Below are 72,089 nucleotides of genomic sequence, written 5' to 3'. Positions count from 1 at the left end.
TGAGGGTTTCCTTCTAGGGAAAAAAAACCCTAAATTAACATAACTTCTACCGTCAGATCATTTTCCTAATGAATGGCCCAGATTGACTACGAAATTACAATATTTTACAAGGAAGTTTTTCATCTATTTTTCGCTTTAGGGGTGCTGCCCCTAAACCCCTGCCGCAGGAGGGGTGGGGGGGGGGTCTCATAAAATCGTCATTGCACCCCCCCCCGCCCGCTCCCCATTCCCCCGTGAGGAACTAGGGTCCAATGTGGTGATACCTATGAATAAAGAAGATAATTAGACTCCACACCCAACAACAAGTCAACGTAAATATAGAAATTTGTACCCCTCAAGAGACTATAAATAAGAAGGAACTCGACCTAATTTGGACACACTCTCAAGAAAGTTAGATATCCACAAGATAGAAGTTGGAAAATAATGAAAAAGGAGAAGAAGACCAAGTTTAGAGTTTTGGGCCTCTCTCTCTCTCTCTCTCTCTCTCTCTCTCTCGTGTTAGGATTTTACAGTTATAGGGCAAGCCGAAATTTCAAAGTTGCATCGAAGTTGTGAAGTTGCATCGAAGATGTGAAGCTGCACCAAAGCTGTGAAGTTGCATCGAAGCTATGAAGTTGAATCAAAGTTTTGAAGTTGCAGCTAGGTTGAAGCTGTAAAAGGTTGAAGTTATGAAAGTTCGAAGGATTGAAGTTGTAGAAGAATCTTCTGGTCGAAGTTGCAGAAGAATTTGTAGCGATTGAAATTGCAGAAGTTGTTGGAAATCAAGAAAGATTTGACTTGGTCTTGGAGGGTCTTGGTCAAGGGTCATAGGTCTTGTAATTCATCAATTGAAGATCTATAATAAGAGAAGAATTATTGCGGGTTTTCTCTCAGTTGGAGAGGTTTTGGCCTTGGTTTATCGCTTATATCTTGTGTCCTATTGTCTCATTGTTCTTCATTTTTTGGTAGCTGTTTGATGAAAAGAACACTAATTATAATCAAGTGAAATAAGAAGCTAATAAATTTAAGTGAAAATACATCACATGAAGTTACTAAAGTAAGATAAATCACCTATCTTGTTGCCCCTAGATTTCTCAACAAGGTATCAGAACTAAGGTGACTACAACATGGAAGGGCATCTTAAAGAAGGATACTCAAGGGTGTCAGAAATACGAGACCAACTGAAAGAGTTGGGGAAAATAATGTCAGATAGAGGAATGACCACCGTGGTACTCAATGCACTACCTGATGAATGGGTCAACTTAGTATCAAGAATTTTTGGAAAGAAGGAAGCCACTTCATTTAATAAACTCTAGCCATTGTGTAAAATTGAAGAAACCAGGTTAAAAGAAAAGAGTGATGTGGGACCAGGTGAACAAGCTCGAGAATTTGCTACCATGACTAAGAGAAAAGGAAGGTTTGGAAAATTTGGTCCTCAGAAAAAGAAGAAGAAGGATATGTTGAAGATCCAATGCTATGGTTTTCATGAATATGGGCATCACAAGAAATATTGTCTGAAATTAAAGAAGGACAACAAAAGGAAAGAAAGAAATGAGGTTCATATCACTGAAGAAGTAGAGGAACTTGATGAGAAGAAAGCCAAAGGGATAGATCTTCACTATTAGGGCTTCTCCAATTCATATCAAGGAGAAGTGGGAGGTGAAAAGACCTCCACCATGGTAGTCAAGATGAGAAGCATTATGATGAGATAGAAGATGACATCATGTTAGAAGAATATGATTAAAGAAAGAGCTCGAGACATCCTTATAAAAGCTTGAAAGATAGTTGAAGTAGAAGTCTACATGGTTGTAACAGTCATCATAGAAGGAAGTAGCTCTTGGTAACCTCATTGAAATCATAAGTAGTACTTATGGTTAGAAGAAATTCATCTAGTGTAAATCTCATCATACATCATTAGGAAGAAGCATTTGCAGGATGAGGATAATCAAGATCCTCCATTGGAATCTTCATTTGAAGGTTCACCTCTTGGAAGAAGCAAGTGCCTCACTGAGAATTCCACCTTGTATGGGATTCATTGTTTGGAAGAATAATGGTATGATGACAAAGGAATGCAACATGTCAAGATGGTTGAAGTACTCTCAATCAAGGAAAGGAAGTTGTTGAAGGAAGCCTAGGTGACCAAAAGAAGGAAAGAGGTATGTATGCATGTATTTAATTGATTCATGTTGTCATATGGTTGCATGGGTAAATGTTCTATCTCATGAGCATGATCAAAGAAAAGGGATCTCCTCCTTTGGAAAGATGCATGAGGGCATGGTTCGCATATTGACTAGATGAAATGAACATAATATGTCCTGATATGGAATATGAGGTGGTTGACAAAGATGAAGGAACTATGAATGAAAGTTCATGGGGATAAGTATGTGAAGAAATAAAGAATATATCGTGAAAGATGCAACTATGAGAACATAGAAAAGGAAATCAACATCCGATGACTACGAGAATTGACCATGACATCTCCATTGAAAAGGTATAAAGACTCTGATGAAGTCTGGAAAGAAAGGAGACCCTTGACATTGAATATCTTGGAGACGTGTCAATTTGTATACAATATGCTGACGTTGCTACAAGCAAATGTCATGTTGAAGGGTCATTGCAAAAGATAAATTTGATTTGATGTTCATTTTTATATTTATTTTTGAACAACATCTGGATGGGTTAATGCAGGGCTACCGGAAAAAGAGTTGTAGATTTCACCTACAACTAGCACTCGTTGGGATAAAAGATCCTAAAAGAAACATGATGTGGAAAAGGTAGTTATATGAAGGAAAGCCAAATGTGGACTAGAAGATCACTTTCCGATGAAGAAAAATATGACATGACTGACATTGTTTGTGAACGAAAGTGATGGATGGTCAGTGCCTTGCAAAGAAAAAATGAATGCTCCATAATAATGAAGAATAAATTCATGACATCGAAAGGAGGAGGCCTACAAGCAGCTATAGGTCCCATGATCTCCACCAAAGAAGTGACAACTACTGTTGGAAACAAGTCCCCGGTTAAGAGGAAGCTTAGAAGCAAGTCCTTGGTTAAGAGGGAGCTTGGACAAGTCTCGGGATGAGAGGGAACTTAGGCAAGTGGTTCATCAATTGTATTGGTAACCAAGAAAGATGCAACTTGGCGCATGTGTGTATATTATCAAACATTGAATAAGATTACAATAAAGAATCGATACCCACTACCCAAAATAGATGATTTTCTAGATCAGTTGAAAAATGCAAAATATTTCACTAAATTAGACTTGAGAATTGGATATCATCAAGTAAGAATAGCTGAGGAAAATATTTGGAAGACTGCTTTTAAAACCAAACAAGGATTGTTTGAGTGGTTAGTTACATCTTTTGGTCTTTGCAATGCTCCAGCTACATTCATGAGAGTTATGAATGATGTTTTAAGATCATTTCTTGATGAGTTTGTAATTGTCTATTTAGATGATATTTTGATATTCAACAAATCATGAGAAGAGCATGTCAAGTATGTGAGGAAAGTTTCGGATATCATAAGAAAATAACAGTTATTTATGAAGATGTCTAAATGTGAATTTGGAAAAAATTCCACAGTGTATTTGGGCCACATAGTTGGAGGAGGTGAGCTGAAGATTGACCCCTCTAAAGTTTCGATCATTGTGAATTGGCCAATACCCAAATCAGTCACAGAAGTAAGGAGTTTTCTAGGAGCAGCGCAGTATTGGAGGAAGTTCATTGCCAATTTCTCTTTCATGGAATCTCCACTACATGCTTTGACCATCATGAAGGTTGTCTTCCAATGGGGAGGCAAACAACAAAAATCGTTTGATGCTTTAAGGCAAAAGATCATTTCATCCCCAGTTTTAGTATTGTCGGAATTGAAACAACTCTTTGAAATACAAATAAATGCAAGTGACTATGCCATGGGTGCAATTCTTTTACAGCATGGTAAGCCCATTTCATTTCATTCTGAGAATTTTAATGGTGTCGTTATTAATTATCCTATGTATGATAAAGAGATTTATGCATTGGTGCAAATTGTGAAGAAATGGAAGCATTACTTGATGGGAAAAGAAACCATTATTCACACTGATCATCAACCTTTGCAATATCTACAATCTCAAACCAAATTGCAGTAGTCAAGGCACTTTTGTTGGATGGGATTTCTACAGCAATTCCACTTGGAAATCAGGTACAAGAAAGGTATTTATAACAGAGTTGATGGTATGCTTTCTAGACCAGCTATTAATGTAGTCATTTTACTCAAGAATCATTTTGTTATGCCTGAAAGTTATGTTGAACAATACACACAAGATGCTGACTTTCAAGAGGTACATTTAAAATTGAGTTAAGGCCACCAAGTTGAGGAATTAGACTACCATGTACATGATAATCTGTTGCATCATTTGGGAAAACTTTGTGTTCCACAGGGAGAGAGAGTAAATGTTACAAGGGAAACACACACTTCTCTTATTGCTGGACATTTTAGTGTAAGTAAAACAATGGCAAATCTTCAGAGGTATTTTTATTGGCCTCGTATGCTTGAAAGTGTGTCACGTTTTATCATAGGTTGTTCAATGTGTGTAGTCAATAAGCCTGGTAATAAGAAACTAGGATTGTACACGCCATTTCCATTGCCTTCATGACCATGGGAAAGTGTTTTTATGGATTTTGTAGGAGGTCTTCCTTTATCAAGGAAAGGTCAATATTATTTGTATGTAGTTGTGGATAGGTTCAACAATATGTGCATATTAATGACTTGTAAAAAACAAATTATAGCTGAACAAACAGCTCAAATTTTCTTTCAAAATGTATGGGTTCATTTTGGATTTCCTACTTCTATTGTAAGTGATTGTGATTCTCGATTTGTTGGGAATTTTTGGTTAAGTTTATGGAACTTGATGAACACCAAATTGAAGAAAAGTACAGTCTTCCATCTGCAAACAGATGGTCAAATTGAAGTGGTTAACAAGACAGTTATTCATTTGCTAAGATGATATTGCAACAAACATCCTAAGTTGTGGGATGAACAGTTGCATTATATTCAACATGCTTACAACCGAGCAAAACAATTTTCTACTCTAACTTCGCCTTTTGAAGCATGTCTTGGTTATTTGCCTACATCGCCTTTGGATTTCATCTTTGAGAAAGATGTAGTTGTAGATGGACATAGTGACATAGACAAAACAAAGAAATTCATTGAGCAAATTCAGCTGATTCACCAAACAGTTCAAGAACAACTAGAAAAGAGTCAAGGCAAGTATAAGGCAAGACATGATAAGCATCATGTGGATCATCAGTTTCAAGTAGGTCATGAAGTTTGGCTATACATTAGCAAGGAAAGGCTTCGAGGTGAAGGTAAACAGCTGAAACCAATTCGTTATGGTCCATTTAAAATTCTGGTAAAGATTGGTAATAATGCTTTCAAGTTTGATTTTCCCTCATATATGAAAATCTATTCCATTGTTAATGTTGAAAATTTGAGATTGTATGAACCTCCTTTGATTGAATATCAAGGAGAGAATGTTAAAATTCCATTTATTGAATACTTTTCTCCAGAATTCCTTGATATGCTTTAGCAAGACACTATACTTGACAGAAGGACAAGGACAACCAAAAGGGGAAATATTGATTATCTTTAGGTGGGTCTCAAAGGTACACATCCATCAAAGGCCAAGTGGATTGAAGTGGGGAAGGTGAGGGAACAACACACACATTTGTTCAATAATTGAATATACATATTTTGGGGTCCAAAAGGTTTCCAATGGGGAGGAGTGATCAGGTGCTCAAAATTATGCTCAAAAATCAAAATGTCAGAATCTTGTCAAACTCAAATTCAGATTGAAGAGCTCATCATTCTGAATCCAACGATGCGAACAACACCCAAATCCGAGTTCATATGCAGAAGTTAGAGCAAGTCAAAGTTCAAGGTTGACTTGTATGTGTGGTAGAATTGGATGACATGGTAAGGGTCCCATCGAATGGGGAAGCGCCAATTGGAAGGTTGCCACTGGGTCCCACATATTGCATATCAGGGAAAAACAAAGGATGCAGGACAAGAATCAGCCCTCAGCAAGTTGGGTTGCGATTTGCGATAATCACATATCGCACCCAAAACCCCGCTGTTATTTGTTACCACTGATAAAGTTACAATTGCAATGATTGCCCGGGCGCGATACTTTATTGTGTTATAGTTTAATGTCCCGGCGTGTCCGCGATATTGCATCGCAACATTTTGTTGTGTTAAGAGCCTGCAGCAAATCGCTGATTGCGATGAGTGATAAGACCCCAGAAGTGGGAATTTTATATGACACAGTTTAATACCCCGACGGGTCCACAATACTGCAATCATAGTGTTCCCATGTTAACAAAACCTTTGGCTGCTAAACTTCGCCAATTGCAATGAGCGATGGGTTCCAGATACGGGATTTTATATGTTGCAGTTAATTATCCCCAGCGGGTTTGCAATATCGCAATCGCAATGTTTTGTCGTTCCATAAGAGCCCACAACACTTGCCGATTGCGATTTACGATATGGCCGATAGGATATAGCCTGCCATGCGGTGAATTTCTCGCTTCGTTAGTAGATTTTGGAGCAAAAATGGGGTTTTTGGTCAGTTTTGGAGCAATTTGTGGAACAAATAGTGGAAGAACTGGGAGAAGTCATAACTTCTTCAGTTCTTATCCAAATTAGATGCAAAAATAGGTTGGATGGCCATTTTTGAGTATTCTAAACTCATTGAGACAGATTTCAAAGGCATCTGAGCATTGTAAACACACTTTTGTTGTAATTTGAGAATAATAGAGAGGCTCAAGCCATTGGAAGCTGGACCAAGGAGACATAGCCCAAGAGGGGTAAACTCCTTTATCATGTGCTTGTTGTGTGTTGTATTTTGATGTTTTTTGTTGTTGTTCAACATATGTTTTATGTTAAATTGTTTCTAATATTTACATAATAAATTGTCATGGGAATCAGTTAATTAAGCAAAAGCATTGAATTCTTAAGCATATGATAAGCATCTTGGGTTTTATTATGAATGGGGAATTAGCACAACATTACTAATCTGCTCCATTTCAGATCAAGTTGGTATCAGAGCACTGGTTTTTGCTTACTAGATTTTCTTTGTGAAAGAAGGATTTAATTGTTTGCAAGTTTATGTCATGCTTACAAGGTTAAAACTCAAAAGAGGTGAAGGAAAGCTGGTTGAAAGCCCTGAAATTGGGTCAAGTGGAAGAAGAGAAAGGTTGCCAAAGTCTTCTACACCAATACATCCTCAAGTTGCAGAAGTTGCAGTTGAGTCTTCAAAGACCATGTCTCATGAAGGAGAACCTATCATGACAGAAGATGAGAAGACCTTCAGAAAGGCTTTCTTTGATATGATAGAGATGGTGAAGGTCCTCTATGAAGAGAGGAACAACAGATTGCAAGGAGAAAGCTCCAAGCCTCCCAAAGGAGAAGGATCTTCAGGAGGAGGTAATGGGAATGGAGGCAAACCTCCACCATCTCCACCATATTCTTCATCTTCTTCTTCGAAAGCATCTTCACCCTCTTCCACTAATACCACCGCTACTCATACTCATCATCATTCTTCGAAAGGAACTGGTAAATCACCTTTTCTAAAGCTTGATGTTAAATTCGAGTTGCCTATGTACAATGGTGAAGTTAATGCAGAGAAGCTGGATAACTGGATTCGTCAGTTGGAGGTGTATTGTAGAATTTAGAACCTTCAAGAGGATGATATCAAAATTCAGTTGGCTTCATTGAGAATGGAGGGTGCAACACTTGTATGGTGGGAATCAAGGACTCAAGACGAGATCAAAAAACATGGTAAGATCTCTATTACTTGGTCTAATTTAATTGTTGTTATAAAAAAACAGTTCTACCCTTTAACTCATATGCAAAAAGCTATCATGAATTGGTAAAATTTCAGACAGCTAAAAGGTCAAAATGTGCAAGAGTATACTCAATAGTCAGGAAAAGAGCTCTTATGCTAGGAGTAGACTTATAGTCACAAGATACTTTGCTGAAATACATAGGAGGGTTACATAGTTATCTTCGACATACCATTCTTATGTTTAGTCCCACGAATCTTGATGAGGTTTATGTTCAAGCTACACACCTTGAAGCAAGAGGGGAAAATGTACAAGAAGAAGGTAAGAAGAAGTCATTTCAAAGTGGTGAAAAAGGGAAGAAATTTAAAGGAAAGCAGAAGAAAAATGCTTCTGTTAAGAAAGAAGGGGAGAAACTCGTGTGCAAGAATTGTTCCAAAGAGGGTCATGATGAAGCGCATTGCTGGAAGCTTCATCCAGAATTAAGACCGAAGAAATTTAACAATAAAGGGAAACAGAGGACAAACGTTGTTGCACAACAAGACTTGGGTTCCAACTCAGGTGATGAAGCAAAGATTGCAGCCACAGTCACTAAGGGAAAATTCGTTGCAAAAGAAAGCAAAGAGGAAGTCGTGGCAAGCACCAACGCAACCAATAACTCCAATAACACTTCAAATGAGGAAAACAGAATTGACCTCTTTGATATCAGAGTTATTTCCAAACACACCAAGATTGATATGTTGTTTGACAGTGGATCTCAGGAAAATTTAATTTCTACGGACTTGGTCAAGAAGTTGAATATGGAAACCGCGCCTCATCATAAAATGTATCTGTTGGGTTGGATAACCAAGGATGCCAATTTGCAGGTCACACAAAAATGTGTTTTCAGGTTTGCAATCACTACCAATTTCATTGATGAAGTCGAATTAGACGTTGTGCCATTTGATATTTCTGGGATTGTGTTGGGAAGACCGTATATGTATGACATGAAAGTCATTTTCCATCGATTTGAGAACAAATATCATTCGTTCAAAGACATAGTGGAGTATATTGTGAGAGCCCATCGCAGAAAGTTGAGTCTGTCTTTAGCAAGCGTAGGGGAAATGAAGCAACTAGTCAATTCCAACAAGAGTCTTGTGCTCCTTATAATCAAGCAGAAGAATGACACAGAGTAGGTATCCTTTGTAGGCTGTGACGTGAAGCTGAAATTTGAATTGGTTGATGTGGTCAATCAATATGGAGACATATTTCAAGAACCAAAGGGATTGCCACCAAAAAGGGAAATTCAACACAAAATTTAGCTAAAACAAGACTGTCCACTTCCAAACATTAATATGTATCGAATGTCAATTTTGGAAAGTCTAGAAATTAAGAAACAAGTCCAAGAATTGTTAGATAAAGGTGTAATTCGTCCCTCGACTTCGCCATGTGGTTCACCAATTTTATTGGTACCCAAGAAAGATGGAACCTGGCGCATGTGTGTAGATTATCAAACTTTGAATAAGATTACAATAAAGAACCAATACCCACTGCCCAGAATAGATGATTTCCTAGATCAGTTGAAAAATGCAAAATATTTCACTAAATTAGACTTGAGAAGTGGATATAATCAAGTAACAATAGCTGAGGAAGATATTTGAAAGACTGCTTTTAAAACCAAACAAGGATTGTTTGAGTGGTTGGTTATGCCTTTCAGTCTTTGCAATGCTCCAACTACATTCATGAGAGTTATGAATGATGTTTTAAGATCATTTCTTGATGAGTTTGTAATTTTCTATTTAGATGATATTTTGATATTCAGCAAATCACGAGAAGAGCATGTCAAGCATGTGAGAAAAGTTTCGAGTATCATGAGAAAAGAACAGTTATTTCTGAAGATGTCTAAATGTGAATTCGGAAAAACTTCCTTAGTGTATTTGGGCAACATAGTTGGAGGAGGTGAGATGAAGATTGACCCCTCTAAAGTTTCGGTCATTGTGAATTGACCAATACCCAAATCAGTCATAGAAGTAAGGATTTTTCTCAGAGCAACGCAGTATTGGAGGAAGTTCATTGCCAATTTCTCTTCAATAACAACTCCACTACATGCTTTGACCATTGTGAAGGTTGTCTTCTAGTGGGGAGGCAAACAACAAAACGCATTCAATGCTTTAAAACAAAAGATCAGTTCAACCCCAGTTTTAGCATTGTCAGACTTGAAACAAACCTTTGAAATACAAACAGATGCAAGTGACTATGCCATGGGTACAGTTCTTTTACAACATGGTAAGCCCATTTCATTTCATTATGAGATTTTTAATGGTGTTGTTATTAATTATCCTATGTATGATAAAGAGCTTTATGCATTGGTGCAAAGTGTGAAGAAATGGAAGCATTACTTGATGGGAAAATAAACCATTATTCACATCGATCATCAACCTTTTCAATATCTACAATCTCAAACCAAATTGCAGCAGTCAAGGCACTTTCATTGGATGGGATTTTTACAACAATTCCACTTGGTAATCAGGTACAAGAAAGGTATTTATAACAGAGTTGTTGATATGATTTCTAGACCAGCTATTAATGTAGCCATTTTACTCAAGAATCATTTTGTTATGCCTAAAAGTTATGTTGAACAATACACACAAGATGTTGACTTTCAAGAGGTATATTTAAACTTGAGTCAAGGCCACCAAGTTGAGGAATTAGACTACCATGTACATGATAATTTTTTGTATCATTTGGGAAAACTTTGTGTTCCATAGGGAGAGAGAGTAAATGTCACAAGGGAAGCACACACTTCTCTTATTGTTGGACATTTCGGTGTAAGTAAAACAGTGGCAAATCTTCAGAGGTATTTTTATTGGCCTCGTATGCTTGAAAGTGTGTCACATTTTATCAGAGGTTGTTCATTGTGTGCAGTCAGTAAGGCTAGTAATAGGAAACTAAAACTGTACATACCACTTCCAGTGCCTTCACGATCATGGGAAAGTGTTTCTATGGATTTTGTAGGAGGTATTCCTTTATAAAGGAAAGGTCATGATTATTTGTATGTAGTTGTGGATATTTTCAGCAAGATGTGCATATTAATTCCTTGTAAAAAATAAATTACAGCTGAAGAAACAACTCCACTTTTCTTTCAAAATGTATGGGTTCATTTTGGATTGCCTACTTCTATTGTAAATGATCGTGATTCTTGATTTGTTGGGAATTTTTGGTTAAGTTTATGGAACTTGATGGACACCAAATTGAAGAAAAGTACAGCCTTCCATCTGCAAACAGATTGTCAAACTGAAGTGGTTAACAAGACAATTATTCATTTTCTAAGGGGATATTGCAGCAAACATCCTAAGTTGTGGGATGCGTAGTTGCATTATACTCAACATGATTACAACCGAGAAAAACACTCTTATACTCTAACTTCGCCTTTTAAGGCATGTCTTGGTTTTTTGCATAAATCACGTTTGGATTTCATCTTTGAGAAAGATGTAGTTGTAGATGGACATAGTGACATAGACAGAGAAAACAAATCATCGAGAAAATTCAGTTGATTCACCAAATAGTTCAAGAACAACTAGAAAAGAGTCAAGGCAAGTATAAGGCAAGACATGATAAGCATCGTGTGGATCATCAGTTTCAAGTAGGTGATGAAATTTGGCTATACATTAGAAAGGAAAGGCTTCGAGGTGAAGGTAAAAAATTGAAACCAATTTGTTATGGTCCATTTGAAATTCTGGAAAAGTTTGGTAATAATGCTTTCAAGCTTGATTTGCCCTCATAAATGCAAATTTATTTCGTTGTTAATGTTGAAAGTTGAGATTGTATGAACCTCCTTTGATTGAAGATCAAGGAGAGAATGTTCAAATTCCATCTATTGAAGACTTTTCTCCAGAATTCCTTGATGTGCTTCAACAAGACACTATACTTGACAGAAGGACAAGGACAACTAAAAGGGGAAGTATTGATTATCTTCGGGTGGGTCTCAAAGGTACACATCCATCAAAGGCCAAATGGATTGAAGTGGGGAAGGTGAGGGAACAATACCCTCATCTATTCAATAACTGAATATAAATCTTTTGGGGTCCAAAAGGCTTCCAGTGGGGAGGAGTGATCAGGTGCTCAAAATTATGCTCAAAAATCAAAGTGTCAGAATCTTGTCAAACTCAGCTTCAGATTGAAGAGCTCGTCATTCTGAATCCAATGGTGTGAACGAAACTCAAATCTAAGTTCGTATGCAGAAGTTAGAGCAAGTCAAAGTTCAAGTTTGACTTGTTTATGTGGCAGGATTGGATGACATGGCAAGGGTCCCAGCAAATGGGGAAGTGCCAAGTGGAAGGTTTCCACTGGGTCCCACATATCTCATATCGAGGAAAAACAAAGGATGCAGGACAAGAATCAGCCCCCGACAGGTTGGGTTGCGATTTGTGATAATCACATATCGCACCCAAAACCTTGTTGTTATTTGTTACCACTGATAAAGTTCTGATTGCGATGACTACCCGGAAGTGATACTTTATTATGTTACAGTTTAATGTCCTGACGGGTCCACGATATTGCATCACAATGTTCTGCTGTATTAAGAGCCCGCAACCAATTGCGATGAGTGATAAGACCCCGAAAACAAGAATTTTATATGACACAATTTAATACCCCAGCGAGTCCACAATACTGCAATCACAGTGTTCCTGTGTTAACAAAAACTTTGGCCGTTGAACTTCGCTGATTGTGATGAGTAATGGGTTCTGGACACAAGATTTTATATGTTACAGTTAATTATCCCTAAAGGGTCTGCAATATCGTAAGCGCAATGTTTTGTCGTTCCATAAGAGCCTGCAACACTTGCTGATATTGATTTACGATATGACCGATAGGATATAGCCAGCTGTGCGGAAAATTTCTCGCTCCGTTAGTAGATTTTGGAGTGGAAATGCAATTTTTGGTCGGTTTTGGAGCAATTTGTGGAACAAATAGTGGAAGAACTGGGATAAGTCATAACTTCTTCAGTTCTTATTGGATGCAAAAAGAGGCTAGATGGCCATTTTTGAGTATTCTAAACTCATTGAGACAGGTTTCAGAGACATCTGAGCATTGTAGCCACACTTTGGTTGTATTTTGATCATAATAGAGAGGCCCAAGCCATTGAAATTTGGACCAAAGAGACGTAGCCCAAGAGGGGTGAACTCCTTTATCATGTGCTTGTTTGGTGTTGTATTTTGATGTTCTTTGTTGTTGTTCAGCATATGTTTTATGTTAAATTGTTTCTAATATTTACATAAGAAACTCTCATGGGAATCAGTTAATTAAGCAAAATTATTGAATCCTTAAGCACTTGATAAGCAAATGATAAGCATATTGGGTTTTATTCTGAATGGGGAATTAGCACAGCATTACTAATCTGCTCCATTTCAGATCATTGGTTAAGAGGGAGCTTAGAAGCAAGTCCTTGGTTAAGAGGGAGCTTGGACAAGTCCTAGGATGAGAGGGAACTTGGGCACATTTCTTTTGTAGGAATGGGTATATCCTCCCTAGTGGAGAGGGAGAGATAGAAACATCATTCATGTCTTCACTTTTAGAAGAAAGAATGGAGGATTGGGTAAGCATCTGACATCTAATACTCTTTGAGGATGTGGTAAGTCATCCAAGATAAGAGTAGTTGTAGAGGACCGATATTCTTTGAGGACTGGGAATCCAAGATAATAATAGTCTTGAAAGGACATACCTTATGAACACCTGGGTGGGGTATGTTCCTTGAGAGACAGTTATGATGGTATCTATAAATCATTGGTCTCACCAGCCTTGTGCTATGATCTTGTGGAGAGATAGAGTTGTTAGTCAAGGCCTTGCTATGTGACAATGTTGGATGATATGATGCTAAACAAATGGGTTACCAATCTAAAACTTCTTATGAGAATTCTTCAGATTGAGAATGTCCAAGTACCTTGTATGGATTATGAATACCTCCCTAGTTAAGAGGGAGTGTTGAAATATGTAACTAGGTTTGGTCTTCATAATGACATATGTAATCATGATTTTATGTATTTAATGAAAAAAGAAAAATAAATTTATTATTGTTATTCTTGAGGCATGGGTTTCATGCTCAAGGGAGATTTATTTTTAGGTCAAGCACCCATTGAGTGCTTCTAGGGCTTGTCATTGAGTCTACAAGTCAATTGAGTCATTGTAATGTATGAAAGACCCTTTTGGACATGTTACATATTGTAAAGAAAATTTATTTGAGTCAAAAAACCCTCCAAGACCTCGTCATGGTGCAAAAGATCAAGTCGGCCTACATGAAGGGACAAGTCGGCCTAAAGATAGCAATTTGTACCCCTCAAGAGCTTATAAATAAGAAGGAACTCGACCTCATTTGGACACACTCTCAAACAAGTTTAATATCCACAAGATAGAAGTTGTGAAATGACGAAAAAAAGAGAAGAAGACCAAGGTTGAAGTTTTGGGTCTCTCTCTCTCTCTCTCTCTCATGTTAGGTTTTCTACAGTTATTGGGCAAGACGAAATTTTGAAGCTGCATCGAAGCTGTGAAGTTGCATCGAAGTTGTGAAGTTGTGAAGCTACACCAAAGTTGTGAAGTTGCATCGAAGTTTTGAAGCTGCATCAAAGTTGTGAAGTTGCATCAAAGTTTTGAAGCTGCATCGAAGTTGTGAAGTTGCATCAAAGTTGTGAAGTTGTAGCTAGGTCGAAGCTGTGAAAGGTTGAAGTACTGAAGTTGTTGGGTCGAAGTTGTAGAAGAATTTGTTGGGATCGAAATTGCAGAAGCTGCTGGAAAATAAGAAAGATTTGAGTTGGTTATGGAGGGTCTTGGTAAAGGGTCATAGGTCTTGGAATCCGTCAATTGAAGATCTATAAGAAGAAAATAATTCTTGTGGGTTTTCCTCTTAGTTGGAGAGGTTTTGGCACTAGTTGATCGCGTATATCTTGTGTCATTTTGTCTCATTGTTCTTCATTGTTTGGTAGTTGTTTGATGATAAGAACACTAATTATAATCAAGTGAAAGAAGAAGCTAATAAAGTTAAGTAAAAATACATCACAAGTAGTTATTATAGTAAGAGAAATCGCCTATCTTATTGCCCCTATATTTCTCAACAACCTTCAATATTTCATCAGCAACCAGGCCTAATAGAGACTATCCCATCTAGGGCTACATCAAATATGTCACAAGTGCTTGAACATCTTCACATTGATTATGCTAGGGTTTCTAGAGTGCATATCTCAAATCTTTTCCATAAACCAGGGTTTCTTCCAAACCCTAACCTCATAATATCCATCAAACCCTAATAACTAAATTGCTTAGGGTTTCCTTCAAACCCTAGAATTATTTTAGGTCTCCTCCATCTTCTCTTTCTTCCATCAAAGGTGTCTTCATAGGGGTGATCTTCAATGACTTTTCTTCAACCCAACTCTGATACCATGTTAATTTTTCTTAGGGCTATATTGTTCTTTGCTTTGATAATTGCATTTCATTGTTTCCATATTAAATTCACCCCATAACAACTTAACATTATTCAAACTTACATCATTATTCAACAACATATGCAACTATATAGAAACAAAAATATCATCACCAATGCAGCGGAACATAAAGGAACAATAGAAGAAAAACATTCACACATAGAGACACCAGGATTGGTCGGAGACCAGGGCAAAACCCACTACGGGGAAAACTCTTTCAAATTCTTCTTCTTATTAGATTGTCATTGAATGATTCAACAAAAGAGAGTACAGTGATCCATATCTTCATCCATACAATTACTCAACAAAAATCAACTAAAAAACATCATGAGATGAACCCAACAATGCCAATAATCAAAACCTTGATTCAGAAGCATGTAATCAACTATCACTATCGGCGGTCAACCTCCGAACCATGCGGTGACGTGTGCGTGACTGAAACCCTCCAACCGCACGCATGAGCCTGTGAGGTTGTGCTTATGACTAAAATCTGCTTGTGTCATGCTTGCGATTAGAAACCAAAAACCCTAGAAATGTGCGAGCTTCGAACCCTGCAATATCATACTTGTGTGAGTCAAGCCGAAGAAAGAAGAAGAATGATCATAATGATGATGTTCAAATGAGGTTGAGGTCACTTGTATTTATAGCCTTTCAAGGGTGTCCAATTTGCTTTAGGGCCGACCTAATCAAATGTATACATGTGGGCTTTAATTCAAAAGTACATGTTCCCTTGTCCAAATTGAGCGCTTCAATAGTCAAAATTGGTCCTCCTGAAAAGAGGAATCCCGTCACATGGTTGGAATTTGTCACTGAGCTTCCAAATTAACAATTGTTCATTGGCATTGACATGGAATGAGAGAGAAAAGTCAAGGGCATGAACGATACCACGTTAGAGGTGTTTCATAGATGGTGTTGGCCAGTGCACATGTTTTCTCACTATAAATGACAAAGTTGACACCTAAAATGGAAAATCTTTTTAGCAGAGGGGCTAGGGGACATTTCTTTGAGCAAGACTGGAGTTGGATTGCTTTGATACCATGTCAAACCAGGATGAGCAACTCCAATGTTGGATCATCATTTCACTATTATGAAGTTATTTAATTACATTTGATGACTCTTGGTTTCATCTTCCAAGAGATCTGTTGGCCTTTCATATTTAACTAATTGTTCACATCCCTACTCTTTGATTTACAATGACACACAAATCTTGTAGTATTGTGTGTCTAACACATAAAGATGCTTGATCTTGGCTAGACCATTGAGGGATAAAGGAAGAGATCATTTTGTAGAATAAGCATAATATTAAAAATAGTATTACCTCAAATTTTAAGGAGAAATTGTGGTGTGATAAGAGGTTAAAAGGAAAAAGAAAATTTTGAAAATAAATAATATCTCTCTGTCTTGACTAGTGTAAAGAAGAGAATAAACATTGTTAAAATAAGAGAAAATTCTCATGAGCTCCATAGTGAAACTAGACATTGGTCAATTCCCAAAACCCAATGGGATGAAAGAGTTTGTCACCTTTGTGACACTAAGTGGGTTGAAAATGAAAAGCAATTTCTCTTAGATTGTCCATCATATACTCAAATTAAATATAAATTTCAAACTATTTGTCACACTACCAATCTTCTTACCTTTTAGCTCAACAATACTATGATAATCTTGGACCACTTCTCTTAATGCTTTTTGTTGATAGAAATAAACTCCTAAAAATTCCAAATAGGATAGACCATTTTTAGTTTCATTCGATGATAATCATTATCATCATATTAATCAAAGAAAATATTAACATCAAAGCTGAAATAAACTTCTAAAAATTCCAAATAGGATATACCATTTTTAGTTTCATTGGATGTTAATCATTATCATCATATTAATCAAATAAAATAAATAAAATATTAACATCAAAACTTTTTCTCAATGTATTGCACTGAGCTCTATCCCAGTTTGGAAGAGATATAATGTGTAAACATTTTGACTCTGTCAAATTACATAAAAATAAGGGTAGTCTAATTGAAATGGGTTATTTCATGGCATTTGTTTTGTTAATTTTAACCAAAATCCAACAGATATTCTTAAAAACTTGAGTTTAAGTTGTTTAATCTATAGAATTCAAGTGCCTATCTATTTATGAATTCAAAAATGCATTTTAAATAACAAAAAATCACAATCTGGTTGGGTGCTGAATCTATTTATCATTCAAAAATGTATTTTAAACAACAAAAAATCACAATCTTGCCTAAAATTGTATTTTAAACAACAAAAAATCACAATCTGGCTGATTATCTATAAGTTAGACTACTCCTAAATATAAAAAGAAAAAATAAATTAAATTAAAAAATAATAATAATTAAAATTAAATTAAGCAGTTTTTGGACTTTAAATTTTGATTATATATATATATATATATATATATATATTCACTTTTCACTTTATATATATTAAGGATTGACATTTGGATTCACTTTTCACTTAAATTTACTAAGCACCAAGAGGAATCAAAGATTTAGATTCACTTTTTATTTACCAAGCACCAAGAGGAATCAAATTTATTGAGTGCAAACTTGTTTTACTAGCAGATTTGACAAAGACATACATACTCTACCCCTCTGATTTTGAACCTCTAATCTCTTAAAAAAAATACATGCTCTTAATCATTAAACTCACTCAAAATAAAATTAAATATCATTCAAAATAATTATTAAAATCAACTTATTCAAAGTATATCATGGCAACGCATAGATGCCAAAACTTCGTAGATTGTAAAACCAATTATGTATTCTATCAACTGACCGCCTCAAACAATAATTCCACCCTTATCATGAAACCGTGGACTCAAATTATATATTATAGGATGGACTCGGTACATTCATTACTCTTGAGCGGGTCATCTCACATAAAAAATTCTGCCGTTTTTCATGAAACTTATAGATTATAGGATTTGATGTTAACATCAAATTTAGTAACAGATTCATCCCATCAATACGTTTCCTGCGATGCAGACGACTTTGAGTCATCGGGAAGCGATAAAACAGGCCAGCCACGCCACATGGTTTTCTCTTTACTATTAATATATAGTAAATAGTTTATTTTAAAAATAAAAAAAATTATCATAATTTAAAGTAAGATAATTATTATTAATTGTTATTTATAAATATAAGTTAATTCATGAATGTTATCTAATTAAAACTATTTAGCTGAAATTACCCGGCTCCAGCAAGATGCTTCTAAATTTTGGGCACTGTTTTTAAAACATACTCCAAAAACACATGCTTACTCTAAAATATATATACACACAATATACTCTCTCTATATATATATTTTAAAACTTTTAATTAAATCAAAGCTGTTTTAAAACATGCTTACTCTAAAATATATACACACAATTTACCATACAATAAATAAATATATATATATATATCTATATAATTTTGTTTCAAAAAAACTTTATCTAAAAGCAATTTTGTTTGGAGTGAGGTGGAGGAATTGGGCTGACTGTCAAAAGTGGCCCGGATCTGCGTAAAAGAATTTCAAAAAATCTTTGCAATAGCAGTGTTTGAATCTTATTTTTGATGGTGGAAATGGATTCAGCACCATCAAAAACCTTAAAAAACACCCAAAATATTGAAGTTTGACAACTATAACTTAGATTTAGAAAAATTTCTACTAAATTTTATCAAAATATAACTGGAATTTCCATGATTTTCAAAACAAAAAAACATTATAGTTTTTTTTTTTTAACCTTATCCAAAAACATAATTTACCTTAAAAACCTTATGCAAAAGCATATTTACCCTAATATATATATACACCGTTTCTTAAATACACCGTTTCCCTGGGAATAAATATATATACATATAAAAGAGATTTTGAATGCTATAACCTGTTGCAAGGAAAGCGAAGACTACCGGCTTTCATTGAATTCTGGCACATTCCACCGAGTAAGCCGTTAGAATTCAGGGAATAATTGTTTGCTTTTTAATATCTAGGAAATTGTTCGGTTGAGAATTTTCATAATATCTAAATAATATTCAACTCGTTTCATTCTTTTTTTTTTTGAATCTGGTTTTTGGGTTGGTTTTTGAAAAGGTTTATTGAGAGAAAAGGTTTTAAGAAAAATTGGATCATTGTAAAATTAACTAAAGTATAAAATGGAACTGTAATTTTCGATATGATTTGAACTCTAATTTTCAATATAATTTTTATAATTCTTTCTAAATTTAGAGCTGTTTTTACCTGGAAAAACGGGATAATATGAGTCACCCTTGTCCCACAAGTTCGGGTCAATAACCTTAATTTCTGGGAATCGGCTTAAATGTTGACAATGCGGCATTTTTAATATTCAGGGAATGTGCGGAGCAATTTGTAGAGATCTCTTCAGCTTGTCAATACTTTCGACTTACTGGAAATTGACCTAGATTCAGGGTAAACTAGCATTTGTCCAACTTTTTTGAATTCGTTGACGTTTTGGTTTTCGATATACTGCAATAATCCGTCTGATAAATTTAGGTTTATTTTTACAGTCGGAAATCTAGCATCGTTCCTGGAATTTGCATTCGCATAAAATCCACCGATGGGTATCGGTTTAAATTTAGGGCGTTTCTCTGCCGTTCATTTTACTCATTTGACCCGCCTGTGCTTATTTTGTTGCATTTGAATGGCTTTGTCAATTATTTTCCGTTTGAATTGATGCCTCTTTGGACCGGTTCACTTCATTGTGTGTGGATAATATCAAATTCTTATCTGTTCGATTGTGTCTTTGTCTACGTGATCAATTCAATGTGTGTGGGAGGACAATATAACTGACTGCGCTACACACATATTTCAGATCGTATGTGCTATTAGCAGTTCGTAATAATATTTTTGGCATCTGATCAGACCTGTGCATCATTCTCCATACCATCTCATCTTGACAGCTTTGTTACGCTTCAGGTATGAGTTCCCATCCTTTCCAAGTAAAATCCGGAAGTAAAATGACACTGGTGTCTGGCTTTGTCTTTCCTCTGGCCTATTTGTCTAGGGTAGTCTTTCCACTGCCCTGTTCATTAAGATGTGACGCCTTATGAAGTTAATATTGACATCAAGGAGGGTTATGGTATTGTGAAAGCTCACCATACGGTCCTTGCGAGCAACCGAATTTTACACTAGATTCTGTATCTATTCAGCTTAGCGTATATGAGGATATCGGTGAAGATGATAAGAAACTGCCTTTCATAGACACGATCCCCTCCCCTTCCTTCGGAGGGGAAACCCTTTGAGCGCTGAATGAGTTGCAATCCGGTTAATTATGAATTCTAGATAGATGCAAGTATATCCTGTATTGGTGGGATCCTTCTCTGCGACTGTCGTTTACTTAGTATTTATATTCATTCTCTGGATAGAAATGGTGATTTTTCTTTAGGAAAGGGAATTTCTCCTGCATATGATGAATAGACAGATTGATGCTAGATTCTCTATGGTTAAAGATTGAGTTCTTTGAATTTAGAACATGCAAACCTCACAAACGGCAGTGGTTTATTTTGATACTCAGATCCTAATTCAATATTTGAATACATCTTAATTACAATAAATATGTTTTGAAATCTGTTTACTGCAATGCTTCTGAGAATCGTTTTAGAAGAAAATCCTGGTAAATGAGAGGATAATTTGACCTTAGTGGTTTGTGAAGGAAGAAAAAGGGATAAATGAGCATACATAGGCTTGTCTTAAAGAAACGTTCTCAGTGTTTTTTGTCATTCCATTTTTGATAAACAATTTGCAAGATAGAGATCTTTCGTGTTTGGTAAACCATTGAGTGAAGTGAGGACTAGAAGTCTTAAGTTTTAAAATATCAATAATAAATATGGTTGTCGGGATGGGCCTTCAAATGAAAATTGCATTTTTTGTATTGAAAGTTAGAACTTAGGTATACAATGTACACTGTTGGTTTGTAAATAAGTTGGTAGTGGTAGAGATTTCTTGCATGAGAAGTAATGTCTTCTTCTATGCTAGTCGCACCTATGACATATCTATGATAAAATTATATCTGTTGAAGAGATACCTATGTTGTGCGCATCTGCTAATCTATGTGTTGCTTGCTTGGATCATGTTTCCTATGATAAAATTATATCTGTTGAAGAGATACCTATGTTGTGCGCATCTGCTAATCTATGTGTTGCTTGCTTGGATCATGTTTCCTATGGAGTAGTTCATGATTCAAGTTTGTTTTTTCTCTTTAATTCACATCTTTTTTATGATAATTATGAAGGATATTGTCAATTGGTTTTATCTTTGTTAGTCAGAAGGAATGATTGTTATCCTCTACACTTAAGTTCAATTTATACAAATAATATGCTGAGCTCATATCTATTGTTGATTTTATTATTGTAATGGCTGCAACAGCAATAATATCCATTTATGTTCTTGGACTCTATGTTGTGAATATTGCTGCCTCAGTCACTATTCTCCTCCAGTAGGAGCAGCAGATTCCACAGCTGTATATTCTTTAGTGGCTGCAGCAGATTGGCACACTCAGCAGAATTAGTGCAGTTTCTGTTTCTGTATGTATTGTACTGGACGGGTTGGGTGCATGGTTTAAAGCGGAGCATAGAAGCTTCAATTAGGGCGCAGCAGCACTTATAGACAGTTAGAGATAGAGGTGCATGCATGCGCTAGTTTTAGAGTTGCTATCTTCAGAGTGCTGGCGTTTCCTTACTTAGAAGTGTTTTTTCTGTTCTAGTTTAGGCGCTTTATTCTCTTAAGTGTTGTTCTTAAGTTAGAAAAAGCCCATTGCTGGATTAGTTTTCCAGATTTAAACTAGCCACATGTTTAGAGCAAATTTCCAGTTTTAGGAAAAGCGCGTTGCATGGTGATTGATTTATTCTAGGAGGGCACAAGTTTGAAGACGGTGAAGTGTTTTAAAGTTTGTAGTTTACTTCACCAGTAGTGTGTGTGTTATTCTAGGAAATTACTCATACAAACTAGGGCACTATCCTAGGTGAGTAGGCTTTTGGTAGTCATAGGGGGCACTCCACATAGTACGCTTACATGTTTTGCAACCTTGGACCTCCTATTATGTAAAAGAGAGACATGGCAGACCATTTATATGAAGTCTTAGAGATTTGAATGGCATCGACAATTTGGTTTTGAGCTGTTGTAATTTCTGTTTTCGGAGTTAATAGGTGGAGATGTGACTGGTGCTGCAATACTAGCTTTCTGTAATAATGTTCAGTTATCTGTCTGTCTGTAGACTCTACCATTCAGAATTTACAGTCTTGCATAATTGCCAGGAGACGGGTACTTATTACGGGTACACCATCTTTGAAATCTAGTTACAGGGCGGCGAGAATTAAAAAATTAGAAATACAAATTGAAATCTTAAATTTTAAAATCATAAAATGATGAACATTGAATTCAAATTTGAAACTACTCTATCAGAATTTAATTGCAGTTGCTGTTGTTAAATATTCAATGTGAAACATTTAAATTAGAAATGCATCTCTCAATCGAAATCTGGGTTTTAAATTTTAACTCTTGCCCTTTACATTTTTTTTCTTCTCAAAACTAAAGAATTCAATAACAGTAAATTAAAGTCCCTACTCTAAACTAGTAAACTTGGAACTCAAAGCTCTAGTCTATAACAGTAAAAGTATCTCAAAACTTAAATTTAAAACCAAATTATCAACATGGATATGTCAAATGGACTTGAGGTTTAAGAATTCCTTTAAGATAATTGTGGAGTCTAGACTGTGCAAGCTGCAAAATAAATTCAGAAACAAGAACTGGTGTGTCTCTTTTGCTCTAATAATAAATTCAGGACTCCTTTCCTCAGCAGTCCTTCTCCTCAGCCCAAAGTCTGGCATCTGCAAACTGCTTCAACGGCTCGATATTCCTCAAACAGTGAAGGCTCGAACAAGGACTGCTTGAAGAGTGAAAACTCGAGGGTGAAATAAAAATGGTAAAAATTAAAATAAGTTAGCCCTTGACAAGTTGACTTTCCTTGTGGATCTACCTAGGATTTTTGTCATGTTCTTATTTTACATTGACTTTAGCTTGTTCTAAATTTTACTCACTCTTTTTGTTTCTTATAAAGATTTCGTGGGGAGATTTCAGCGGTGTCTATTGGAGATGGCCCAGGTCTTCAGGGAGACTTTTCAGTGGTGTCTATTGGGTCAGCAGGGGTCTCCAGGGATGTCTGTAGGAGCCTAAGACATCTCGTTTCCAATACATGTACCCTACCCTTGGAGATTGTCTCCCTGCTGCTATGCAATTTTGATAGGAGTGTAATTTTTAAGTTTCCTAGTGTTGAGGGATTATTTTTCAGTGTAGAATCTGCTTTACCATGATCTGAAATTAACATGGTATTGGAGCATGTTTGCTGAAATCTTCAAGGAATCCATGTATGGATGGGGCCTATGGGAGGGAGTTGTTGTAAGGCATCAATGCCCAAGAGTCTTTAGTGATTGAATGATGCAAACTAATGAGAGGTTGTAGGTAATGATACCCTAAGTGCCCCTGTGAGTGAAGAGAATATTTACACTTGAGATAGGTTGTTGATCTAATTTATCCCTGACTATTTTGTTTTGTTTAAGTGTGCCTACCAATCCCACACAGTTGACTGAACATAACTTAAAGGCAAACAAAGCTAAGAGAATCATTCTTGATTTTGTGAAAGACCATTTCATCTCTGACATTCTAGAGATTAAGTTGTCCTAGGATATGTATGATGCCTTGATCACTCAGTACTAGTGTGAATATTTCTTGCAAGATGATGCCAAAAAACAAGCTCACTACCCCATGCATGAGCAGTACAAAAAGTGGCCGGTTACCTTATGACAATCATTCAACATCAAACTCAATGTGCTGCTATTGAGGTGAAGGTGGAGAATGATGTGTTAGTGTCCATAGCATTAAATGGGTTCTCTTCATGTTGGGAGCCTTTTGTTTGGGATGTTTGTATTTATAGGAAGCTACCCACCTTTGAGAAGCTTTGGGATGATTTTTCCTAGGAAGATACAAGCCTAGAAACAATTTCACCTACACCTTAGGAGATCCAAAATGTTGCCGTCATCGAGAAGATGAGGAGAGAAGGTAAGCAAGGAGGACTTGGGAGGGGTTAGAAGGAGGATTCAAGTTCTCCTCTAGCTAGGGAAAGCAAGACTCGAGTCATGTGAAGTGCTTCAAGTGCCACAAGATGGGCTACTATGATTCTAGTGTCCAAAGAAGAAGGGAAAGGGAAAGCATAAGTAGACTACAACGAGTGTAGAAGCTTCATGCAAAGTGGATGAGTATTAATTGAAGCTTGAGACAACCTTCTCCATGTTCTCATGCCTTTCCACTAACATAGTTTGTAATGTAGGTTGTATGTGGACAATGGAGGATCCAGACACATGGCCTTCAATATGAAGGCATTTTTTCAATAGACTTTAGGAGTAGGAGGTCAACATGCAAGTGGAGATGGTTGATGGTGTCTCATATCTAGTTATAGGTGACAAGTTCAATCTATTTTTGCATGCCATTAGGTGATGTTCTTGAGCTTTGATGATGTCTTATATGTTCCTAGTTGAACGAAGAATATTCTTTCAGTGTTAGCTATGGCAAGTCTTAGTTGTGTGGCTGAGTTTTGTGATCAGTGAGATATTATCAAAGAATGCAACAAGGAAACATAATACCTGCTGCTTGTTATTGATGCTACTAACATTGGTCCGCGAATATCTAAATGTACTAGGCTTAGAATCCCCTTGGACCTTTGCTAGTTGCTTGGGAAAGTGGCCTAGGCGTGCTTGCTAAGTCTGGACCCTTTGCATACATCATGTTGCTCAATAGGAAGACCTATGACCATCTCCCTCAAAATAGGAAACACCTTGTGATGCAAGTGCCACAACTCGCACAAGCTATCATTGTTATGCACCAAAGCTCGAATAGGTTCATCCTACAACCTGCATAGATTACCTTCTCTAACCCCCTATCATTTGTGCTATATCTGGGCTAGAATCATTTGACCTAATGAAGACTTGTTGGTCCTTGAACTCCACTACAAAACCCTTATCCTCCATGATCGAAATTGAAAGCAACTTCTTACGGAGACCTATAACAAACAAGACATCATCAAAATATAAAGAATTACCTAACTCAATCTAGAAGGGAATAGTACCAAATCTGTAGTCCTAAGTCTTGCTTCTTCAAACTAGAAAATAACTATCAGGATGATATCATATGTTGAGATGTACCATTATTCACATACCATATATCCCTCACAGTGTTGCGGGGGAGCGCCCCCCCCCGATCCTGCTCCCAATCCGCGCTCCGAGCGGGAGCGACTTGGGAGCGGGTCGGGAGCGTTTTGCTTTTTTTGCAATTTTTTTTTTTTAGTAATGTTTGAAATGCAATTTTTTTCGAAAGAAACAAATAATTTTTGAGTGGGGCAGCTTAATGATCAAGTCTAGGTTGTAGTATTGATATGCTATTCATGGTAATGTTAAATTCTTAAAGTAAAAGTGACATTCTCCTTAATCTTCATTTTCATCCTTTTACTTAAATTTTTAACATTACCATGAAATGACTCGGGATGTTTGAGAGTGGTTCCGGCCTCATTGGATTTCATATGGAGAAAGTAGAATTTTAGATTTCATTCAAAATCCAACAGACTTATCAGTTTTTCAGGATTTCAGGATTGGGGGATTGCAATGTTTCCATTGAATTTTGTCATGTATTAGGGTATGGAACTCGTATTTAATCAAGAGCACCAATCCCTCTATGTACCTTGATGTTAGTGACATTGGTTGTTGAACTCCTCTATCATGACCCTCCTAAAAATGTACGCATCACTCAAACAAAATCTTGACTTGACATGCTATGCTTTTTCTATCTTATGTTAATGCTTAGAGGGTGATATTAATGACAAAGATCCCTATACAGATACAAAGGTAATGAGTCTATTGACAAAGATACCTTTGGATATTAATGCTCAGAGGGTGATATTAATGACAAAGATCCTGATTTTCCAACAAGACTAAAAAATTAGACATTTCTCGTGGTGGCAAGAGGCCCAAGCATAAGAAATAGATAATAGATTTACTTGTCTTTTCTAGTTTCTGGTAGCTTTTATAACTATTGACTCTTTCATATTTATTATGATATTTTTTTAAACAATATATGACAATTTAAGTTTGAAGTTGGCAATTATAACTCATTAGTAATGAATTATGAATATGATGCTTCATGAAAGTTGAAAGTTGTTTCATTTCATTTCATTTTATAACATTTCATTTCGTGTTAGATATTATTTGTTGTAATGGTTACACTTAGCTTACAAGTACAACTTTGGTGATCAATGATGATAAATGTTATATATTGAATTTTGAAAGCTTGAAACTTTAAGACTGATGAATCATGAGACTCAATATGTTGTATGTTACTATGTTACTAACTTGTGGATGTGGTTGATGAAGATTATAACTTCTAGATGATTGTTGTTATATGGTTCAATCTATGTTTTTTTATGTTTTTTATATCTAATTCATTATTCTACATGTTTTTGTTGACATATATGTATCAAAATATAAAAAATATATATATTATATAAAAAACGCTCCGGGATTGCTCCCAAACCGGGAGCTTCTGAAAATGTCGCTCTCGCTCCCGTTTTCGCTCCCGCTCCCAAGTAACACTGATCCCTCATAATTGCACTGGTAGAAAGGCAAGATATCATTGAGAAATCCTTCTTGAATTTGGCAACGAGCTTGTTCATTTGAGTTTTTGTAGAGATCGCTACCTACTTCCCTTTACCCTTCTTCTCTAGATGTTGTGATGGATATTGATCGCGCTTATGACAAACAAAACACTTGATTTCACTGGATTCATACTTTCATTGCTATGAGGTTGACTCCTCACCCTTTCCCTTACCCTTCCTAGGTCCTTTACCTCTACCCTTATGGCTGACCAAATAGAACTAGGTCATCACCACCATTCTTGCTAACTTTTGACTCCATCCAAGTCTCTTCTTGGATATAATTATCACAAAGCCTCTCAAATTCAAGAAGGTTTTCCCAAGCACAAATATCTTTGACAAATAGTTTTCATGATTCTGGAAAACCATTCAATGCCATATTTACTAGCTCTGCTTCTATAACTTTCTTCGAACCACTGCAAGCTAATCACGAATCTATATGATCTTCATAAGGTAACTAGTGATTGTGCCTGATCTAGTCCTCTCTATGGATCCGAGTTTGTTCTGCAATATCATCTCCCTGTTTATGTTCTAACTCTAGAAAAGACTAACTAGGGCATCAAACATCTCTTTCACCATAGTCTCTATTACCCATCCATATACATGGGTAACCCTAGGCAAAATTTTCTCCTAAGATGTGAATTTCTTGCCAACAACCTCAAATGATCCTCAAATAGAAACTTCTCAGATGCCTCTCACCCACACATTGGTTAGCTCATCCATTTGATCAGTTTGCTCACTAGATGATGGGAGGTCAATGACCATGAGGCATACTAGCCATTGTCTCATACAAAAGTGCTTACATTTAATGTTATAAGGGCATCTAAGTAAGGATCACAGGTTGAAATTAGATAATGGATCATTGTGCTTAGAAGTTGTACTTGTTTCCTCATTTCACCTTGGTGGCCATCTTCCTAGTCGAGTGTACTGCTTGGGGTTATTTCATTGTTTAGGAGGGGCACAAATAGGAGGCCTTGATTGATGCAGCATGTCTATATCCTTGCATACTTGAAACGTACCATTTGTCTTTAATCTGTTATCCCTTCTATTGTTTGGTTGTTGTTAGTCCCTCATATTGGTTCCCTGCTTGCCTCATTCAATGAGAAGAGGGGCTTGGAAATTGCCCAGAGGTTGTTGCAGTTGCAAAAAGAAAGAAATATAAAAGCATATGCCAAAATGTCAAAATGCAAAAGAATGGTATGGGATGATTGTGAAAAGCCAATTTAACTTGACCTCTATCCCCTCACATGAGGCCGTCATCATAGACCCATTTTTATCATGCCTATCAAAGTAAAATGGACTTATGAAAACATCTAAACTTCGATGAGCAATAAACTGCCTCATTCTAAAAGGGATCTTAAATGAAATCAATAAAAGCTTGCTAAGCAAGACAAATCAAAGGAATGAAAAAGGCTAAGTAAAGGGTGGAAAAAGTAGTGTTGAGGAAAGGGTAACTCAAGTAGATGCAAACACTCCCTCCACAAAAATGAAATGAAAGTCTAGCATAACCTAATATAAGACTATGACACCTCTCATGAAGTACACCCCAAACCATGTCACTTATCACACATACCTATTGATTGAAGGGTCAACCTAGAAACTGTTCCTCTCCCCAAGTTTGAAAGTATCTAATAGTGGCTTTTGTTTTTATGCTTCACGACTCTTGTGACCATTCTACTTGATCTTACTTGCTTCTTTGAGCTTATGCGTGATGATGATCCAAACATATCCATAGTCCTTTGGAGGATGTTGATGATGCTTGACTCATAACTCTTGGACATTGATGGTGCTTCACACATACCTTGAACATTGCACCCTTATTGATGTGCGTTGAGCTTGATGATGATTTAGCATGCTCCATGGGGTACTCTTACACCTATAGCACATTAGATGTTGTCTATTGGAGCTAGGACGTTGCTCCTAGATAATGACGTGGTACTCTAGATGATGATGTAGGCAGAGAGAGCACTTTTGGATAATTGGAGGTGACTTTTGGGCTAGGACATGCCCCCTTGATGAGGAGATGCACCTTTTAATGATGAGACATGACCTTTGGGTTACTTTTAGCCCTATTTTGATGATGATGTCACCCTTGGAAGCACTCTAACTAACACGTGTGGGTTAATTTGAGGATATTTGTTATGTTGTAGCATTGATGAAGCTATTTTGGGTATCAACTTGATGACCTATCCACCTTGTATCGTAGAATTTATGTTTTTAGGGACTTTAGGACTGATTTGGAGTAAATTGCTTAGTTACTCATATAAATAGAGAACAATCCATTCCATTTGATATTGGTCACCCTTGAGACACACATCTCTTAGATTACATAGCTTTTCTCTAGTTTGCTATAGAGCACTAGTTGAACAACTTGCTTGGGGACTTATTTGGATGTGGATTTGATCTCTTTTCATGGATGTTTTTGGTGAAGCTTGGATGAATGCATGGCAAAGTAGGTCAGTTAACTTCTTTATTCTTGGTTTCGTGTTTTATTGGATGGATGATGCATGTATTAAGCATGTTAACATGATATTTCTCTCATGATCTCTATTAAATTCACCCTTCTTCCAACACTTTGAGGAAGTAGCATATTAGCTCCTTACCTTAAACTATCTTTGAAAAATTGAGACTCAAACCCTAGAATAAGTATGCTAACTTGCCTTGGTTCTTTTGAATCAAGTTTTCTACTCTTAAAGTTGCCCTAAGTTTGTATGTTCCTAGACTCTATTAGCCCCAAATCGAAAAGGCACTAGTCTACTCTCTTGTGGAAATCTTTAAAACCCTAGCATCATTTTTTTATTTTATTCTAGGGTAAATTAGGGTTTATGTACAACAAAATCATACATTAGGGTTAGGGTTTGTTTGCAATTAATTGGAAAACATGTCATTTTACATGATTTTCCAACCCTAGTTTAGGGCTGACATCTAGGGTTTTAGTGTTGTTATGTCTTTAAAACATAGAAAATTTCTTTTAATTATTCATTATCTTAGTCCTCATTTAATATTTTTTATCATAAGATTTCGGGGCTGATTTTGTTGTTGCAATTTATTGTAGAAATTTCTGTTTTCCCACCCCGGTTTTCAGTTTCTCCTTATTTCTCCCATATAGTTAAATGCCCTTTCCCATAACCATACATTTAACAAGCTGAAAAAAATAAATTTGCTGAAAACACAAATTCTGGAAATTGCAGAAATAAAAATCAGCAGTAATAAACAGCCATTAAAACACATTTAAACACTGAGATTTTTGGTCAATGTGACCCTGGAAAAACCCCCTGCAACTCTTGGGGAAAACCAGTTTGAGAGCTCTTCTTTATTTCTGAAAATTGCCTTTTACAGTGAGAAATTTTCAGCAAAAAAATCAGCAAGCAAATTTACAACTTATCTCTTTTCCCATGCTTCACAGCAAACTGGAAATTACAGCAAACAGGACAGCAATAAATGTTGTACGGTCTCCTCGATTTTTGTGCCCACTTTCAGCATTAAACGCTGTTGTATGGCCCTCGTTTTGCGTGCAGAAAAACCAGCAAACTGCTCCTCGAAAATCGTGCCAAAATCTGCCTTTCACTGTGTGCTGAATCAGCTGTACAAATATGCTCAACTACTGCCTTGGAATGTGTGCCAAGCTACTGTCTCCTTCTCCTCCCTGCTCAGAAATCTCTCTTGCTCTCTTGCTCTCCTTCTCCCAATCTGCTCATGAAAGAATTGAATCGAATGTGATCTTTTCCTCCTTTTCCTCTCTTAATATAACTCCAAATGACTTTTGGGTGACCCAAGTGACTTTTGGGTGATCTCTAAATCCAATGGCTGAAATAGATTTAGATCAATGGCTGAGATTAAATGCTCATTTAAATCTCACTTTTTATTTTTTAATTCACCCCACTTTAATAAAGACCCACTTAGTCATTTATTTCCAAAGTCACTTTTCCTTTCTAATTTTTCATTGACTTTATAAAAGTCACTTTAAAATTAGACTTAGTAACTTTACCAAATTTCAACACTCCCTCTTACCGAGGAAGGTGTTCCTCACCACACCCATCTTGTCTCTGAAGTAGACATGCTTTCCCCGTGGTAAGGCTTTGGTAAGGATATCTGCAACTTGCTCATCAGTGGAAATATACTCAAAATTCACAACTCCCTTCTGAACATAGTCTCTGATGAAATGATATCTGATCCCAATATGCTTTGACCTGTCATGAAATACTGGATTCTCCAGTTTAATGCAACTCTGATTATCACAGTAAATCACTGAAGGTCTCAACGGTTGACCAAATAAGCCAAACAACATTTTGCGAAGCCAGATAGCTTCACAACTAGCTAGACTGGCTGCCATATACTCTGCTTCCGCTGAACTCAGTGCTACTGACTGCTGCTTCCGGCTGAACCATGACACTACTGCTGAACCCAACCCAAAACAACACCCTGAAGTGCTCTTCTTATCAGAAGCACAACCTGCCCAATCAGAATCAGTGTATCCTGCCAATCTCACTCCATCTCCCTGCCTGTAGTTCAGACCATAATCCACTGCCCCCTGCAAGTATCGCAAAATGTGTTTTGCAGCCACCCAGTGAACCTTCCTAGGCTCACACATAAACTGACTCATCGTGTTGACTGCAAAACAGATATCTGGTATAGTGTTGACCAAATACATCAAGGAACCAATCAGCTGCCTGTACAATGTGGGATCCACCTGTTAACACCCAGGTTGTTCCCTTTGACTCTTGAGGGAATACGGCCGGGGTAACCACTAACCATGCTTTGGATTACAGGTTCTAGCCTACCTGTAATCAGAGAGGGCTCTCTCTTTTAGTTTTAACTTTGTTTTTTGAAGATTTTAGGCTAGTTATGAGATTGGAGTTTTGTTTGAATTTGGTTGCAGGCTATTGTTCAAGGAAGGGCATGCAAATATCAAAGAGAGTTCAATCCATTGGGCATATGGAGTCCAGAAATAAAAAGTGACTGGTATATGTGATGAAGAGCGGTTCACTACAGGGCCAGATGGGTATTCATGATACAAACTTCGATTTTTAGACAAGAAACAATATAAATCACACCAGTAAAAGGCAGTTAAGAGTTCTTTCACAGTGTAACAGGGAATAACAGACAAATCATAATCAGCAGCAAAAGAGAATTACTGAATAAAGACTTATCATGTGACTAGAGCAAATAGGAGCATTTAAGAATTCCATAGTTGCATCTAACCCTGAAGAAAACATATTTAGCAGTAAGGATTGAGTTTAGGGTGTCTTTAATGGACAAATCTTGAACTAGTCTTTTACCTTTCTACCAAGATTAATCACCATACATCACAGACAGATTAAGTAAGAAATGAAGCACAAATACAGTTAGAAAACACTTATTGTATCACGCCATAACACAAGAATCCTGCAGCAGTCGATAATTTCATCACATCAGCTCCAAGCCAAACTCATTCCTTTGGAAACCAATAGCTCCTTTGTATTATATCTTTCAGAGGAAATACAGCCGAGTTCTCTTGAACAAATCAGTAACAACACCCCCCAATAAGCTGTGCGGGGGTGCATATATACAAAATATCATAGAAATATCTCAGTAGTGAGTTATTGCACAATAACTGCTCTTACCAACTTTCAAAGATATTTCTTACAAAATTAAAAGCTACTTTAATGAATATACAACAGCTGCTTGCTGTTTGTCAGAAGTTCTTGACTTTTGAGGGCAACTGGGTCTGCCGGGTGCTTTGTATTGATTCTGAGTAATACGCCCTTTATTGCTTTGTCGTGCTGCAGCTATCTCAGCCCCGTCATCTGCATCTGTCGGTGTTGCTTTAGTGGCCAAATTTGTTTGCTGAGTTGGCTCTGTCCACTCCTCTCCAGTCATAGTGAATACATCAATTTTCTGAACATGATGACTTATAATTGATGTACAAAAGTTTGGTGAAAAATCTGTTTCTTCACAGCAATGTCTGTATCATGCTTGTCCACCATTCCTGAGTAGGCAACTGATGTCTCAAAATTATGCCTAAGGTTTCATCTGCCTCAGTATATTTATAGTAATTTGGAGGCACTTCAAATAGATGTCTAATCTCATTCATGATAAAAAACAAATTCTATATTTTGTCATAGAGACTCTGCCCAGATGTAGGCCCTGTTTCCTCTGGGGCACTTGATGCTGCAGTGATCTGATTTGTGGCATATGTATTTACCCTCTTGGCATAGTTTTCATGAGATAGTAACCTACCTGCACTGGTTACTAAGCTGGGAAGGCCTCTGTTATGCAATGCTGTAAATTTCTCCATGAATTTGTTCACCTCTGTCTGCATTTCCTGGCACCTTCTATCCAATGTTTGCACATGATTTCTCAAAGTGAGCACCCTCTTTACTAGTAAAATGGTATCAGTTCTGTTAGAGATACCCATTGCTGCCAGCTGGGGGCCTGTGCGATTGTTAAGGACATTGATCATCCTATTGGCTATCTCAGGCATATTGCCTAGAGATGCCCTTGCTCTTTGGCTTTCTTTTTGGGCCCTGCCTATAAGATCTATATGCTCATGGATGGTTTCAATATATTGCCATTGATCTGTTATAGACTGACCAATATTGGCCCACAGGACTTTCCTGATTTCAGCTACAACTTTATCAAGAGAGAGCTCTTTCTCCAGTTCTTTTATTTTCTTCTCAAGAGCCCTTACCTCTCTTGTTTTTTCAGCTACACTTTTCTTTGATTTATCATATTTTTCATTAAGTGTAGCCAATTTTTCCTTGGCCTCATTTAGTTCTGCCATCTGGGCCTCCAGAGCTTGAAGTTCTTTCATCATATTTTGCATATCAAGGCTGGGTGTCTGTCCTGATGTTGTTGCTGGTGCTGCTGCTGAAGGGCCTGCCTCTGGTGTTTGTCCTGTGGGAGGACTTATAATTTGAGGAGGCTCCTCAAGGTTAATTACTGGCTGAGAGGGCTGAGATATCTGCTCTCCTTGTTTTTGTTTCAGGGCTGCCTGTAATGCACCCTCTGTTGCTATCAATCGTCCTTCGGTTTCTACCAATTGTTTGTGTAGTGTCAACAGCATGGCCACTACATCTTGATCCTTTCTCTGCTGAGCAACATCTTCTGTTTGGGGGTGAAGGGTTGCTGGAAGTTTGACCATCTTCCTCAAAGCTGATATATCTTCATCTTTTTTCTTCATGAGCGCCTGCACAGCTTTAGGATCACTTGGGTCATGCCCAAGCTCTATAATGATATCTTCCAAAGATCTAATCCTGTTGTCTTTGGCTTGAGAAGAAGCTTTCTCCAATTCTAGTTGGGCAGTAGTATTATGGAGAGAATTTTGCAGTTTGTGTGCTAGAAATGTTTTATCTGCAAGAGTGGAGTAGACCATCTCACCCGTTTGCTTATGTAGCTCTATTTGGTCCATTGGGTGGATGTCTTTTGCAAATACTTCTAGGTTAGTTCTGATGTAATCTGCAGCTGACTGTGGCTGCAGCATGGTAGGCATGAAATGGCTCATAGTCATCTTCCCCTCTGCAATGTCATATGCGGACATGAGCCTCTGTTGATTGGTGGGAGCCATTTTAAGCAAATGATTGTAAAGCTGGATTCTGACTGGCTCATTCCTAGCTTTTATGTCCATAAATTGCTTTTTGATTCTGGACTCTGCCCTTCTTTGCTGGCTTGAGGAGCTGACCTCTCCTCCAAGTGGTCTTTCTTGTTCCTGTTGGAAGGAACTGGCTGATGCTTCCATGCTAGGGGGGCCCATACCCATGGATGGTCCAATAGGCATCTCTTCTTCAGAAAAAGGGTTTAATCTTTGCCTTTTCTCCCCTTGTTGACTTGCTGATGTAGTGAGGGGAGTTTCTTGCTGTCTGTCCCTCTTCCTGGTTCTCTCTTCATTCAACGGGGTTTGGAGCACCGAGGTATCCACTGCTGTTTCCTGCCTTGGGGGCACACTTTCTTGAGCCTGTTGCTCTGTAGATACAGGGGCCTCAGCCATTTCTTCTTGCTGTTCGGTCTGTTCTTTCTGCTGTTGGGAGCGGCTGATCCTGCTCCATTTCTTTCCCTTTATCTGTGCTAGCTGCTTGAGGAGTAGTTTGAGCTGCTTGCTGGGGGGCTGTAGAGGATGAGGCAGCTGCTCCAAGTTGAGTATGATAAGAAGAAGAAACCTGTCCACAATTTTCCAAGTCAGCTTCCTTCTCAAGTTTCTTTGCTTCTTTTTGTGCTATTTCCTCTTTAGTACTTGCCTCTTCTAGGGTGCCCTCTTTCCATCTTAATAGATTTGCATATTTTTCAATATGAGGCAACCTGACATGATCATAGCTAGCCAACTTATATTTGACCCTTCTAAGACTAATGAAGTGATTGGGATCATAGGGTATCCAGAGGAAGCTGGTTTGCAACCCGAGGCACTTTAGGATCTTATCTGCTTCTTGCCATGCCTCTTCTCTTTTATTATAAATAAATGGGCCTAGCTGGTTTTTGACTTTGAGTTGAGCCTTTTTATTCTTACTGTGGAAATGGATCATGTCTGCATTTCCAAATTGTCTGAAATATTCTAAAGCAAAAAGTCTCATAGGGACATATCTTGGTAGCCTGTATGGGGCTAACTCACAACCATATATTCTGATCACTGTATGGTGTTGGTAAAAGTACCAATCCCCAATGCTGTAGGCCTTTGAGAGCTGGAGGATTCTTTGCATCTCATCGGTCAATCTTGGAGGAGGAGAGCTCAACAGCAAGGACATGGCTGGATGGATAAAAAGGTCTATGAATTCACAGTAGCTGTATGGTGAAAAAGATATGTGATGAAAGATTGAAGACCAAAATACCACAGACCTTTGGTTCCCCTGGGCATCAAACTTCTTGAGAGTAATAGGGAAGCTATCAGGCTGATAAAATAGGAACAAGTGATAGATGTAAGATGTGTATCTAAATATCCTTTCCCTCTCTAGATTCATCAATTGCTCATGAATTTTATTGGCAATGTATGTAGCATAATCATAGTGAACAGAAGGAGGCTTTCCAGGGGAGAAGATAGACATCATTGCCAGAATGGTTTCATCAACATCCTCAGTTGATCTGTATCCCAGGACATAACTGATCATATCCACAAGCATTTTGCCCAACTCATTGAGATATACATTTCCAATAGGAGGAGTCCTCACAGTTTGAGAGCCTGATTGAATGAATAATTGATTGATCTTTGTAATTTGGGCACTGGACAGCTTGCCTCCTTGTTTTATCAAATCCATCATGGATAGAGGAGTCAATGGCTTTGTAGTATGAAAGTGCAGCATTTGATTTATGGCCTCAGGGGTGACATGGAACAAAACTGAGCCTGAGGGACTGAGGACAGCTCTCTGACATGGGTCATAGTTGGCACTGCATCGATGTATCAAATCTGGGAGGATATTGACTTGAGGAAGATTGAAAATGGGCAAATTGGAGTCCCAAATCCCTAGAATATCATTTCCACTGAGATGTTTGGCTTTGAGATCATTGAGTACATGAATGTGGTATTTGCTGTAATCTGGGATTCCCTCTGCCATTTGGTAGTCTCTGTCAGCCAGGGGCAACCATTCTAGCTCTCTTTGTGGGGCATTTAAAGGTGGAATGTTTAGAGCTACTAGGGCTTCCATGGTCCACTGATACTTGGAATTGGATTTGAACTTGATTTTCTGAGCACAGTGATACAGAGCAGTGAATTTCCAATGAGGGGGCAATTTTCAGAGAGGGCAGGGTAGACAGAGGAGAAACTGAGCTGAAATGCTCCAGGGAGATATTTAAATGAGCAAATGCTGGGTTTGAGGGTGGCCTTCCTGGTGGATTTGTCTAGCAGAGGTTTAGATTTGCGAATGCGCAAACAAACAGTGAATTCATGGTAATTTGGCTCAATGCGGAAACTCTGTAGGTGAATTCGGCTTACAGTGGGAAATGAAACGCTGGTCACCGAAGATTTTCTGGTAATTACAGTGTTTTCTCTCGTTTCTTGCTTATTTTGGTGAATTATGCAAAAACCACGGTACACAGAGGGATACCGATAAATACCTGGGTTTACTTATGACAATGGCGTTGACATGCAGGTGAATCCACAGCGCCAGCAGCAAGGAAATGGTCTTGAAGGTTGGTGAGCAAGCGACGTAATCGCTCATGCAGGAGCACAGTAGCTTTTTTGGAAAAAATGTGAAAAAACGCGATTTCGGGCAAAAATATGGAAAATTTGGCCTTTGGCGCCTTTTGTCGGATGACGTCAGCATGACGTCATGGGTGGGGTCAGGTACGGAGTGATGACGTGGTGATTTGTGAGTGGTCCGCGTGGATGGGGGACGTGGCGGACAGCTCAGGGCGATGGCGGATGGAGCGGTGATGCGACGCTGAGGTGGCAGTGACGTACGCGTGACATGGACGTGACGTATGGCGGAGAAACAAAGGCGGTAAGTGGTAATTTCGGACCGCTTATTGTACGGGAGCGGTTTTGGCAGGCGGCCTCCCGATACAATCTGGGAACGACACGCGTCCGAGCCCTGACGTCATGGTCTGACAGATTTCGGGCGCTATCGTCCGGGCATCGGAGGCGGTCCGATATTGATGTGAGCCGTCGGATGGGAGGGCCCAGATCCGACGGACGACGGACTGTGGAGGTGCGGGATGGATACGGAGGGTCCCGGCGGCATTTAAATAATATTTCCTTTTGTTTTTTGTGGTGAGCGCGCCGAGAGGTAAAACTTAGGATATATGACATTTGTGGGTTTTATGGAACAAGCGGGTAGACGACATGTTTCTTTATAAAAGGCGCTAAGGCTATTAAACCAACCGGTTGTTAGTTTAATTCCCAAAACAAGATATGAACACAAATTTGCACTATTGCCCGACTTTTTTTTTTTTTTTTTAAGCTATAAGGCTATATTGCCTAGGGAAGGGGGAATATATACTTTGGGGCTTTTTATATACAATAGTGATATAATGATAGGGAAAAGGGGAATATAGGGAGTTAAGTAATAATAGAGTTAGTAGTTAGCATTGGATGGGAGATATAGAAGAGGGGAGGCAAACACTAAGTTTTTAGGGAACAAACTTAGTTAGGAGAGTAGATCAAAATGAAAAGATTTTTACACCAGAAATGTGGCTCTTCTATACAACAAGGATCAATAAATGAGTTTGATTTCTCTCATGAACCAAGGTGATAGTGGGATGTTAGCAAGGAGTTTGATGGGGAATGATTGGGAAGTTAGACATGCTTCACTTTGTTGCTACAAAACTGCTGAATAGGAAGATCTGCACTGGCCACCATGTGTTTCCTTTGCTTAGGCCAGTGATATGAAAGAAATCATGCTTCTGCAACCCCATCTACCTACCCATTCTATTGCCTAGCATTTTTTGTTACTTCAAGGAGGGTGCACTTAGACTAGCAAACCCTCAATTGCTCTTTTTCTTTTCTTTTTCATTTCTTTTGATTTTCTATCTAAGGCTAGCCTTATTACTTCCAAGGCCCCAGATTAAGCAGTTGGGAACCTTCATTCTCTACCTAACTACTTATCTGCCAAGATTGAACAGTTTGGACAGATTTCTTTCTCTAGTCTACAACAAAAAATTGAAATATGGCATGACCCAGTTTAGACTGTTGGATCACCCATTCAGAAATAGGATAGCATCAAACAACTGTAGGTAAGTGTTTCCCACAAAATATGAGATCTTTGCATCACCAAAGTAGAGCATATTTGGCACTTCCCCTGCCAATCATGAAAAATGAAACCTATTGGTATAGGTAGCTAACACCACCAACTCGGAATCCGAAGCATGAAGCTTCTTCCAGTTGGTGATCATTGGTGTCGACATGGGTCTACAATCCTCCATGTGGAATCTGCTAAGGATGTCCACAATATACTTCCCCTGCCCCAGGAAGAAATGCCCCTCCTCCTGCCACACCTCCAAACCCAAAAAGTAATGCATCAAGCCGATGTCCTTCATCTCAAACTCCGTCGCAAGATCTCTCTTGCAGTGCTCTATGAGTCTCTCTGCACCTGTAATGATCAAGTCATCCACATACAACACCAGAATGAGAGGCTCCTCACCAATCACAATAAAGTAAAGGTTCGGATTTGCCTCACTCTTTGTGAAACCCATCCCCTGCAAATATGTATCTATCCTGGAGTACCAAGCTCTGGGAGCTTGCTTCAGGCCATAAAGGGCCTTCTTCAGTCTGCACACATGGGACTCCTTCCCATGCACCTCAAACCCCTGTGGCTGCTCAATGTACACCTCCTCCTGTATGAAGCCATTGAGAAATGCGGTCTTCACATCCATCTGGTGGATCTTCCAACCCATCTCTGCTGCTATCGATATAATGGAGCGGATCGAAGTATATCGAGCCACGGGAGCGAAGGTCTCCTCATAATCAACTCCCTCTCCCTGGGAGAACCCTCTAGCCACAAACCTCGCTTTGAATTTCTCAATGCTGCCATCTGCAGCATGCTTTACCTTGTAAAGCCATCTGGAAGTAACCACGGATTTGCCCTCAGGCCTCGGCACCACCTCCCAAACATCATTCTTGATAGAAGAATACTCCTCCTGCATGGCCTCTCTCCAGACCTCCTGGCTAGCTGCCTCCTCATAGCTAGAAGGCTCAGAGTCAAGGATGCTGGTAACCATCGCCATATAGCTACAAAACATCTCAGGTGGTCTACTCTCTCTGACCGGCCTCTTCGGCTCAGCAACAGATGTGGCATCTCTCAAGGTGTCCTGAAGCCACTTGGGCTTTCTCTTCCCTGAGCATGCTTCTCCTGTAGGAGAATGAAACTCCTCCTCCTCATCACCATCAGTAGCTTGAACTCCTGACTGTCTGTCTGCTGTCCTCCTGTCTGCACCTGAACCTGTAGAAGCTGAGGCACCGTGTGAACTGTCCATCAATGGACTCCCTTGTGAACTGCTCTGTGAACTGCTCTGCATGCTGCCCGGAGCACCACCCCTCTGGCTCGGCGAGCCACTGCTCACTGACGGACCTGACATCCTCATAGATGTACCTCCGGATCCTCCTGATCCCTGCCCACTAGATCCCTGCGACTGACTCAACTGCTGCTGAGGGTCTGGCTGATCTAGATACTCTAACTCCCGTGACCTCCTAAAGGCCCTGTCCTCCTCGAACATCACATCCCGTCTGACAACAACTCTCCTCTGTGCAGGAATGTAAATCCGAAAGGCCTTTGAGGTCTCACTGTAGCCCACAAAGATACCCTTCTCTGCGGTGGGCTCTAGTTTGTTCCTCTTCTCCTTGGGTATATAGGAGTATGTAATGCATCCAAAGATATGAAGATGACCAATATCAGGCTTCTTCCCAGAGAAAGCCTCCTCCGGAGTCATGTGCCCCAAGGCACGATGCGGACTCCTGTTCTGCAAGTAAACAACTGTGTTGCAGGCCTCTGCCCACAAGAACAATGGCAACCCCTGATCATGTAACATGGCTTTGGCAGCCCCTATGATGGATCTGTTCTTCCTCTCCGCAACCCCGTTCTGCTGGGGGTTGTAAGGAACAGTGAACTCCCTCCTAATGCCTGCCTCCGCACAATAGTCAACAAACTCTCCAAGGGTGTACTCTCCTCCATTGTCCGACCTCAAGGACTTGATCTTTCGACCTGTCTGAGTCTCCACAAGAGCTCTGAACTCCTGAAACCGCTTGAAGACCTCACTCTTGGTCTTCAAAAAATAAATCCAGGTCCTCCTAGAGTGATCATCAATGAATAAAACATAGTACTCATATCCACTCAAGGAAACATGAGACATCCGACCGCTCACATCGGAATGAATCAACTCAAGTATCCCCGTCGCTCTGCTGTCACTACTGGGAAAAGGGGATTTGGCAAATTTGCCCATCGCACAACCTCTGCAAGTATCAAAGTGATCAGTACTGAAATCTGGCACACCTGTAGTGATCTCCCGCAATGTCCTCAAGGCTCCATGATACATATGTCCCATCCTGCGGTGCCAAATTTCACACAGCTTAGAACTGCTAGCTCTGCTATCGGTACTACTGCTCAATGCCAAAAGGGGCTGGAATGCAAACTTGTACACCTTTGCATGGCGTACACTTATCACTCTAGCTGAATCAGCTGGAGTGCCCCTGGGATACATCAACACCTGTCCTCCCTTGAACAGTACCTCATATCCTCTGTCCTCCAAAGCTGAGACGGATATGAGGTTCTTCCTCATCCCTGGCACATAAAGAACCTCTGACACCTTCAAGGGAGGTTTGGACTCCCTCTGAAATGTCACTGTCCCCACCCCGACTGCTCTAACAACTCTGTCATCACCGAGTACTACCTCAATATCAGTGCCACTCTCTGAAAGCTTTGAGAAGTACTCACGGACTCCTGTCATATGACGTGAAGCCCCACTGTCCACATACCAGATACCTGAAGATGCTCCGCTAATCGAGGGAAAAGCATGCTCCCTCTGAATCTGTGGCAGGTGATCTTGCACTAAAGGACTCACACGTAGTGAACGCAAACTCTCGGTCAAAATGACCAACAAAGTCCTCAATCTCTGCTGAAGCTGCCACGTCCTGGTTCTTCCCCTTCTTCTTCTTCTTCTCCGGACACACAACTGCATAGTGTCCCATCTTTTGACAATTCCAACACTTCACCTTGGAATAGTCCTTCTGTGTGTTCCCCTGTTTACCTTTACCTTTGCCTTTGCCCCCACCACTGCTTGTGGAAGTCTGCTTCTTCCCTTTGCCTTTCTTGCCTCCTGCCACCAGTGCTACATCCTCATCTTGCTCAACTGGCTTGGCTGCCCCAAGCTGACCTTTCCTGATCTCTGTATGAATGCAATCATCCCAAAACCTCTCCCATGTGGGAAGGGTCTCACGTGCACAAACCCCATCAACAAAGTTCAACCATGAACGGGGGAGGCCATTCACTGCAATCCGCACCAATTCAGTGGGTGGAATGGCCTCTCCAACCGCTGCCAACTCATCTCTCACATTAGTAATCTTTGTGAGATATCCAGCTGCACTATCATTACCCATCTTAATGTTCTTCAGCTTCTCCTTGAGGACCATCTTCCGGTTCTCATTGGTGCTCTGGTAGAGATTGGACAATGTTGTCCACATCTCATGGGCATTGCTCTTTCCTCTCACATGAGGAATGCAATGGTCTTTGATTCCGTCTAGAATCAGCCTCTTACCCTTGTTGTTCTTTTTATTATAAGCTGTCAACTGAGTAGCATCAGTAGGCACAACAACAGGGTTCTGTGTGGTATGCACCATGATATCCCAGACTTCTGCCTCCTCAAAGATACTCTGCATTCTCTCCTTCCAAACGCTATAATTTATATGCCCATCCAGCCTATCCTCCACCCTCAATCCCAATGACATCCTGCTGTCCTAAAACTGAAAAATAGCACCGCTGTAGTAAAGATAAAATTGTTGTTTATGAAAAAATCAGCTTGCTGGAATTTTCTGAGTGAAAAATCAGCAACTGTAATTTTTCCTTTTGCTGTCCCAAACTGCCCTTCAGCACTCAAGCTCTGATACCATGTAGAAATTTCTGTTTTCCCACCCCGGTTTTCAGTTTCTCCTTATTTCTCCCATATAGTTAAATGCCCTTTCCCATAACCATACATTTAACAAGCTGAAAAAAATAAATTTGTTGAAAACACAAATTCTGGAAATTTTACAGAATGCTGGAAATTGCAGAAATAAAAATCAGCAGTAATAAACAGCCATTAAAACACATTTAAACACTGAGATTTTTGGTCAATGTGACCCTGGAAAAACCCCCTACAACTCTTGGGGAAAACCAGTTTGAGAGCTCTTCTTTATTTCTGAAAATTGCCTTTTACAGTGAGAAATTTTCAGCAAAAAAATCAGCAAGCAAATTTACAACTTATCTCTTTTCCCATGCTTCACAGCAAACTGGAAATTACAGCAAACAGGACAGTAATAAATGCTGTACGGTCTCCTTGATTTTCGTGCCCACTTTCAGCATTAAATGCTGCTGTATGGCCCTCGTTTTGCGTGCAGAAAAACCAGCAAACTGCTCCTCGATTTTTGTGCAAACCTCTCCTCGAAAATCATGCCAAAATCTGCCTTTCACTGTGTGCTGAATCAACTGTACAAATCTGCTCAACTGCTGCCTTGGAATGTGTGCCAAGCTGCTGTCTCCTTCTCCTTGCTCAGAAATCTCTCTTGCTCTCTTGCCCTCCTTCTCCCAATCTGCTCATGAAAGAATTGAATCGAATGTGATCTTTTCCTCCTTTTTCTCCCTTAATATAACTCCAAATGACTTTTGGGTGACCCAAGTGACTTTTGGGTGATCTCTAAATCCAATGGTTGAAATAGATTTAGATCAATGGCTGAGATTAAATGCTCATTTAAATCTCACTTTTTATTTTTTAATTCACTCCACTTTAATAAAGACCCACTTAGTCATTTATTTCCAAAGTCACTTTTTCTTTCTAATTTTTCATTGACTTTATAAAAGTCACTTTAAAATTAGACTTAGTAACTTTATCACTTAAAGTCACTTTTAAATTAGATTTAACTTTATAAAATTACTTTAGGAGAAAAATGAAATTCTTTTGGACACTTTTCCCTAGGCCAAAGATGAAAGCCTAAGGGAACCACCTGTCCTCCGGTACCAAATTTCAACATTTATGATTTTAAAAAGCTAGTTTGTAATAATTTGCCCTAATTCCTATTCTTATCCTTGCATGGAAGTCATTGCAAAACGCTTAGGGGACACTTAGCTTGAGGTAATTGGGTCATTTGATTCATAAGATCTAATTCCTATTCTTATCCTCTAGTAGAAGTCATTGTAGAACCCTTAGGGGACACATAACTTGAGGTAATTGGATTATTTGATTCATAAGATTTACTAGGGAAACCTCCCTTGTGCTGGATGCCCATCACTAAAACTGGGGGAGTTGGTGATAGTGGTGACACTCCCATTGTTGCACTTGATCTAGGTTGCTTTGCACTAAGGTGCTAGTTTTTGCTATAACAATGTTTTCAGATACATGAGAAATTAGACAGTCCTTTATGGCATCCAAGATCATTCGCTTGGCCTTGACTTCCTTTTTTTTTGTGTTCCCAAGTCCTATGAATTTGTAGGCGGAGTCCCAATGTCCTTGACAATATGTCAAATATCGTTATGCTTAAGTAAGTGTGTAACCCTCATTTTCCATGCTACGAAGTTCAATGCACCATCCAATATGTCCTCAAACCAAAGGCTTGTTGCCATCTGTGAGATCTATTGCAAAAACTCCCAAATCAAAAAATACAACTTCAAAATTCTTTTACTTTTGGTCCTTTTGTCCCACAATAGATTTATTGTTGCAAATCCCTAAGAATCTCAATTGGAGTTCAAGCTCTGATACCATGTTAGAATTTTGATCCCTAGGTGATTGATGTCCTTATGATCTCAATCAAATAAGTAGATTGTTGAATTTAATTAATGCAAAAATCAAAATTTCAGACAATAGCATCAATCACACTAGCTAGAAATTAATTAGCGGAAGCATAAAAATTAATTTCTCACACATATAGGTAATTACTCCTTCAAATAAGCTTTTCATTCCTTCAAAAAAACTTACAAGGAAACCTTCACATGCTGCCCAAAAAGCAACAGTGTGTGGATCTATGTTGCGGGGAAGCAGCACATAGCTTGTGTATATTCATATTCCTGATGAGAAGAGATCTAAGTTTGAACCTTCTAGCATAAAAGATATATTTTTTGGATGTCCTCGAAGGCTCACTGGGTCTATCTTCCATCACAGCAGAAGGCATTGGTAAGCTGAAATGTTTTAGTACTATCCAATTCAGCGAGGGAGTCGAGATGGCTTACCTGGACATTATGGGAGGCACAAGAACAAGTGGGAGCACCGAAATCTACATTTTGGGTGAGTAATCCTCCTAAGAAGTTTCCAACTCATGTTGCATTACTTATATTGGTGACAGAACCTTCAGCTGTAAAAAAGCAACTGAAGAGCACAGTTGACAGAGTTTGATGTCTGCGAGACAGTTCCAAAACCCACTATGGAATCAGTGATTGATTTTGAGCATGCGGTTGCTGATAAAGTCTTCCTTGAACAAGGGTAGTTCTCTTTGAAGACATTGGAGGTTTGAGATGTTCAGGGAGGGATTTGGTTTGGCGGAAAACATTTTCCTTGCAATGAGGGAGTGGTAGTTTTACATGTTGGCTTAGTCACTGTCTCCTTCAGCAGCAACATCAGATTCCGCAACAGTATATTCTTCAGTAGCAACAGATTCTCCAGCAGTATATCTTTTAGCAGCTTTAGCAGGTTGGTACACTCAGCAGAATTAGTGAAGCCTTAATTCCTATGCAGATTGTAGTGGATGTGGTGGGTGCATGGCTGAAAGTGCACCATAGAAGCTTCGGTGAGGGCACAACAGTAGTGATGGACAGTTAGATATAGAGGTGCATGCATGCATGTGCTGCATTTAGATTTGCTATCTTTAGAGTGCAGGATTTTCCTTATTTAAAATGTTATATTAGTTTGGGTGCTTTATTCTCTTAAGTGCTGTACTTGAGTTAGAAAAGGCATAAATAGTTTTCCAGGTTTAGCCCAGGTGCCTAGTTAGAGGGAGTGCAGTTTTACGAAAGTGCATTTCATGGTGGTTGATCTATTCTAGGAGGGCACGCATTCTAAGACAGTGAGGTATTTCACTGGCAGTGGGTGTTTTATTTATAGGCAAATTAATCTTACAAATGGGGGCACTACCTTAGGTGATTAGGGTTTTACTTTTGACAGAGTCATAAGAGACACTCTTCGTAGTGTATTTACATGCATTGTTACCCTAGACCTCTCTTCTATAAAGGATAGATAGATAGGGCGAACCATTGGTATGTGTCTTAGATATGAGTGAGTTTGACAGTTGGGTTTTGAGGTATTGTAATTTCTGTTTTTTGAGTTAATAGACAGAGAAGTGATTGGTTCTATTCTCCCAGCATAGATCTATGTTAACTTCGGATCTACCAAGTACTGGGAGGGATTAAAATTTGAATCTCTCAAGATGCAAACCTCTTTTTGAGTGAACGACTTGAGGAAAAGTTTGCACCTCCAGAGATTTGATTCCTCTCGGTGTTTGGTAGATCTGGAATTAAGATGATTTATGCTAGTGTTTATAATATTAATTATATTTATATAAATTTCACATCTTTATATATATAGAAATATTCTTATTTTTAATTTCATTAAAACCGTGATAATACATATAATTATAATTGCATATACATGCACCATTTTTCTTCGACATGTTTTATAATTTGATTTTTTATGTCATATGCATAGCATTGATGATATATATAAATAGATAGATGATATATAACTTGCAAAAAAAGATTATTGTAAATATTGTTTTTTATATGCTTATTAATTAAACTTATATATGAAGTTCTGAAATATAATGGTTACAAATATGAGTCATTATTTTAATTTATATGGTCAAATAGATCTTAATATATATATATATATATATATCACACTTATATATTTAGAAATATTTTCTCTTAATTATACATTTATTAATTATATGTTCTGAAATTTCAAAGGATCTTAGATTGAGTGATTTGGTAAACAATTTGTTTCCCCAATTGCATGGATTCATCTCTGGAGACAAAACAAGTCCATTTGTGGCATTTATGAAATAGTTGCATCTGGTGTAATAATTGTTTTTTCAGATTGCAGAATCTGCTTATCATGATTTAAAATTGACAAAGATGGTTGCAACCATATACTCGTACTGCTGAACTAAGATATGCATCCCTTTTTTTCTAAGGAAAAAAACATCCTTCAGAGAAATTGAGAGCACCATAGAACAAAGTCCAGCATAAACATTGCTTGAACCTGACATAGGACTGTCAAAATCCTGCTGGAAGCCTAACAAAATTCGAAAAACAAAGGCCTATAACAGCCAGCTACATGTTCACAAAATTACATTCACTCTCGGAAAGCGACTGCCTATCGGAGAATTATTCTAAAACAAACTTGTTCGCGTCCAATTGCAGAGCATCTTTTGAGAGGAAATCAGCAACTAAGATATGCATCCTGATTTCTCATTATTGGTCAATCTTTTTGGTTGTGAACAAGATTGGTCATTGATTTTAACATGGATAGCTTGCTTTCTCTATGTACGTAGCTTATAAACACTTGGATCTATGCTTGACCATCAATATGGATGTTTGGACGTCATATCTAGAAGGGTCTGTGCATTGATATAGTGCCATGGGTGTGGCATAGACGAGAAAAAAAGGAAAGAAGTTGACACAGATTTCAATTGATTCATTGGTGATCATTCTTGGATGTGTCCTTTAGTATTGTCTTAGGTTAGCCCAAGTTCCTGCAAGAGTTTGGTGCAAGCTTCCCCTCCTGTCAGGTTGGGTATAGACATGGTACAATATTAGAGGTCTGTAGTTTATTTGGATTAAGCATAGAAATGACCTCTATACAATGTGGTATTGGGTTCAATCCCAGTGGCATGCTTGATATACCGGTTAAAATAATTGAGACTCAGTGTATGGGAAGCTAGATGATTTTATGAGAATAATTATTTTATTTGCTGCATCTGAAGATAAAGTTGGTTTTGTATGGCTAACGTAATAAACTCCTCTCGACCATTGCTTTTGAAGCCAAGCACAGTATGTTTTCCAAAAGGAAAAAAATGGTAATTTTTTTCATCATTTCTAGTGTTTCTAGGGATGTACATGATTTATACAAAAATCACGTAAGATACATCCAATCAACAAAAGCATAATAAACGAAAACTGAAGAGGATTTAACTCCTCTTAACAACAGAGATGTACAGCTCCAAGTAGATTTTTCAGTTGATCAGTGAAGGTCCTAGGATTAAAGTGATTCATATTTAAATTGCCATCTTGAACAGGATGAAACTTCTCTTTACAACAGATGTACAGCTCCAAGTAGGTTTTTCGGTTGATTAGTCAAGGTCCTAGGACTACAGGGATTCATATTTAAATTTTCCATCTTTCAGATTCCATTTGTGAGTTTTGTTTGCTTATAGAAATTCATTATTTTAATGCCTTGACAGTTGAGTCTAATTAAACTGTCAAGCAGGTACAGGAATAAATAAAATGGGGCAAACGTTATGTTGTATACAAGTGGATCAATCAAAAGTGGCAATGACAGAGAAATTTGGACGTTTTAATGACGTTCTTGAGCCAGGATGCCACTGTCTGCCATGGATTTTTGGGTACAAAGTTGCAGGTCATCTTTCCTTACGAGTACAAAAGCTGGATGTGCGATGTGAGACAAAGACAAAGGTATGCAGTTTTTTCTACTCTATGGCACAACTACTGTTTAAGACAAAACCCAACTCTGTGTGTTTTGTATGTTAATAAACATACTATTAATGACCTTATTTTCATTTTGGAAAGCAGACATGAACAACTACTATACCTTGAAATGCAAATATCGTAGGCATTGAAGACATTTTCAGTGTCTAGAGTGAAGTGAATATCTTTCTTTTATTTTGATTTAAAATGATCTTTGCATCAATAACTTTTACTGTGGCAGGATAATGTATTTGTGACTGTAATTGCATCTGTGCAATACCGTGCCATTTTAGAGAAAGCAATGGATGCTTTTTACAAGCTTAGCAATACAAGGGAGCAGATCCAAGCTTATGTCTTTGATGGTAGATTTCAGAACTTGTCTCTATTGACTTTAAAGATTTAGCCTGCTTACAGAGTTGAGAAAACCATATATGCCTTATCGTCATACTAAGAAACCATGGCAGTTTGTATCTACTAATTTATGTTTTGTGAACATTCAGAATTGCATTCTGTTTTAGATTAGTTAAATGTTGCCATTTCCAAGTCACTAAAGCAAATGGAATGGAGTGATCATTGTTAAGAAGGTTTTAGCAATCAATATCGAAATTGTTTGTTATGGTTCATGTTTTAGCATAAGTAGATTCTAGACGAAGAACAGAAACAATGGTTTCTAAGCTTTGATTGTAAGATGAAAATGTGTTAATTTAGGCTCAATCAGCAGTTCGATATGATGCCTTTCTTTATAGTAATATACAGTTAGGGTTCTCTGTTAGTGGCAAGATCTCCTTTCTTGTTTTATGCAACTGGGGCACTTCTATTTGAGCTCATGGCCATGTTTTATGTGCAGTCATTCGCTCAAGTGTCCCAAAGATGAATTTGGATGAGTTTTTTGAGCAGAAGAATGATGTCGCTAGAGCTGTTGAAGAGGAGCTTGAAAAGGTAGAGTGAAAATCATTTCATCTTTGGTTTATGCTTTTATTTGGAGGATAAGTACCAATTGAAAAGTACTTGCATATTTATTGCTTCAGATTCAGTTGGGGAAATGCCTGTAAATTCTTCGCATCTTCCAGTGTCACTGCATTGTTTGTCTCGATTTTGTGGATAGTTTTGTTCTGGTTTTGGTAAAATAATTTTTGAGTGTTCTCCACAATCATGTCTTCTATTTGGATATAGGTTATGACAAACTACGGATTTGAGATAGTGCAAACTCTCATTGTTGATATAGAGCCTGTTGAAACTGTGAAGAGAGCAATGAATGAAATAAATGCAGGCAAGAATTCTCTGCCATATTGAGGTCACAGTAGAATTATGTATATTTAAGTACATAAAAGATAATTTCTTGCTGCTAGCTATTTTTTTAATAAAGGAATATTTGATCTTTGGAGAACTTTGCCTCTATTATTTCAAGAGGTTCTTTGGTATATTATGTGTATTTATGGATAGTTCACTGGCACAGACTAATCATCATTTGATAGCACGGATGAAAAGTTTATCAGCTTTACTAGTGTAGCTTTACTTTATAAATGCAATATCTTCTTAAAAGTTAACCTTATAAAACAACACATGAACTTGCATTTTTGCTGCAGTTTTTTCCATAAAATTTTATTTAATTGTCGCTTCTTTTTTTTCTTTTTTGATTTTCCTTTAAACTTCTTTTACATTATCTTCCATCTTATTCTCATAATCAGTCATTTAAATTTTGATTTCAGCTGCAAGAATGAGAGTGGCAACAAATGACAAAGCTGAGGCAGAGAAAATCTTGCAAATTAAGCGAGCAGAAGGTGAAGCAGAAGCAAAGTATTTATCTGGATTGGGTATTGCTCGTCAACGGCAAGCAATAGTGGATGGCCTTAGGGATAGTGTACTTGCTTTCTCAGACAATGTGCCTGGGACAACTGCAAGGGAGGTGATGGACATGGTCTTAGTGACGCAATATTTTGACACAATGAAAGAGATAGGAGCATCTTCAAAGTCAACAGCAGTATTCATCCCCCATGGACCTGGTGCAGTTCGTGATGTTGCTGAGGATATCAGAAATGGATTACTTCAGGCGCAGGCCCTTTAAACATCATATATATTAAAAGTACATATGAAGTGTCAAATTTCAGAATAAAAGCACATTGTGTGCAACGATGTTTATAGCTTTACGATTTGCATTTTGAGTTTTCTTATTTTTTGATACAAGGAATTCTTACAGATTAAGTGCCTATTTACTATATAGTAAGTAGACACTCAACCTTGCATATGGGGTGTGAAGATACGCACATAATGAATGGTGGTGTACAGCCACTTTTTCAGTCTTATTAACAAAGAAAAAAGTTCGGCATGGATGGGAAGATGGGTAAAGTATTAATTATAAATGTGTTGCATTTGTGCCGTGTGAAAAGCTCAGCAAACTTATGGATTTGAATTACAGATTGAAGTTCTCAACTGAAGTTGCAATAGTAGAATTGAAGTTGCATCAAGGAATTTGGGTTCTATTTGAAGTATCTTGACAGTTACGTAACAAGCGTTCTAGTATAATATTTTTGGGAATTAAACATTATGTCCGAAATTTCGTACTGTAAATGCCAAGCTTCTTACGAGGTCTTGCTTTTTTATAATGTCCTTGCATGAAAGACTGACATTGCCCTTTATTATGTGAAGATTCAATGTGGAAAGATTGCTTCAGTGTATTTGTCAAAGTAACTTGCTTGCACTGATGTCCAAGAGTGTACACAAATTTAGAATGCTTCTCATATTTTCTTTTGGTTGGTAAACTGAACTTTCTCACCCTAACCCTACTGTTTTTGCATTAGAAACATTCACTTTGCTTTGGTGCTGACAGTTGTATGTATCAGAAGAGATTAATATAGCAAAAAGTAAATTTGAAATGGGGATAAGGGATTCACTGCTTTTTCAATTTTGACATTTGAAGCAACGGTTTCTGCTATCTTCAAGTAAAAAGAACAACATTCTTGGCTTACATGAAGATAGTGGAAAGCTTTGAGATATTGTGATAACTAATTCCCAATGAGGGCTGTGTATGTTAGTGTAATTAATATCTATTGTCATTCTTTAGTAACTAGGATTTAGTTTTAGTAGATTAAGAGTACATTAAAGTATATTAGTATTTTTATTACATTAATGAAAGAAGTTAGATAACGTCTGCCCCCCTTCTATAAATGTAATTTATATTCTTCTCAAATTTAGTTTTTTGACATGGTCTCAGAGTCGAGGTTAGAAGAAACCAACGCTGAAAGTGGATGAAGACCTAGAGATTGTTTTATGAAATGATGGTTTGATGAACTACAATTTATTTTTTATTTTTAACCAGAACAAGAATATTATAATAATAAGGGTGCTATGGCAGAGCTAATAGCAATTGCACTTGACTTTCTAGAGTTTCAAAAACAAATGTAGTTCTTTGTTACTACAAAATGTTGCCTCCACCTGATTTTTAAGAAATCTTGTATCCACCAAAACTGCATTTAAGAATCCCTTGGGTGAAAAAATTCTAACAAATTGCTTACATAACACGATACAAAAGCAGTTCATGTCAGATTGGATTATGAACCCAGGGTTGTGTTACTGCTATGTTACTGCAAGAGGTTTTCTCGTCTTTAATACTATTATCCAAGCTTCAATGCTTGTAGTAAATTCTGAGATGCTCCCTTCAATCCAAGTTTTCCTTGGTCTGGAACTTCTGATTGACCCAGCTTGCCTTTGTCCAAGGACTAAGCAAGATTGTTGTTTCCTGATCCAGATCTGGGGATTAGCGGTTTCTTCTTCCACCAAATATTTGTTGTATCACATCTTGGTGTTTGGATGGGGTGTCCTTGATTTTTTCTGGTTCTATTTTTGGCTCGTCCATGGGCAGGTCTGAGCCATCTAGCTCAACATTGCTAATCACTTGATGTTCTAATTTGGTACCAACGGAGCAGGTGGGCTTATGTTGGTAATTCCTAAGTCTATTTCTGTTAGAAAAATCTTTGCTGGGGTCCATTCCCACACAGTTTGAGCATTCGAGCATATGCAGTGAATCGTGATATTGTGGTTTTTAGTTTCCTCACTTCTGCTGTAGTGATATTGTGGTTCTTAGTTTCCTCACTTCTGCAATAGAAAAAGCAGTTCATGTCAGATTGGATTATGAACCCAGGGTTGTGTTGCTGCTATGTTACTGCAAGAGGTTTTCTCTTCTTTAATACTATAATCCAAGCTTCAATGCTTGTAGTAAATTCTGAGATGTTCCCTTCAATCCAAGTTTTCCTTTGCGTGGAACTTCTGATTGACCAGCATGCCTTTGTCCAAGGACTAAGCAAGATTGTTGTTTCGTGATCTAGATCTGGGGACTAGCGGTTTCTTCTTCCACCAAATCCTGTTGTATCACATCTTGTTGTTTGGATGGGGTGTCCTTGATTTCTTCTGGTTCTATTTTTGGCTCGTCCATGGGCAGGTCTGAGCCATCTAGCTCAACCTTGCTAATCACTTGATGTTCTACTTTGGTACCAACCGACCAGGTAGGCTTATGTTGGTAATTCCCAAGTCTATTTCTGTCAGAAAATCTTTGCTGGAGTCCATTCCCACACAGTTTGAGCATTCGAGCATATGCAGTGATATTATGGTTTTTAGTTTCCTCACTTTTGCTGTAGTGATATTGTGGCTCTTAGTTTCCTCACTTCTGCAATAGAATTCGCTGAGGACATTACCAATGCCTCAGAGAGGGGATAAATCCTAAAGATGCAAAAATAGATTTAGAAGTCTAACCAAATCCAAAGCTAAAAACAGAGTATTTATCATTGGATTGAAGGATGGAGTCCACGGTTTCATGTTTGATCCAGTTATCCCAAAAATCAGGGACCAGGGACATAATTTTAATATCAAGGCCTCTGTCTTCTTCTGGATCAAAAACCTCAAGGAAAGCTTCTTCTTTTAACTCAGATTTCCACAAGTCTAAAGTCTAAAGCGCACTTATGTAGATCGACATGACGCGACCAAAACCGTTGAAACAGCAACCAAGTGCATATGTGCTGTAAAGGTTAGCCTTAGATACATCTTACATGGCGCGACCAAAACGGTTGAAACAACAAACAAATGCGTTTGTGCTGCAAAGGATAGCCTCAGATACATCTTTTCCAATTGAAATAGAAAGAATCAGAGTCTAATGACAAGGAGGTCGAGAAACATTCTTCACAACATCTCTTAAAAACAAGCCTTACCCAAGTCATCGCTGGGGGGAAGGGGGTCAAATAAAAAACCGAACTCCAAAGCTGGCACCCGTGGTCTGCGCAATATTCTCAGTCACACGAGCTCCAGAGACGCCAGCAGAGCAAAACGTGGCCATCACTGAAGGAGCCACTGCCAAGCTAAAAACGGAGTTACCAGGGGCAGAAACACCGCACAAACCAGTCGTAGCCACAGAAGCAGGAGAACAAAGACTAAAGCCGGAATGAGGAGAGTCGGCCATACTAGGCCATGCTGCCAAGGAAGGCCGAGGATGGCCTACGTGCATGGACAAGGCCAAACCCTAGCCGGCACCGCCATTTTTAGTCTCGGAACGGTTAATTCGGCTGAAACTGCAATTTATTTGAATAAAGGTAAGCCGTTTTAACCTTGCAGAGTGAACGAATTCGGGATGGGTTATTTATTCAGCCCTTGTGCACATTACTTAATCAGTCCCTATACAAAATGTTTAATTAGTGAAAATACAAATTTTTTGCGATACTATTTTTCATTTCTTTCTGATATTTCCAGAACCCTTTATTATACAAGTTTTTGAATATATGTTATAGAAAATGTTTAATTAGTGAAAATACAATTTTTTTGCTATACTATTTTTCTTTTCTTTCTGATATTTCCACGAAGACCCTTTATGATACTGCTTTTTGAATATATGTTGTGTGATGATATAAGAGTTTTTGAATATATGTTGTGTGATGATATAAGTTTCTGGTATATATTGTGTGTAAGTTTATTGATGTACACAGCTTTTTATGATATAAGTTTTTGAATATATGTTGTGTGATGATATAAGTTTTTGGTATATGTTGTGTGTAAGTTTATTGATGTTTTATATTTCAAGTGGTCTCACTATCCATTTTGAATATATGTTGTAGTTTACTCATGTCTTATATTTCGAATGGACATGATGGGTGGTGAGACCACTTGAAATATAAGACATCAATAAACTCACACACAACATATATCTAGAAACCTATATCAACAAAATCTTTATGGTTTTATATCTTCATATAACTATACATATACATATAGTCTAATGAACCAATGTCTTCATTTGGAAAACAATTGAAATGTCGGCACCATTTTGTTAAATTTCGGTGGGAATTTTTAGAAATTCAAGGGTTTTTGATGGTGTTGAATTCATTTTCACCATAAAAATGTGGTTCACACACTCACACAGTTAAATTTTTTGAAAATGAATGACCAGAGTCTAGTGAAAAATAGTTGTCCAAGCGAAATCGTCACTTTAATAGACAATGTCGTACATATTTTTGTTTAAAATAGCAACAATAAATGTTAAAAATAGCATCAATTAAAATCCTAATTTAATTTGTCCTTGAATTAAGTTGGAAATAAAATTGTACTTCCACTTCTCATGACAACTTGTATTAGTTAACTAAGTTAATTTGACTTAGTTGGTTTAGTTAATTCGAATTGAGGGTTTAACTACAGTCATGTACAGTGTCCCCTATATTATAGGAGCCATGGTAGAGTTTACTTTGAGTTGTAGTAAATTAATTCAGTCTAACTGAGTTAAAGTTAGTTAAACTAGTTCCAATTGTTGGAGGAACTATTGGGAGGTCTAGTAGTGTGGTGCTCCTTGAAGTACAATGTGGTGTTGCCTGCAATGATCAACTAGTAAACTGAAGATTCACTCATAATTAATTCATGCATGTCAAAGTAGAGAGACGAAGTTGATATTGGAGTTCAGAGACAGTGTACTATCAGTGGTAAAATCATCTAAATTAAACTGATGGTGCATGCAATAAAAAAAAGGCCTATGAGGATTGCGCAAATCATAATTGAGGAATTTCCTAATTAAATAGAGGCTAATTCCTTCAGGAACAACGCAAGGAAATAGGGGCTTGGGTAAGCAAGATGTCAGGCCAGGAAGTAACTCCTCAAAATGAATTGTGTTTTTGCATTAAGGCTGATCATAGATATATACATGGAGGGAGAGACTCTTGGGCTTCATTTCCCAGTGTCTCTTCATATTTCAATTCTCCTTATTTTTTATTTACACTATTATACATAGATTTACCTAATCCCAAAAATTAGGTGTCAACATTCCCTCCCTTAACCTGAAGGGATGTTGGTGAGTCCAAACATCATTCTAAATTTTTCAAACTTTTCTCTTCCAAGCGCTTTGGTGAAGATGTCTGCAATATGCTCATTTGTAGAACAATGGCGTAGGTGAATTGTTTTGGCCTCAACATGATGTCGAATTAGATGGTATTTTGTATTGATAGGCTTTGTTCGATCATGGAACTTTGGGTTCTTGGCCAACTTTATTGCAAAAGTGGTGTCAATCATGAGAGGAGTTGAATGCACTTGTTTCCCCTGCAAATATCCCAGAATTTTCTTAAGCCACACAATTTCCTTTGTTGCTTCAGTTGCTGCCACATATTCTGGCGTTGTTGTGGAATCTGCTGGAACTGATTGCTTGTGTGACCTCTAGGAGACAACTCCTAATCCAAGACTCATAGCATAACATGAAGTAGATATCCTAGTTTCTTTATCTCCATCGAAGTTTGAATCAAAGTATCCAATCACGTTGAAGTCGCCCACCTATGTATATACTTAAGTCCAAAGTCTTGAGTTCCCTTCAAGTACTTTATAACTCTTTTCGCTGCAGACCAATGTCCCTCACAAGGCTTTTGCATAAACTTGGAGAGGGTTCCAACAAAAAATGAAATGTTCACAAGGCTTTTTCATAAACCTGGAGAGGGTTCCAACAAAAAATGAAATGTTTGGTCTGGTAGTAGTCAGGTAGTTGAGACTTCCTACAAGTTGTCTACACTTTGTTGCATCCTCAGATTCTTTTCCTTCAGTGGATGGGAGTTTTAAGTTCTGTTCCATTGGAGTATTCAAAGGATTGCACTCAGCCATGTCAAACTTGTTCAACAGATCTCCAATGTACTTCTTCTAAGAGGGGAATATAAACTTTGGATGTTGAGTTATTTCAATACCAAGATAATAGTGAACATACCCCAAGCCTGTCATTTCAAAACCTTTCTTAAATCCCTTCTTTATGGATGCAATATAGCTCATTGTTCCCTATCATCAAAAGATCATCTACATACACCACAAGATATACAATCGTTTTGCCAACTTTCTTGACAAACAAAGTTGCATCATCAAAATCATAATGTTTGAAGTTGAGTTTCAGAAGATACTCAGTTAACTTCTTCTACCAGGCTCACGGTGCTTGCTTGAGGCCATACAAGGATTTTACAAGCTTGCATATTTTATGTTCTTGACCCTTCACAACAAATCCTTCTGGTTGGGACATAAAAACGTTCTCTTTCAAATCTCCATTTAAGAAAACAATTTTTACATCCATTTGATGGACTGTCCAACCGTTTTGTGCTGTCAAAGCAAAGAGTGTCTAGTTGGTAGCCCATTTCGCTATGGGGGAAAACGTCTACTCATAGTTGACCCTTTCTTTCTGTGCAAAACCTTTTCCCACAAGCCTGACTTTGTGCTTGTCAAGTGAGCCATCAACTTTATACTTGTTCTTGTAGACTCACTTGCAGCCTATTGGTTTGGTTCCCAATGGAGGATCAACCAACTTCCAGGTGTCATTCTTTATCAAGGCATCACATTCTTTCTGCATTGCTTCTTTCCATTCATCATGAGAAGAGACTTCTTTGAAGGAATTTGGTTTAAAATCTGTAGACAAATTCAGTTCACAATCATAAGAAACATCCATATCAATAGGTGAATCAGAATTGTCTACATCACCTCCATTTTGCCTGGTTGTGCTTCTTGTTCCTATCTTTCCAATCTCAGGATGAACACTTTCAAGTGTCTTTGTCAACCGTTTTGGAGGACCTTTCTGAGATGGTCCAGTGTTAATTTTAGATAACAATGATATGTTCTATACTTTAGCACAATTTACTTCAATGTTCCTTTAGCAACCCAATGACAATTTCCAATTATATCCTGTAGCAATCACATTAACTTAAACACATTGATAGTAAATGCAGATAGAACATAAAAATAAGTGCAAAAGACAAGCCAAGACAAGAGGACACAAGATATGGTGGATGCCAGGGATAAACCCCAATGTGAGGAAACCTTTTGATCAAATCTTCTTATTATTCTTCAATAATTCAGCATAGAGAGAAAGAGTACAAATATCATAATTACATGCCCAAAATAGTCCTGCCAAATCAGCAGTCAATGCAGCCCTAACCAAAAAGTCAACGGTGGTCAAAGCTGCCCCAAAATGTCCTCCAAGCAGCTGGGTCAACAACAAAGGAATGTGTCTTGCCAAGGGAGTCAAAGTTAACCCAAAAATAGCTCGGTCAACCAAGTCAAAGTCTGTTGTAATTTCTGTTGTCAAACCAAAAAGTCAACGCAGTAGAACTCAGTCAAATAGTCCCCAAACACCTCGAAAATTGTGCCAAAGAATGCGGCCTACTGAAATCAAAATTTTGCCCACAAAACCGAAGTCCATGCTGGTCAAATACTCCAAGTCAATGCTAGTCAACACATGCCCTAATCTCTGGAATTTTTGGCCTCCAAAACTAGTCTAGAATTTTGTCCTCTTCTACACGTGCGAAGTAGAAAGCCTCCAAGTTGTATGAACCAATCAAGAGAGGAGAGAGAAGATGATGTGATGAGATGAGCAATGTCCAAATGAGAGATAGGTCACTCTTATTTATACACTTCGTTGAGGGTGAGGAGACACATCCATTGGGCTTCATGAGCCTACATTAGACTGAGACTGACCTTGACAATTTGTCCATGAGAAAGAATAAATTCAAAATTCCATTTCTACTTGTCATAATGAGATGATCTTTATATCAACATTGTACTTCTCGAAGAGAGGAATCCAATGCAAGAATCATCTCCATCATATGAGTTGTCTTAAGGTGGAAGTTGGCCCTAGTTTCCAATTTTAACACTCCCTCTCAACTAAGGAGAATTCCACCTGCCAATCCATCTATCATCATCATGCCAACTTGTCATCTTATACCATCCTTATCATCACTGCCATGCTCTGTTGAACCATGAAGTAATAATGAAGAAGTGATTGAGAGTGAGTCATAAGATCATATCACTCTCTACTGACAAAAGTCATTCCTTGATCCCATATCAAGTTGTTGAACGCCATGCATCTTAGTCATAGGGAGTACGACAGTACACGATGCATCCAACGGTAGTGCTATGGTCCCTAACCATATTTTCCCAACATATGGGCCAAATGAGTGGTACTTACCATTAGTTTTGGACTCTATGGGTAGGATGTGTGTTGGGGCATCAACAGGAGAAGGTGAACGACTCATCTTGCTCATATACCATAGGAAGGTGAACCACTCATCCTATGAATATGTCAATCGTAGGGGAAGGTGAAACACTCACCCTACATGCATGTGTCTGGGTAGGGGAAGGTGAACCACTCACCCTACACACATGTCAACTATAATGGGGTATCATAGGGGAAGGTGAGTGACTCACCTTGTATCCAACGCACCACTAAGGAAAGGTGAATCACTCACCCTATGGTCGCTCATAGCTCCAAGAAGTACCTCAAGCCCCCAGGAGCTCCTAGAGATTTGTGTCCAATTCATGCAAGACCCTCATAGGAGGGTCGTTCCACAACTCCAAGACTCTCTCGGAAGGTTAAGATTTTGACCTTCCCCAAAGGCTTCGTGAGAATGTTTGCGACCTGCTCATCCATCCTGATGTGTTGGAGCCTTATTGCTCCCCCTTGTACCATATCCTGGATAAAATGGTACCTGATATCAATGTGCTTGGAGCGGTCGTGGAACACAGGATTATCTGATAGGAAAATCCCACTCTGGTTGTCGTAGAAGATCACGATGGTATCTATCACGTGCTTAAATAGCTCACTAAGAGCTTCCTCAACCAAACTGCTTCACAACGGACCATAGTTGCAGCAATGTATTCGGCCTCAACGATGCTTAGTGCAACCGATTTTTGCTTCTTGCTCATCCAAGATATTGAAGCAGACCCAAAAGGGAAGCAACACCCAGACGTGCTCTTATGATCCACCACACTGCTAGCCCAGTCAACATTTGTATATCCATGTAGCCTCAAATTCCTGGCAGGGTATCTCAGTCCATAGTGGATTGTGCCCCAGAGATATCTCAAGAGATTCTTAGCAGCAATCCAATGAATGTGATGAGGCTCGACCATATATTGATTCAACGTGTTCACAGAGAAGCATATGTTAGGACAAGAGTTGACCAAAAACATCAAGGCCCCCACAAGTTGACGATACTCGGAAGGGTTCGCTAATCTGGGCCCAACATCACTTCTACATAGCTTCTTAAAGTTGAGTTCCATCGGAGTAGTCATAGACTTGCAGTCCACTATCCCACATCTCTCAAGTAGCTTCACAATGTATTTTCCTTGAGAAAGGAAAATCTCACCTGCCTTTTGCCAGACCTCCAACCCTAGGAAGTAATGCATCAGTCCTAGGTCCTTCATCTCGAACTCAGAAGCCAAATCCCTCTTGCATTGATGAATGAGAGGGTCATCACCTATCAGAAAGAGATCATCCACATAAAGGACCAGAATGAGAGATCTATCATTTTCAACCTTGAAGTATAGGTTCGGGTCATCATCGCTTCTTGTAAATCCCAGCTTCATAAGATAGTTATTGATCCTCTCATACTAAGCCCTAAGGGATTGCTTCAACCCATAGAGGGCTTTCTTCAAATTGCATACATGTGTCTCACGATCTTGAACCTCGAACCCCTTGAGTTGTTCCACATAGACTTCCTCTGTAAGCGAACCATGCAAGAAAGCAGTTTTGACATCCATCAGGTGTAGGCTCCATCCTTGTGAGGCAGCAAGGGCTATAATTGAACAGATGGTGGTATATCGGGAAACCGGTGCAAATATTTCATCGTAGTCTACTCCTTCCTTTTGAGAGAAGCCTCAAGCTACAAATTTGGCCTTGAATTTCTCAGCACTCCCATGAGTTCCATGTTTGATCTTGTAGAGCCATTTAGAAGTGACCACAGACTTATCCTTGGGTCTAGGAACCACTTCCCAGACATCATTCTTCATGATCAACTCATATTCCTCATTCATCGCATCCTTCCAAACTTGTTGCTTCATGACTTCTTCGAATGTACAAGGCTTAGATTGTACAATGGTACTCATGGTAGCTAAGTGCCCTTGGTACATATTCAGCGTCTTGCTTTCACGAAATGTTCCCCTCGGTGTAATATGTTTCTCAACATCTTCAAGAGTATCTTTGAGCCACAAAGGCCTTTTCCTTGAAGTAGAGGGCTCACTAGGAGGTGGATCAATGGGATCCATCATACCTTCAACATCGGGCATCGGTTCATCAGACAAAGGTTCGTCTTGCTTTTCTACATCAGCATCATCATTGTCCTTCCTAGGAATAGGAAGATCTCGGATCTTTCTAAGAGCATAATCTTCATTGAAAGTGATATGACTTAATTCCACTTCCCTTTGACCAGACATGTAAATTTTATATGCCTTCGAAGTTTCATTGTAGCCCACAAATGTTCTTTTCTTCCTAGATTCATCTAGTTTATTTCTTTTCTCTTTCGGCACATGAAAATATATGAGACAACCAAAAATTCTAAAATGAGAAACATCAGGTTTCTTACTAATGAAAACTTCTTTGGGAGTCTTGAAATCCAAGGCTTGAAGTGGGCATCGGTTTTGGACATACATAGCGGTGTTGGTAGCTTCTCCCCATAAGAATTTCTATAGACCTTGATCACGTATCATGGCACAGGTGGTTTCTATGATAGTACTATTCTTCCTTTCGGCAACACCATTTTGTTTAGGAGTATATGCGGTAGTGGTCTCCCTCTTAATGTTAGCTTCTCTACAATAGTCTTTGAACTCATTTGATTCATATTTGGTCCCATTATCGGTCCTCAATACTTTGATCTTATTCCTTGTTTGATTCTCGACCAAGGCTTTGAAAGAGCGAAACCATTTGAATACTTCATTATTCTTCTTTAAGAAATAGATCCATCCTTTGTGAGAGAAGTCATCCACAAAAATAACATAGTATAAATATCCACCCAAAGATGTCACGGGAAACATACCTGATAGATCGGAATGGACCAATTGAAGAATATCGTTGGTTTGAGTCTCACTTGAGGGGAATGATCCCCTTGTATGTTTTCCAGCTTCACATCCCTAACAAACACCTTCATGATTGAAGTTGAATTCGGGCATACCTGTGATCATCTTCCTTACATCGGGTAAGGCTTTCAAATGAACGTGAGCAAATCTTCGATGCCATAATTCGGATTGAAGAGAAGTATTACAAGTCATTGCGCCCAACGAACTTCCTCCAACTTGATAGAGACTTTCAACCCTGAATCCAAGAGTGAATGCATCTCTTTGGTTCCTTTGCCAAACACGAACCTTCCCATCAATGAATTTCACCTTGAAACCTTTATCTTCCATCGTAGAAATAGAGACCAAATTCTTTTTCAAATCAGGGACATATAAAACTTCTTGTAAGTGGGGGGTTTGATCTTGATTTAAGTGAAGAGTAACAGTCCGAATTCCATTCATAGGATAAGTGGCATTATCCCCAAGTATAATCTCCATATTCGTCTTCTTTTCAACCAAGTTTGAGAGAACTTCTTTATACCCAGTGAAGTGCTTTGAGGCACCACTATCAATCAACCAATGGTCCAATGTATCTGGAGGAGAAGTAGTGGAGAGAGCATAAATAAGATAAAATTATTTTTGCTTTACAACATTAAATTATTCATACCTAGAGTTTCTTGACTTCTTGGGAGGACGACCATTCCTTTTTCCTTTGTTTTTGAACCTATTGTTCCTTGATTATCATTGCCTTTGAAGTTGTTGTTATTGTTGTCATCATCTCTTGGGGTATCCTTCTTGTGAGGACACTCTCCAATGAAGTGGCCAAACCTATTACAATTGAAGCACTTTCTTTTTCTTCCTTCTTTGAATCCCGACTTGAACCCTTAACTTTGATTCCTTGGACCAACATTGTTCATTTTCTTAGAATGAGCGAAGAAGGTAGTAGGATTGTTTCTATTTGAGGGCTTGTCTCTTTCCATCATCCTTATTTCTTCTTGAGTGTATCTGGCCAATATTTCATCAAATCCCAAAATCCTATCATTGTTGAGGATGGTAGTGTTAAACACATCCCAATCTCTTGTAAGGCCTCCAAGTGCAATAAGAGTGAGCTCTCTGTCACCAATGACTTCTCCAATAGATAGGAGATCATTTTTGATCTCGGTAATCCTCATGAAGTAGGATTGGATGGATTCTATTCTATCCATCTTGATGTCTTTCAACTTGTTCTTGATAGAACTTGATTTGCATTATTTACTTTGAACATGCCAACCAGCTTGTCATACATATCTTTAGATGTTTCCAAATCAGAAATATAGGCAACCAAAGGCTTATGAATAGAATCAACAATAATCTTCTTAGCTTTAACCTCACCTTTCTTGTACTTGGTTTGTGCAGCAGCGGATGCATTTGAAGGAGGCTCTGTTATTCTTCCTTTGACATAGTCCATGGCATCATTTTCTTCCAATGTCAAATCTAGAGTCATCTTCCATGCATGATAGTTGGATTTGTCCTTAAGCTTTTCCTCGGATTTGAAGAAAGATGTAGTCGTCATTGGGACTAGTTCCAAGTCCTTATCCAGTAACTTCCCTTAGTGATTTCTTTGCTTCACTCTTTCTTGGGCTTTGTCTTCACCCGAGCTCTGATACCATGTTAATTTTAGATAACAATGGTATGTTCTATGCTTTAGCACAATTTACTTCAATGTTCCTTCAGCAGTCCAATGACAATTTCCAATTATATCCAGTAGCAATCACATTAACTTAAACACATTGATATTAAATGCAAATAGAACATAAAAATAAGTGCATAAGACAAGCCAAGACAAAAGGGCACAATATATGGCGGATGCCAGGGACAAACCCCAATGTGGGGAAACCCTTTGATCAAATAATCGTATTATTCTTCAATAGTTCAGCAGAGAGAGAGAGAGTACAAATATCAAAATTACATGCCCAAAACAGTCCTACCAAATCAACAATCAATTAGCAGTCAATGCAACCATAACCAGAAAGTCAATGGTGGTTAAAGCTACCCCAAAATGTCCTCCAAGCAGCTCGGTCAACAACAGAAGAATACTGCCTACCAAGGGAGTCAAAGGCAACCCAAAAACAACTTGGTGAACCTAGTCAAAGTTTGATATAATTTATGCGGTCAAACCAGAAAGTCAACGCAACAGTCAACTCAGTCAAATAGTCCCCAAACACCATGGAAATCATTGTAGAAATCAAAATTCTTCCCACAAAATCAAAGTCAACGTTAGTCAAATACTCCAATTCAATGCTGGTCAACGCATACCCTAACCTCTGAAATTTTTGGCCTCTAAAACCAGTCCAGAATTCTGTCCTCTTCCACACGTGCGAAGTAGAGAGCCTCCAAGTTGTACGAACCAATCAAGAGAGGAGAGAAAATATGATGTGATGAGATGAGTGATGTCCAAATGAGAGATAGGTCACTCCTATTTATACACTTCGTTGAGGGTGAGGAGACACATCCATTGGCTTCATGAGCCTACATTAGACTGAGGTCGACCTTGAAAATTTGTCTATGAGAAAGAATAAATTCAAAATTCCATTTTTTCTTGTCAGAATGAGATGATCTTTTATATCAAAATTATACCTCTCACAGAGAGGAATCCAATGCAATTATCATATTCACCATATGAGTTGTCCTAAGGTGGAAGTTGGCCTTAGTTTCCAATTTTAACACCCAGGCTGCTCAGTTGACTAAGTTGGGGCTGAATCAAGATTTAGTCTCCCAATTATATCAATCACATCACTCAAAGTGCCATCAGTGGTTGGAGCTTCATTTGGGGGAGAGAATGCTTCAGAAGTAGATTCCACATATTGATCAAGTATAGGAATCCCCCCTTCAAGATGTGGATTCCATTATCAAATTCTTAAAAAGACTTTGCATGTCTGAATCTATCTTAGCAAGCAAGTTGCCGCTCAACAACATTGTCAGCCTTGGAAGATTCAAGAAAAATCACATCTCTAGATACTACAAAATTCTTATTAACTTCATCATAGAGACGGTATGCTTTGGAGCTATTTGAATACCCCAAGAAGATACACTTGCGACTCCTTACACCAATTTTGTTTATTTAATCCTTAGCTATTAAGGCATAATAGGTGGAACCAAAGACCCTGAGATGCTTTATCGAAGGAATGTGGCCATACCACATTTCATAAGGAGTTTTGTTTCTAATAACATTAGATGGACACCTATTCTTTATATACACAACACATAGAATTGCGTCAACTCAAAACATCAAATTTACATTCTTGAAAAACATCATGGAACGTACCATATTTAAGATTGTCCTGTTCATTCTTTCAGCTACCATGTTCTGTTGGGGATTATAAGACATAGTTGTTTGATGTTTGATCCCATGCCGACGAAGATAGTTTTCAAATTCTTTTGAAGTGTATCCTTTTCCATTATCAGTGTGAATAGATTCAATATGAGATTGTGCATCATTTTCAATCCATGCATAAAAGTTCTTGAATGTTTGAAAAGCATTAGATTTGTTCTTCAATAAAAAAACCCAACACATTCTGGTGTAGTCATCAATAAATGTCATCATATATTTATTTCCATTTGCAGAAGGAAAGGGCATTGGGCCACAAAAGTCTGAATGAATAAGTTCAATTTTTCTATGTGCTCTAGAATGTGAATCATGAAAACATTGTTCGTTTTGCTTTCCTAAGATACACACATCACATTGCTTAAGTTTCCTAGGAATTGTAGGCAAACCAATAACACCACCTTTCTTCAACATACGGAGTTTTCATAATTCAAGTGTCCAAATATAGCATGCCATAAAAGACTTGATGGAAATGTACCTTCATTATAATGAGAACTGTATGGGAAGTTTTGTGTATGAGCATAGGTACCTTGTAGCTTCATAAGTCTTTCTTCTTCTATCCCTGTCATGACAAGTGAGTGATCTGATGCTTTTCTGACCTCTACCTTTCCATCAAATATATGAATGGAGTGTCCTTGTTGGCGTATGTGAACCAAAGACAACAAGTTTCTCCTCTCCGAGAGGTATAGAACATCATGTAGAAGAAAGTCTGGGAGACTAGGCAGTTTGAGCCTGATGGTGCCAAGCCCTGATGGCTTGAGTTTTGACTTATCTGCAAAATATACTGCTCTATCAACATTGTCATTGAATTCTTCAAAAAAATCTATCCTAAAAGTCATGTGGCAATATTCTCCTGAATAAAGCAACCAATCATCTTTCCATGAAGCAAGTGAAGCATTGAACAAGTCTTCAATTACTCCAACATTGCAATGTGACACAACATAATGAGCGGATTTAGGTGCTTTACCTTTCCCTTTGTCATTGGTTTTACCTTTTCCTTAATTTCTTTCTTTCTAAATTGTCCCAAGGCAACTTACATGTGGATGTATCATGTCCATCTTTATTGCAACGTATGCAATGAAGATCAAACTTTTCTCCTTGGAATTGTCTGCCCCCCCTGCCTCTAAAATTCCTTCTTCCTCTTCCTCTTCAGCCACCTCTTCCTCTAGAAGGATCTTGTGCATGATTCTTTTCTCTATGTGCAAGACACACAACTTCTTCAAAAGGCTGATGAGTTTTCTTCTTCCTGTTGAGGCCTCGAAAATCGCTGCAACAACATTGGGGGATAACCACCCGGTCCGGACCTTAGTACAACTCCTTTTCTGTTTGGAATGGTGGCTCCCACTGGGGATAATGGGACCAGATTCCCAGCTATGAATAAACGGGATGAATGGATAATTGATTGACTAATCTAATGATAGGCGAATAGCTAAATCTATCAGCGAAATAAAAGAACTATTACTTATCCCGGGAATTATTATACTTTGAAGTGTAGCGCTTGATGATCTATGTCTATGGACAGGCATATAAATGACTCCATCTAACAGACATGGACATTAATTCATTTAAAGATTACTTTGCTTAAATAGTTAAGCAAAGCGATTAAAGCAATATTACTACACTTGTCATTTATATCATCGACACATATATGATTAAAAGAAAAGCACACCATAAACATCCAATAGTGGAAGAAATACATAACTACTGTTAAAGCACATACATATATTTGATAATAGCAAAGATAATCAAATAACAATTCATATGAAAAGAATGAATTCAGACATAGATAAAAGTACCATATGAGCTGCTAGACACTCCCAATATCAATCGCTACTTGAGATTCTTCCTTCAACGCAGAAACACTTTCAAACAAAGACAATAGTGCACAATTGCATAAAAGCTTCCTTGTCAAATTTAGAATAACTGGTCCAGTTTCATAAAAGAATATGGCTGAAGCACAATAGTGCAACTTCAGTCTTTAAGTCAGGTACAAAACTTTACGACGCTTTCCAAAACAATGAAAGGGTCTATAAATACTTAATTAATCTAACTATCTATAAAACAGAAATCCTACTTAATTGGTATCAATTGATTTTGATCCTATTTTCTTCAGCAATCTGGCAGTCGGCGGCATGAATCATCAAGTAGGCTGTTTGCCTTTAAATCTGAGCTGACTTATAGCAAGCATTGGCTCCACTTCGGGTGGTTTGTTGAGGCGAGAGCTGAGCTGGGCGGCATAGGTGGCATCCTGAATATCGAGGATAATATACCCGATTGCATCCGTAAGGCACTTGAGGGCGGCTCTCTGTGTGTGCGGCTTTACCAAGAAGAACCAATAGGTGTCCCAGGTTAAGCTGTTAATCCCAGCAATTAATCTCCCCTTTTCCTCTAGATCAGGGTAACATGATTGTTCCAATGTTTTCATTGTTGTTAATTTTCCTGGTGTGCATTGGGAAATCATGTTTGATAAGTAGAGAGTGTTATTGACTAATTCAACTAAATTGCTCGAAGCTGATTTACATATTGAAACTGCCCTCTCTGCTTTCATCAGCTGGGACTGCCATTCTGTAAAGAGTATATCTTTATGTGACTCTAAGATCCTTGGTAAATTTGCCGCTTGTCCTTGATCAAAATCTTGCCAGTCGAGAAATGCAGCTATCGTTTCTTCAGCTTGATCCAATTCAGTCCTTGCCTTGTCAACTTTATTACTTATGGATGCCGCTAATTCGCACAGTGGCTCTGCTTGGGCGATTTGTCGACATAGAAGCTTAATTTGGGCTAGTAATGCAGTATTTATCTGTAGTGCTTCTGCTCTAAATTCAGCTACTTGTGGAACGCCCTTTGTCTTTTCAATCTGTGCTGATAGCTGAGCGATTTGTTCATCTTTTGATTTCAGCATTTTCTCATTCGCTGCCTTCAATTGCGCTAAGGCCTCCGACAATTCTTTTTGCTTTTGGATTGCGCTGTGGTCAATCCTTTGTTTTTCTGCCTGCAATTGTTGAGTTAGTTGACTGTTTAATTGCTGCTGCGTCAACAATTGCTGCTCTGCCTGCTCCGCTTTCTGCTTTGCTTCAGTCAACTGTGCCTGTAACAAGAAAATCTCCTGATCCTTTGTTTTCAGTAAAAGGCTTACCTCCGATGCCTTATCTATTGTCGCTGCCGAATAAGCTCCGGCATATTGTGACAGTTTTGTCAGGTCATCGGAGGGGTCAAATTCCTCCTTCCAAACCACATTGCCCGTGACCGTCTGTTCTGGGAAAAGGGAAGGTTGATCAGTCCTTCTTCTTTTCCTTTGTCGTTTAACTATAGCTTTATGCCTTGGGCTGTAGAAGACATCCAAGGGAGGAATTTCTTCTACCTGCAAAATGATTTGGTCAGAGGGGTCCTTTGGTATTATCTCTACCTCTTTTGAAATGGGTGGGTCGCTGGTTCCACTTAGAACCTGTTGTGAAGTGATTTCCTGTGTGTCTATTGCTTTTGAAGTTTCAGTGTCCTTTGAACATTCCAGACCACTGATAATGGAATCAAATTGCCGTCATTCCTAGAGCAATTTTGGGTCAATATGAGTATCCACGTTTACTTCAGTGGTGGTATGTTTTTCCTTTTCAGTTTGGGTCTCCTCCTGCACTTTTTCTTGCTCTTTCTTCTGCTGATTCTCATGTTCTTTCTTCTGGTTTTCCTCCTGTGGCTTCTCTTGTTCTTTTGTAGTAACTGGAGGTTCCTTTGACTGTTGCCGTTCAGGCTCGCTTGACGATGTCGCTGGGGTTGTTGCTAATAGATCTAGAGGCAGAGTTTGCAACCTCTGTTCTCTAAGTCTGTTAAATTCAGTCAACCCTTCATCATGATATTTCATTTTGGCAAATGTTTTAACCTGCATTATTGACTCAGCTGAAGAGAACAGGTCGTCAAACATATCTTCTTTATGATCAAATTTTGACAATTTGGCCTGTTCTAGTGCATTATAGGCAACTTTGTTTGGATCAAATTGCCTATTTGGAAGAGTTGCTAGAGTTAATGATTTAATCTTTGTAGCTTCTTTTTCTGCATGTTTGAGATCATGCAAGGTATAGACACCACATCTTAAAGGAAAAGAGGACCAGCCCTGCTTCTTATTTTTCTTGAGAGTCTGTGTAACGCTCTCAGCTATGATCTGGTAAGCGATTTCCCTTGCCAGCAGTTTATCAGGTATGTATAAAGGGAGGACATGAGGTTCGGCTTGGCTACCGAAAACTCTTATATAAGTGAACTTCTCCTCCCCAACCCAACTCCCTACTGCTGTTAAATCAATCCCAGCTTGGTAGGAAATCTTGGGAATGGGCTTATCAAAAATAGAATAATAAATAGGCAACATAAAGCCATTACAGACTTGGTACAAATGGTGCTTATAAGAGGATTTCCATAATTTCTGATGGTATATATGAACAGGCATGGGGCCCTGTGGCGTCCATCTCCAGCCGAGCACGGGAAATTCAGAATTAAAACACAAGGTATCTAAAATATAGGCACTGTAATAGAATGGGGGAATTATCCTTTCAGAGACGCGGGTTTTATTCCTAAATTCAAGAACAGTTGTGGCTAGTTTATCTGAGAGAATAGTGGCCCAATCCATTATTATACTGTTGCATGCCGCTTCCATTAAGGGAACCATTTCTATAGTGAAATTAGAAGAGTCGTGCAGTCCCCACAATCTACACATCATTATTCCAGCGTAGCAATAAGGAGAAGCCAAGGAATCAACCGAGTACTTACCGGAAGATTCATGTTTGTGCTTTGCCGGATTTTGTCTCCAGTCCCGGATGGGTTCGGATTCAACTTCGTTCTCGTTCCGGAATTTTTCTAGGAACGCCTTATTGTATGTCTTCTCTGGCTCAGGCAAATGATACATTTGCCTTAGATCATCAGCCTTGAATGACCCGAAAATTCTCCCGTCTCTGGTGCTGAAGGTTCTATCCATGATTGGGATTTCCTCAATTGCCCACCGCACTACATCAGTATATGGAAGAATTTGTTCCCTAGCTGTTATTCGATGAAGGAAGGAGTCAGCTAAGTCCTTTAGAGTGCCATCAGATTTCCGAGTTGAATCTGCAGTAGCTTGTACTGTTGTCACTTCAGGTTCCTCGGCTTCAATCAAGTTGTAGGTACTTTGCCAAGTAGTTTTGCCGAGACTAGAACATGTAGTATCCGAAATCAATCCTTTCTTTTTGTTTGTGGGATCAGCGATAGCTTGTCCTGTGGCTGGTGCAACGGAAGCGGTTGTGGTTTTCTTAGATTTCTTCCCCATTCTGCTTGAGTTTTCTTCTTTGAATGAATTCTGCACAGAAGTGAAGATAAACGTAACACAAAGGAATGATAATGAAAATCCAATATAGTGAGAGCTATTGATCAATGCGTGGTGAGAGATTATCTTTTAAAATGGCTGCAGATACAATCCATGGGAAGATTTTAGGAGTTATAATTACATTAAATGGCCGTTTAAAACCTGCCAATCCTTAAATGCCCATTATATCATTAATCGGCCGAATGATTCGTTTAAGCGTGCTGTAGATGTTTTGGCGGTTGAGCGCAGGTGAATCATTGTTGGACAGATCAAGCTTTTAATATGAATTGGTCGTAATATCCCTCCATTTTAACGGCTTTTTTGAAATCTGCGCTTTATCGCAATCGGCCATCGGGGAAAGCTTAACCTCTTATATTGACACCTTTTGAAACCCCGATCGCCGATAGCGATATCGCATCGCATCGGGAGTATTGGCATTACATGAGACATGGATAGTATATCGCCGATTGCCGATAGCGATATTGCATCGCATCGGGGGAATGGACTGGGGGCGCTTTTAAGAATGTGCATACAGCATTGCCGATAGCCGATATCGATATCGCATCGGCGGAAACCAATGTGCCATTTACTTATGCTCCTTATGTCATTGCGATATGCGATCTTGCGATCGCTTTATCGCATTATAAAAGATTGATTTATTTGATCAAAATGGGTTATTCAAAAAGGTTTTTTATAATGTTTTCCTTTGGTTTTCGGACCCTTTTGAATAATACAATATTGATACCAATCAAAATCTAAAGGGACCCATTTCATATGATAGTTTTGTTAATAATAATGATATGAAATGGGGGGTTGTTGTAGAGCACAACAATTGGCGATTCGCTGGAAGAAACAGTTATCTCTGAAAAGTATAGAAATACTTAAACTTTTTCAAAATAGAGTTCTAATCAAAAGGGAAAATTCTAATATAATTAGGTATATATGTATTCCGAGTAAAATGAAACTATTTTTGCTAATTTCCTCTCTTTTTAAGAAAATAGATACATTCTAAGTTTTAAATAGGCCTCTATTGGTTTATAATGATAAGACAGAAAACCTTTCCAAATCAGCTTTTATAGTGAACTCATCTGTCATAGGTAGAGCCTCTGCTGCCAGCAAACGTTCATAGTTTCGACAGGGATACCTTTTAACCATGTTATTGTTCATTGTCCCATCCAACTAAGAGTGTGATTAACAGAATGAATTCAAAACATGTTTTCATATTTTGTATTTCTTTTCCTTTTTCTGTTATTGATAAGATAAAAAGCCATTGTCCTGGTTTGGTAGCCAGCCATTGACAACGCCATTCACTGGTAGTAATCTAACCAAACAAGCTGGCTCGTGATGAGACCCCTTGTCTTATTATTGTTAAGCCATTACCTTGTTATGGTATGCAGTATTGGTAATGTCGATTAAACTATTTCCCTATGATCATGGTAAGCAGGCTTGTAATAAGACCTCTTATCTTTTATATCAAAAAAAAATTTAGAATTACACTCTGAATAATCATAAACTTTGGTGAATGGGATGGACAATTTTCTCCTTAAGAGTAGATGGATGACAGGGTAAGAGTTGAAGATGCTGAAGTTGGATTAGCTTCTATCTTGATATTGATAACCTTTTGTGACCAATTTGAAAACAGAAAATGATTTATAATACTTCTAAATTTTGAGAGGAGTTCACAAAACTTGAGGTGTGGTTTCAGAATACAATGATACCTAGTTTCCTAAAAATTATCCCTTTTGGTTAAGACTTCTATTATTTTAAAAGCAAATATCATACTACTTCTGTGGATCAAGTTTTCAAACACATCAAAGGTCAATGGAAGATACCTTACAACATTATTTTCTAAAAAATCCTACAAACTGCAAAAC

At 38.3% G+C, this 72,089-nt stretch overlaps 1 protein-coding gene across 3 annotated transcripts; it reads left to right on the top strand.

Annotated features, from left to right (window-relative positions):
* The first annotated feature begins 19,088 nt into the window (after positions 1 to 19,088).
* Positions 19,089 to 50,368, top strand: LOC149230519 (hypersensitive-induced response protein-like protein 1). 3 transcript variants are annotated; one of them, XM_089378967.1, is made up of 7 exons: positions 19,115 to 19,188; positions 19,594 to 19,672; positions 48,012 to 48,217; positions 48,471 to 48,591; positions 49,077 to 49,168; positions 49,403 to 49,499; positions 49,939 to 50,368. In XM_089378967.1, the coding sequence occupies exons 3-7, from the start codon at positions 48,029 to 48,031 to the stop codon at positions 50,292 to 50,294; spliced, it is 855 nt and encodes a 284-aa protein (XP_089235093.1). In that variant the 5' UTR covers positions 19,115 to 19,188; positions 19,594 to 19,672; positions 48,012 to 48,028; the 3' UTR covers positions 50,295 to 50,368. The 3 variants fall into 3 exon arrangements, with proteins under 3 accessions (XP_089235094.1, XP_089235093.1, XP_089235092.1); XM_089378968.1 differs by lacking the exon at positions 19,594 to 19,672 and having other exon boundaries at positions 19,089 to 19,188; XM_089378966.1 differs by lacking the exons at positions 19,115 to 19,188; positions 19,594 to 19,672 and adding an exon at positions 20,020 to 20,179.
* The last annotated feature ends 21,721 nt before the right edge of the window (positions 50,369 to 72,089 follow it).

The sequence above is a fragment of the Pinus tabuliformis genome, chromosome J (assembly GCF_031772625.1).
Source record: "Pinus tabuliformis cultivar Carrire ecotype Pingquan chromosome J, CPIR1, whole genome shotgun sequence".
Lineage (NCBI taxonomy): Eukaryota > Viridiplantae > Streptophyta > Pinopsida > Pinales > Pinaceae > Pinus > Pinus tabuliformis.
This window is presented reverse-complemented; position numbering and strand designations above follow the sequence as displayed.

Bases quoted from the DNA above. Each gene is read 5' to 3' on its own strand.
- LOC149230519 (XM_089378968.1), top strand. From the start codon at position 48,029: ATGGGGCAAACGTTATGTTGTATACAAGTGGATCAATCAAAAGTGGCA. The intron at 49,169-49,402 runs GTAGAGTGAAAA...ATTTGGATATAG, and splicing joins TTGAAGAGGAGCTTGAAAAG to GTTATGACAAACTACGGATT. The intron at 49,500-49,938 runs GCAAGAATTCTC...TTTTGATTTCAG, and splicing joins AATGAATGAAATAAATGCAG to CTGCAAGAATGAGAGTGGCA.